The sequence below is a fragment of the Acromyrmex echinatior genome, chromosome 3, assembly GCF_024713525.1.
Source record: "Acromyrmex echinatior isolate Ae372 chromosome 3, ASM2471352v2, whole genome shotgun sequence".
Taxonomy (NCBI): Eukaryota; Metazoa; Arthropoda; class Insecta; order Hymenoptera; family Formicidae; genus Acromyrmex; species Acromyrmex echinatior.
In genome coordinates this window covers 19,898,131-19,959,078 of record NC_141854.1, presented here as the reverse complement: position 1 = coordinate 19,959,078, position 60,948 = coordinate 19,898,131, and the positions used below count along the sequence as shown (strand labels likewise).

At 35.3% G+C, this 60,948-nt stretch overlaps 3 protein-coding genes across 8 annotated transcripts in view; all 3 read left to right on the top strand.

Annotated features, from left to right (window-relative positions):
• Positions 1-883: 883 nt before the first annotated feature.
• On the top strand, positions 884-26,337 carry LOC105146256 (beta-1-syntrophin). Of its 5 annotated transcripts, XM_011056407.2 has the most exons (18): positions 884-1,462; positions 3,687-4,126; positions 6,057-6,373; positions 7,785-8,188; positions 8,360-8,701; positions 8,798-8,942; positions 9,028-9,436; positions 9,605-9,700; positions 10,513-10,879; positions 11,243-11,455; positions 11,610-12,140; positions 13,406-13,705; positions 14,858-15,152; positions 15,427-15,693; positions 19,976-20,397; positions 20,695-20,880; positions 21,095-21,441; positions 21,894-26,337. In XM_011056407.2, exons 1-18 carry the CDS (start codon positions 1,283-1,285, stop codon positions 21,943-21,945), a joined length of 5,313 nt encoding a protein of 1,770 aa, XP_011054709.1. In that variant the 5' UTR covers positions 884-1,282; the 3' UTR covers positions 21,946-26,337. The 5 variants fall into 5 exon arrangements, with proteins under 5 accessions (XP_011054709.1, XP_011054710.1, XP_087260158.1 ...); XM_011056408.2 differs by lacking the exon at positions 9,605-9,700; XM_087404032.1 differs by lacking the exons at positions 884-1,462; positions 3,687-4,126; positions 6,057-6,373; ... (9 more) ...; positions 14,858-15,152; positions 15,427-15,693 and adding exons at positions 15,706-17,149; positions 17,325-17,557.
• Positions 26,338-31,906: 5,569 nt separating this feature from the next.
• Positions 31,907-39,573, top strand: LOC105146257 (brother of odd with entrails limited). Its single transcript, XM_011056409.2, has 3 exons — positions 31,907-32,918; positions 35,075-35,849; positions 36,145-39,573. The coding sequence occupies exons 2-3, from the start codon at positions 35,086-35,088 to the stop codon at positions 36,995-36,997; spliced, it is 1,617 nt and encodes a 538-aa protein (XP_011054711.1). The 5' UTR covers positions 31,907-32,918; positions 35,075-35,085; the 3' UTR covers positions 36,998-39,573.
• A 10,752-nt stretch (positions 39,574-50,325) lies between these two features.
• Positions 50,326-60,948, top strand: part of drm (odd-skipped family member drumstick) — a 14,129-nt gene continuing 3,506 nt past the window's right edge. Inside the window, exons 1-3 of one of the 2 annotated variants that reach the window (XM_011056413.2) lie at positions 50,348-50,794; positions 56,812-57,443; positions 60,525-60,948. The exon at positions 60,525-60,948 is cut by the window's right edge and continues 3,506 nt beyond it. In XM_011056413.2, coding sequence (XP_011054715.1) covers positions 57,214-57,443; positions 60,525-60,540 — 246 coding nt within the window. In that variant the 5' untranslated portion in view covers positions 50,348-50,794; positions 56,812-57,213 and the 3' untranslated portion in view covers positions 60,541-60,948. Of the gene's footprint in view, positions 50,795-56,811; positions 57,444-60,524 lie in introns of both variants that reach the window. The other variant, XM_011056412.2, reaches the window with a different exon arrangement.

The window sequence follows — 60,948 nt, the reverse complement described above, 5'->3', positions numbered from 1 at the left end:
TCAATTCATAGTATAAAAAAATAAGAAAGAATTATAGGTGATTTTATAATTACCAAAATTTCAATATAAATACAACATATATATATTATAATTATATATTTATATAAGAAATATAATTATATGATATAATTATATTTGTATTTAAATGTAAATATGTATAATTTGAATATATAAATATTATATAGTTGTACATAAATTATTATGTAATTATGAATGTTTTAATTGAACATGGACATAATTAATTTGATCACTTTATCATTTAGCGCAACCTCGGATAACACGAACAAATGCTTCTCCACTTTGACTAATGTTTTACTGATTCCGAGAAAAGAATTAATTATAAGATCTACTTATAAAATTTTCAGTAGAAAAATATTGAGATTGTCATCAATCAGTTCGACAGAGTTTACCGCCATATGATAATAATCAGGAAAGAACTATTTATGAACGACGTTCACCTCATCGGCATTAAACGAACGAGATACGGATAAATATCACGGTATTAATACGCCAGATTGCGAGGAAAACGTACCGTGCAGCTCACAAAGCGAATACACGAGTCGAGAGTAACGAAGGTTACAAATATCCCCACCGCGTCAACTATCCCCGTCATCATCATCCCTTTTTTGCCGCGAACATCCGCTATGATTTTCCTCCCCGTTTCAATTTATCCCACGCTTCCACTCCCTCCATTCATCCCCCTCTATCACGGTACTTCTTCTTCCACCCTGTCTCTACCGTATCTACCCTTCTCGTATCACTCCGTCTTCCTTGCACCAGCACGCGCACCCTCCGGTTGCGTCTCTTCCAACCCATAGGAGAGCTCGTCATCCCTCGCGTTCTCGCGAGGACCACCGAGACGCGTCGCTTCGGTCGTGGTCCGACGTATGCCACAACTTCGTCGTGGTGGCCGTCACCATCGCCACCTTCGCACTCGTCGTTGTTGGGTCCTCCGCGGCACGTATCAATCGCCAGGAGTCTGCCGACGACAGATTACCGCGAATCCGTCGAAGCGCGAGTGTCGCGTAAGGACACAGTCGGGGTGGTGGACCCGTCATCCCGCTCGTGCGACCATGAAGGTCCTGCGGGCGCGAAGCGCGCCGACGAGATAGTCTACGAGGAAGCTGGCTCGCTCGCGGAAATCTCTCGGTTCACTTCCGAGAGTAGGACAATTACTCTCGTTCGAGAGGGAAAAAGCGGGTAGATCAATAGGCCAGCTGGTGTGCGTGTTCGCAGCCGTTTTCGTAGCCAGTCGGTGTGACCGCGCGGGGTGCGGCCCAGGATGGTGAAGGCACCGAGTGTGGCACCCGCCGGTGGTCCGGCGGGTGTCAGGAGGATCCATCCCGGTCCCGAAATTGCCATGAACCCGAGGAATCTGCCCACGGCATCCGCGAGCATGCCGCCTGCTATGCGAGGAGATGCCAACGCTGTCGGCAGAACGACACCCGTTTATTATCCTCAGGTACCATCGAGATCCCAATTACAATGATAGACATGTTTATGCGTAGAAAGAACGTGAATGTATATTCAACTGCCGGAGCATTGGGTCAGTTGCGCTGTACGGCTATTTTCCAAACCAACAACCGTGTTTTCCATTCACGGCGCTTCTCCACTTTTATTTATTCTAAAAATGAAACGCGTATTATAAATAATAAGAAATAAATAAACTGAAATAAATATAAATGAATACACATAGTATCTTGCCGAAAGCTTTAATTTTACTTTAATTATAATCGTGTTTCGTTTTCTTTCAATTTATGATTTATGCCTTGTGGAATCGATATTCATACAGAAAAACAAAATATTTAGAACTTGATTTATTGCAACATATACAATAGCTTTATGACCATAGTATAACATTACATTTGTATCTGTATAAAATAAATTTTAAATAACGCAATATCGATACCACCATACTAAATCAAACAAAACATCAAACAAATACATTCTTATTTTATGTAACATTTATTTTATATCTTTTTCCGCATCTGTATTATAAAAAGAAAAAAGTTGGAGCGTCTTGATAATTTATCGCATTTGCCGTTGTAATCAGATCAATCTCGTCAATCGTTGACTAGATAAACTTGAACTTATTCATTGCTTGTTACTTTTGACATATTTTATTAATTAATAAAAAAATTTATTAAAATAATGTATTTTTTTTTTAATTAACTTTTGGAAGAAAGTTTCTGAAAAATATATTATACTTCTATGTGCAATTAATTATTTTCTTTTGCTGCTATTATATATCTTTATTGTTTTTATATATTTACCTACCATGTTTAACTGTATTTATTATTTTTAAATCAACGACAATTTTTGTTTTATTTATTATTTTGTTTATAAATAATTTTAATTAATTAATACTGCAAAAATGAATTAATACTGCAATGACAAGTTTTCTTTGGGTTAGGTAAATAATAATATTATTTTCTAATCTTCTCATCCTTGGAAAATGAGGACATTGCTCGCGCTTCAAAATCCGTTTCCTGGGACCGAATGTAGGTCAATCTCCTCGAGAGAAACGCTCTTCGTTGACGACGGCTGAAACGTTTCCCTCGTCCGTCTCGTTGATCTTTACTAAACGGAGAATAACCCGAATGAATCTTGTTACCGGAAACTGATAATACGATAGACATTAGACTACAATGCCATCACCATGGCGCGGGCAGAAGATAGCGGAACTCCATGCTTAGGAAAGGAATAATACAAGAACGGTAATGAAGTCCGGGAAATTACAGAAGTTTAATGCAGCGACTATTGCGATTTCCGATAACGTAGTTTGGTACAATGAGCCGTGTATAGCTACAGAACTTGAATGAATGAAGCAGTTTACAGTACTCGATCGCGCGCGCGCGCGCGCGAAAAGCGATACAATTTTTAACTGCCCTGCGGAAGACAATACCGCCCTGTACGAGAACGTTTTGTTTTTTTCATTTTTTAAAAGTGTGATTTCATGTTTCACAACATTCGTAACAGAAGAAATATTTTTAATTCAGTATTTTCAATCTTGAATATCAGATTTCTACCGAGAAAATTTACCGGAAATTTAATATCACCAATAAATGTTTTAGATCTTGTCTTGATCGGAAATTATATCAGAATTAACATCCTGTATAAATTGAATTTTAATCGCAATATTGCAAATAGATCTTCGTAGCGAAAAGTAAAAAAAATAATAAAGTAAGTTAAACCGCTACGTGAAGTGAAGAATTGATAATTCAGTCAGGGCTGGAAAATGTAAAAACTTTATAATGCGATTCTAACTAAAAAAAGTAACACAAATAAAAATGACAAATCTACGTGCATGCTCTTGCAGTAATTTCATTTAGAGAGTTTTCTCGTTTCCTGATAGCATTGGACAGTAATTAGTTTTCAGATATTTTTCTTCCCTCACTCGTTATCTCAGTTACATTCGCTTCTCATTTTAATTTTTGAAAAAATAAACTCCTTTTATTATCAATTTTGAACTCAAGATTATATTAAAGCATCAGAAAGTACCGTCGTCCACCTAACCAAACCACCTATCAGTTATCAATACAAATCAATCTCGCACAGGGATTCCTTTGAAATATTCTCCTATCACATCCGCGTAGATCGTTCCGTTTGTCAATCAATGTCCGTAACCCGTCGGAATTGTTCTCTGATTGTGTTTCCGGGAATTTAATCGCGCCTGTTTGCGACAGGTGGACGTCTCGACGCAGGTAGACCTCCACAGCGGCTTCGGCGGTCCTGGTGGTGTTATGGATTCCTGGGATCGTCGCGCGACGCCGTTGTACTCGCGCGAGGACATCAAAGAGCAGTACTGCATCACCAGCCGGCAGCTGGACGCCGTCGAGAAGTCCGGCGGCGGTTTCTTCGGATGCCTGTCCACGAGGGGACCGTCGCCGTGCAGCTCCACCAGGAATTCCATCCTGTCTGCGTGCGTGCGTAGCGTTCCCAGCGACGAGAACCTCTGCGACGCGCCCTATCCCCGAAGGCCCCTTCAAATTATGTACCGTCAGCCTTATCCGACCTATTCCCGCGGTCTATCGCGGTACGACCTTGAGGACGAGGCGGACTGGATCGAGAGTTCCTACTTTAGACGGCGCCCAAGATCGTTTTGCACCGTACCCGATCCGAAGAGGTGAGTAAGAAGACAGATCGATCTCTTGCGGTAATAGACTTTTTCTGTCAGAATTCTAAACGCGATAAACGACCCTAATCTATCAGCGTCGACAAGTTCGAGAAATTTAAACGTTTGAGAGTTTTGAAAAGCTGATGGCAATATATTTATTCATTTTCTAAATATTGCGATATATGAAACTGCAATTCTCCGATAGCGATGAAACAGTACTTCCGCAAATTTACAATTATATTAATTGACGTGAGACATTTATGTATAAACATATATATATTTTTTTTAATCAAATATAGCCTGTTCGGTTTTCTATTCCAATTACGATAATTACTACATCGTATGTAGTATACCTGCGAGATTGACACCTGCGAAAAGCGATATTACCTTCGACTATTTGGCAATCGAGTGCTTCGGATATTTGGGGCAAATTACTCCGTCGAGACGCGTTTAGAATGTATATCTACTAATCGATTTATCGGTAAAGACTTTAGTAACGTAATTGATCGAAAGGCGTGTCGCAGTGCAAATGAAACGAAATTGAAATCTAAGGGGAAGAAACGTTCTTTTACAAATGAAAAAGTTGGATATTTAAAAATTGTTACAAATATATATTATATTGTTGTTAGGAAAATCATACAATTTTACTAGAAAAATCGATTGTGAGTTTTTGCTAAGAAATCTATAAAAATCTATAAAAATCTTCATTGTTAAATTTACAACATCAAATTTAACTTAATTTAAGTTGCTCCACTACTCCTACTCAGTATATCATTATTTTATACTAAACTTTGATACCATGTAGTGCTAATTTGACACTATAGAATATCAAATTGGCACTACATAGTGTCAAATTTATCCATTGTTGTTTTAGTATAAAATAACGATATACTGAGTAAAAGCAGTAGGCGACTTAAATTGAGTTAAATTTGATACTATATAGATTTAACAGAGTGATGACGCTTTTTTACACAATTGATATAGCAAAAAAGTCATATTCAGAAATTTATCTTCATACTTATATTGATCCGAGTATCTTTTATGGTTTTAGATAGACTTTATAAAAACGATATTTATATAGCACGATGTTCCATCGACTGTTACGTGTAAAGCCTTCCGTGGTCTCCTCATAGCATAGTGTCTAGGGTTGAGTTTATTTCTGATTAGCATGAGTGCTGTACCGCCCCTTTATCAGCTTTTTAAGGTCAACTGAAAGCGGTCGATTAAAAAATTATGGTTGCGCAAAATCGCTGTGTATGTGCAGAATATGCGAAAAAAAAGTCTGAAGCTAATAAATAATGATGTGAATAACGTAAATATAGCATCTCGTGCTAACGATCTTATTTTAAGTTTATTAATTTTTCTGTTTATGCATTTATTTATTTTTTTTTGTAATTACTTTACGGTAAAAATTATCTTTGTGCAATAACGTCATTTTTTTTTAAATTAATGTATAAAATATATGTATTTACGTAAGATGATCATGTGCGCTTCGATAGAACGACACGTTGTCATTCTATTTCCTTTACGATACATCCGTAACGCGTGTAATCGAATCATATTTGCAATAGTACGATCTATATATATTCGTTTGATATTTTAGCCCACTTAATTTTCATTATTAATTACGAAAATACATATTTTATTGAAAAATTCTCAACAGTATTTACTCAACTTTTAAAATAATTTACAAAATTTTAATTAACGATTACCATATGTCGGTGATATAAATTTTATAAAAAAGCAGCACTTATTTTAATAAAGATTGAATTAATATGAATAATTTGTAGTGATAATAAATTAAATTGAAAAGTGCTTTAGACATTTATAGAAGCATCCATCCTCAATTTTGTTGATATTAATTGAGATATCGATTGACAATATAAATTATTGTTTAATGGTATTATAATTTGACAGTCTAAACTTTTTATCGCGATAGGTACACTTGGGTCCCGGAGGACGAAGAGTCCACGAAGTTGGAAGGTCCACGACCAGTATTACCACCAGTAGTACCTCCTCCTCCTGCCTCCTTGACAACGATGCAAATATCGCAAGCTCCAAAAGCGAAGCACGTGAGCTTCGCAAGATCGCACACGCTTACATCGTTTGAAGTCCCAAGGAACATAAGCCCTCCAAGGCCACATAATCCGGAACGTCTTATAGACTCGCAGCCGACTATGCAGAATACTATACTGCCTTCGTCCTTGCCCTTAGCTCATCCTTATCCTGGCGTTGAGCCACGTGTTCTCGTACTTGGTAAGTCGTGTATTTTAATATCGCGATTGAATAGTTTCTAACATAAACTATAAATATAAGATAAAATATTAATTATAAAATTCAAGATTGCGCAATTAACTTTTTTTTAATTAAGTTAAATTAAAGTTAACAGCCTTGAAAATTTAACTTAGTTGAGGTAAAAGTTAATCCACAATGACATTAATTTAATTAAAAGTTAAGTTAATGAAAAAAAAATAATTGAAAAGTTAAAAATTAAATTTGTTTTATTTCATGATTTCAAGTTAACTTTTTTTTAAATTCTAAATTAAAAAACTAAGTCAAAAAATTAACTTTTTTAACTAATTAAGGAGAAACTCACATATATATTTTACGAATTTTGATCAGCATGATTATTCTGGGACATTAAAAAATAATGCCTATAAAGCAGTAAACACTGTACTTTTTCAAGAAAATCGTAATTTTAGCTCACAATGACGCTTTAAATCTCTTTATTCTTTGCTTAAACGTAAATATTTGAAATTATTAAAAATTAGAAAAATACATTTCCGATAAACACGAATAAGCATATAATCCGAGTATAGAATCCGTATAACGTCAACTACCCCTGATGTTAATTTTTAAAAAATTAAATTAAAAGTTAATAGTTACCGATAATAAATACAATATAACGCTATAAAATTAAAAAGTCTAAAATGTAACTAAAGTTAAAATTAATTAACTTTTTAACTTTTTAACTTAGCATTATCCAATTTTGATGAAATTACAACTAGAATATTTTTGAAAATAAATCAGTTGAAAATAAATTATTAATTTTTATTGAAATTTAATCTGAGGTTTCATACTGTGCAGCAACTGCGCACGGATGATCCATATCGTCCCGCTATTTTGATCCCAAGCCAAGTATCATAAATTATGTGGGGAAAGTAGTTAAAGCTATTTACTCGTGGTCAGTTTGTGACGGCAAAGTCTACTACACGCTAGACTAACATGAATTAAAGAGAACTATAATATAATAAAATTTTTCACAATAAAATGAGCGAAGGAATACACTTGAAGTTGCAAAATAAATTTCTGTTATTATACTGCATTGTTAAAAAATATTAAACAAAATACATAGTGAACTAAATTTTATACTGATGACTTCTTTTAATTTTTTTACAAGTTTGACATTAATTTTGTTATTATGAAATTTGCGTAAGAAATTTATTTAAAGATTATTTATTTATAAATTGAACTTAAGAGAAAATATATTATTTTAACACAAAAATTTTATTTGTTCTTTATTTAAATATTCAAAGTATCAAATATTTAAAATTAATTAAAGTTTATTTTAAACAATTTCTCTCAAGTTTGTTATAATAAATCGACAAACTTTTATACAGTTTATAAATCAATTTGAGATCGATTTGTAGCAATTTATTTGTTCCAGAGAAACAACCTAAACGCGGTACCATGAAGACTCAGGCGACGCAAACCGAACTCCAGCCAATGTTTCGCGGTCGTATACTTCCGGTGACTCTCAGTCCTAGAACCATCCATCGTGTCAAGATGGTTTCGCAAGGTGCTCAAACTAATGGTGTTTTCAACGGTAGAAAATTAACCAAAAGTTACTCGGAAGCTGGACAGTTAGGAACGCCGCTTGGTGGCCAGACTGGTGCCCCAGCAAAAGAGGAAACTGAACACGAGCCGCTCCATAGGACTCAAAGTGAAGAGCCACCAAGGTCACCCTTTCTTATTTCAACAACACCACCACCTATTCACTCTGTTACCACCGCCGTTGTCGTTGAAGAAACTTTGCCAAATGGAGACATCGCAATTGTTCCTATTGGCGTTGTAAGTATTTTGATATCAACTCCTATATATTTTACACAAAGAGCTTTAATCTGAAAGTGTAGAATCATGCACATTTTTACACCTGACACAACATATAATTTCAACGAATCGATAAAGAGTAATGATAGTAAATCATTTAATAGTAAATTATCTATTCTGTGTTTATTCCAGTGTAATCAACATCGTAAATCCCTCGATATAGACGATCAGGAGATTTTTATAAATTTCAAACCGGCACCGGTGTCGCCTGATGCTCGCGCGCTTCTTAGCCGGATCTCCGAACCCTCTCGTCGATTCCTTCCTCTCCAGAAGACCTTCTCCGATGGCGAAATTCGTGTCGAAAGACGTGAACTTATTGGAGAAAGTAGCGAGCCAAGTTATCCTCACACTTGCAGAAGGAATCAGCAGGATTCTTGGGGCAGAACTGTCAGAACACCCGTCCAATTTTCCTCGACACCCGAGGATCTATCTTTGTTGCGAAGCCTCTCGCCTCACGAGGATCATCACGAAGAGGTAGGTAAACATTTTAGGTAGGAAACGTATTTTAAAGATTGAAATTTATCGTAATATATCAAATGAAATGTTTGTAAAATAATTACATCTTTTTAGGAGTTCCATGAAAATCTAATACGTCGGGGTCTCTTTCGAAAAAGAAGCGTATCCCTTGAGGATGGTGTACAAGGTCTATCATCAGATGATTTTATGCTTCCTAGGTCACTTCCAACTTCCCCTACATCGCCAACCGCAGCAGCAAGTGCGTATTATAATGCAATTAATAACTACTTATGCTAATGTTGATGAAGAAATTCTTGTAGAATGTAATCAACGATATTTTTTAGCAACACGAAGAATTTCGCAGACCCCGAAGGACGATTCGTTGCCCACCTGCGCCTTACTGCACACTGCAGTTTATCCGCCTGCTTTTAGTACTGGGACCGGTGTCGCCGGTACTAGTATCGTCGGCCAGGTGACTTCACCGTTTGCCTCCAGTGATTCTTTAACGAATGACGTGACCAGGGACCACAGCGACGGAATATGGAACGAGTCGCAAGCGACAGTTCTTCAAGCTGATTCGTTAGCTTTACTGACACCATCGTCGAGGAGAAGACATCTCCTACTTTTGCAACATCAACAACGTTCCTCGATGGATACCGAGGCTCTAGACGTGGAAGACGAGGTGGAACCTTGCCCGCCGAGTCCGAGAATACGTCTGGAACCAGCCACTCCGGTGCAACCCCTCACACCAAGGTAGATTAGGATTTATTTTAATAAAATCTTTTCGGTAAAGAATAATAAAGTCATTAGATAGTTACGGAGCAAACACAATCCGATATTCTGATCAAAAGATATCAAGAAATTTTCGTATCGGTATTCTGTTTTGCATATTATTTTACTTATAGGAGGTACTTTTTACAGACGGTCTTACAGAATACAAGATCTGTTACCAGTACAGTTTCAACAAATTTACTACAATGATGTATCCACAGCAGCACATTTTTATGCGTACGATATGTAAGACTACAACACATTCTGATTTGGTTTCATAGTAGTTCCCCAATTTTAAATTCGATATTTTCGATAAATCATGCTTAGAACACACATCTCAAAATATGTTATTGTACATAATCATTTTGTACATAAACTAATATATTTGAGTGGACATACATTTTTGCATACAATACAAATGAAATGATAGATAATAATTTCAATAATTGGCATCACTTTTTCTATGATAACTTTTTTTATAAAAGGATAAATTGCTAAAAAATTCTATGGATTTGTTTTTTATAATTTTTAAGAAATATTAAATATTTAGTATGGAAATTGCAGAATAATGTTCGCTCAAGTGTGTTCATTCCTCCCAAAAATTTATAAATACATTAAATAATATAATGCAATATATTATAATTATATTATAATTTTTAAATTATAATATATGATATAATTTTGTAAATTATAATTTTGTAAATATTTTTTCTCGGCTTTTAGCAATCATTATAATTAATATTTATATATATTTTATATTTTTGTTTGACTTTTTATTTTGTGTTTGTATAATAAAATATTAAAAGATATTATTATAATCTTCCAATATAGCAATGCATATAGTGGATACGTGATTAGGGATTTGTAACAACGAAGACATTCATCCTTACGTTCCCTTAAAAAATATATTATCAATGTACATATTTTTTCCTTAGTAATGTTGCAATCAATGTACATAAAATGTTTATCCCATAACATTGAAGTTGATACCCTGCTTTTTCTTCAGGTCTTTTTCTCCACACATTTAGATTAAAATTTATGTTCATTCCTCTCCCCAGTATCGAATCATCTATTTCTGCGAGTAACGGCCGACCGAGAAGTGGATTACGCCGCGCGAGTCCAGGTCCGCCGTTGTCTCAACCCCAGTCGCAGTCGTCGAGCGAGTTCGGTTTGAGCCTAGCGAGGACCGACTCGGGCGGACGCACGAACACCGATATTTCCGAGACCTCCGAGGATTATGTCACTGCCAATACTTCTACGGAAACCGGGACCACTACAGGCACGTCCGCCACGACCAGTTCCTGGTCGAGGCCACCGCAGACGTCCAGTGCTGCGGCATCAGCGCCCGCTTCGACCACCGCGACCGCTGCTGAAGGCAGCTCCTTCGAAAGCGCAAGCTCAATTTACAGTCTGGCGAGAAGCGAGGTAAATGCTCGTTAATGACATTTTAATTAAGCCGGAGAGATGTTATTCAAATTAAACAATTTAAATAAATTTGCAAGATAATCGTTATACATATACAGTGCACATTATCACTTAATTTTTTGCTATCTTTGAGACGAATTTAGTTTTTAATTTGAATTTCTAATTTTTTCTTTAAATTAAAAATGTATTGAAAATGGATTTAAGACTTTATATAATTTTTACTGTATACTCGATCTAATTTAAATTTAAATTTTAATTTTAATTTCCCGCAAAATAAAATTCATTTAAAGTTGATTAAGCAACAGAATTTTACCATATTAGCAAAAAAAAAATTTAATTAAAATTTGTACTTTACGTTATTAGGCTGTTATCGAGGAGCCGTGTAGTCCACCACCAATTTTAGAAGAAGCAGAAATTGCATTTGGATTAGAACTACCTCCACCGGCAATGAGGTCTAGTAGCAGCAGTAGTTCAGGTAGTTACGACCTAAAGGACGCGATGACGGACCCGAATAATGATTTAGAGCAAGTCGCTCCACGCAGTGGACATACCTCAGAGACTGAATTGGATCGAGATGTAAGTTTACAATATTATATAATTTATAAAAATATTTTTGTTCAAATTTGTGAAAGGTTCGACATTTACAGTGAAATTACATGTAGCTGTAAGATATATAAAATAAAATAAAATATTTATTAATCGCAAAAGATTTATTGTTTCATTTCGATAGGAGGGTCATCGATCATCGTCCGGAGGTTACGCCGAGTCGCCACCTGACGTTCGCATGTGGAGCGAAGAGGAACGTCGTCGAAAGAAGAAAACTTTCAGCTTAGACTTCCTCGGAGGAACATCGAGTAACGTAGAACTGGAGCACTCCGCGGAGCCAGTCCCATATCCGGAGAACGTCGAGGTCAGCCCGACTCCTAGTCATCGTCACAGATCGCGCAGCAAGCCAACGTCGGCTCGGAGTCCTCATCGGAATAATAGAAAACGGGACTCCGTGCAACAGTCGACGCAAATACAGCAACAACAAGTGCTCAGAAGTCCACAAAAGGAGGAATGGAGAATGGAGCAAACCGAAGATGGTCAACACGCGCCGACGTCCGATGATTCAAGCTGCAGTCATCATTATCATATGCATCATCATCACCATCATCACATGCATCGGGAAGGTGCAGAGAACGCGAGACATCGTCGGACTAGGGAAAGCCCAAGAAGAAAGACTAGTGGTTATATTTCTACCAGAAGACGCAGCAATGAGGTAAGCACGACCTGCACGATCGTACTCGGTATATTTTGTTATTCTTTTACAAAGAAAAGATTCTTACACGGAAAGAATGGTTAGCTGAAGTAACTAAAAATTTAGCTAGATCTGAAAATAATTTTATTGGATCCTCAAATTATGTAATAATATTAATTATGTATTGGAACAAAAATGTTACCTTATTTATTATGTTAACATGATTTTAAAAAATTTAACAAAAAAGTGCTTCTTTTATTTAATCATCAATCAAAATGCTTCTTTTATTTAATTAGCGATAACTCAGCAAAAAATCTTAGGAACATTTTAAAAAATGATTTTGTAGAGAAAATTTTAAGCTTTCACGTTAGAAAGTTGAAAATTTCTGCAGATTTTTTTTTCGGTTACGTGACAGGTCTACAAAAGAGAAGAAAATTTCCTATTTTGTTCAGCTTATAGTTTTCTATATCTATATGTATAAACTATCAAATTCACAAGAACCCAAAAAACATAATGGCCTCTTGAAAGTAGATTTTAAGCTTTAAAACTTTTTTAATTTAAATTTCATTCATTTTGAACAAAATTACAGCTGCTTAAATTTGGAAGTTCATAGTGTTTTAAACTTCTTTTCCAATCCAATAGAACGTTTAAGGGCAAGTTTACACTTCATATTATGTAACTATAGAATTTTCGTTACTATAGTTACATTGTGAAACGTAGCCTAAACTGATTACTAAAATTTTAAATAAGAGAAATCCAATATTTAGCCGAAGCTGATCTCAATGCTTAAATACATATTTCTTGTGTAAATATATATAGAATAGTCACTTATTCAATTATATCAAAATATCATTTATTAAATTATACAAGCAATTTAATAATTTTTTAATGCTAATAAGTATCTTTTAATAAGAATATTATAATGTTTTAAATCCGAAAAAACATTTTGGCGCGCAATATGCAGAATCAGAATGTATTGTATATAAAATCACGTAAGAAATATGTATTTAAGCACTAAGATCCGTTTTAATCGTTAATTCTTCTTGTGTAAAATTTCATTTATATTCATATCGGTCTAACAATTGCTTCATATTGTGATTGCTAGAATGTTAAAACTTCTCGCAGCATTATTCATTAACTTGAAATTTTTATTTAATTATTTTGATGTTTCAAAAAATCACTTTCTGTATTCAATTAAAAATTTGTAGGTATCTTAGCAAAATTATTTTTTCTGCGTAATTCTTTCTTCTTCGCACATTTTATATCTATAAACAATCGCGTTGCAGGATAAGAACGCGGCGTTAACGGGCAGTTTACCGCGAAGAAAGTCCCGTGTCGCGGACGACATAGTTTGTTCTAGTCGCTTGAGTCCTGGACGTTATCAGCGTAGTCCAGGGCACAATGGTCAGCGAGCGCTCGTCATAGAAGCACAAAGTCCGGAGGCGAGACTGAAAGCACTGTCGGCGGAATCGTTGAGATCCGTCAGTCCGGGCAGCGACAGTGTCTTTTATAGCGAGAGCGCCGATCAGCCTTGCATCTCCGTTGCCGCTTTGGACGCTGCGCACTGTCATCATTGTGGCAGAGAGGTGATATATTACTTATCGTGCATTATTCATTTGTCTTTCACTTTAACCCTTTGCTCCGAGATGACCTCTTTGCGAGGACAATTTATTATTTCGTCATTTGAACGCGTTCTCTATAAATGGAAATGTGTTCAATTTTATATCGTTTTAAGTCTTCCTAATTGTGTTTTTGATTTTTATGCGATATTAATAATGCATTACGAGAATTACTTTGAATTGTCTAACGGCTAAGAGCAAAGAGAAACTTTAAGTGCAAAGAGTTAATAGGACTTAATGATATTATATCGTACTTGCTTACGATCAAAAGTTTTCTTTTAACAATTTTTAAAAATTAGAAAGATAAACGTAAAATGCATTTCTGTAACTTTATTGTAGTTTCAAATTAGAGGATTTTCTTGCGAGTAAAAAATATGCAAAGTAGAAAAATTTGTTACATATTTAATTTCTGCAATTTCTAAATATTAAATCAAGAAATTCATTATTATTTCCTTAAAATTTTGCCATTTAGAATGTCGTAGTATTCCTCTAAATAGTTGTTTTTACCTTAAATATCTCATTTATTTTTTGTAGTCTGCTTGTACAAATGTTAATTACACAAATAACTTTTTCATTTGCTTGATATATTAATGAGTTGTATAAATAAATAGCGTATAGATTTATGCTCTGCTTTTGAAACTTTGATATATTTTCCTACATTTACATCATTTTTACGTATGTCATTTCTAAAGAAAAATAAGACTGTATTACAAGTAAAAATATTTGTATTAAAATACAAATATCTGTGAAGTTTACATAATTTTCTTAAATAATAGAAAATATTTACATATATTTTAATAATTATAAAAAAATCTTGTTCTACTTTTTCCACTTTTGGTATAAATAAATTTTATTGAAATAAATAAGTTTCATAAATCTTTGAAAAGATTTGTAAATATTTGTGTTGAAAATTAAAATAATCGAGAATATACAGAACTTTAATATCATGAACTGTTAACATCTATACATTTCTCTAGATTTTTAATTATCATAAATGCTCAACTGCACGTAGAAAATTAAATACGAATGCAATGTAGTACTTCTTTCTATCTACTTATCTATCAATCTATCTGCCTTCTTTCTCTATCGTGTATGCCCTCCTGTTGCTTCACTCCCGAGGTGTCGGAAGAGATCGTTCGACCACCGGCAGGTTTTGCGGACTCCCCAGAAGGACACAGAACATCTTCCAAGCACGTTACAGGACATCGGTTGTACAAGAAGTTTGACAAGAGGTACAGATCAGAAGATCGAGGAGACCGTAGACATCGCCGTAGCAGTGCCGGTAGATCGGATATTCGGGCCAAATCGGAAGAAAGAGCCACTCCTCGACCAGGAAGTAGAGGTTCAATCGATGACATGGGCAGGAGAAGATTGCAAGCCCGAAGTACTGATGCCAGTATGGAAATTCTTACAGGTAAATTAAAAAATATATGTTAGAGATAAAAAGTAAAATATTTAATTCAAATTTATACATCATTTGGAAAGTTGAATCTTCTTTAATTATTTTTTAGTTATACTTTTAATATAAAATTTTAAACTTTTTTTAATAAATAATGTTAGAACAAACTAAGAATGAAATTTAAGTAAGAATGAATAAGAGTAAAATTTAACACAAATAATATATTTAATGGATTTAATTAATTTAAAATTTAATGAAATAATATTTGTCATTTTTTTCTTAATGATAGGAAGAGAAGATGAGGATACTTATGTAGAACCGTACTTAAGTAGCGAATGGATTTATATCGGGGATCTCGAGGAAAGTCACGTATGGAGAAGGCCTGACAGCAGAGATGGTGACGACGAAGATAGTATCCATAAAGAGCGACGGGATTCTCAAGAATCTACGGAGAGCGAGAAGAATTTTAAGAAGAGATATCAAGCGGCCACGCATAGGATGGTACATCGAAAAAGCAGCGGTGAAATGTACAAGAGGATACAAACGAAATGTTTCGGTAAGTCAGAGATTACAAAAGTTTCTAAAATTGTTTTGAAATTTAACATAAAGTTTTTCTTTTTCTCATATCTTTCATGTTTTGTTATTTTATGATAAATTACTGACACGTAAAAAAATTGAAACTTTTTTTTAACTAAGCAATTGAAAAGAACTTTATATAAGAAATGACAGCTCAAGTGAAAAATATTTACAAAATGTTTGAAAGAAATGATAATAAAAAATATAGTTCATCTCGATGGTTCCAGTTTAAAAGTACATAAATCACATGAACTTTCAAGATGTTAATCTTTTAAGTGTAAATCCGTGAACACCTATTAGCACGATCGTTAATCACGGTTTTATCGGTGCAGCTGTTCTATAATCGTTCGTGTCTATGTTAGAAATTCTTAAGCCGCATTCCAAAATCTCTACGTCGTGAGATCATTCGGCGGATGGCGGATGACGTCCAACGCAGCACAAACGTGCCGCTTTAACACCGATTCACGCATCGCCGAAGAATGTTCTTAAACCGTTTCGCGAAAGCATCCTGTGATATATCTGCTATATAAAAAAAGAGATTTAGATGGTGAGCTAACGGGGGCAAGATGAAGACGAAAAAGAAATGTAGGAAAAGAAGTAGAGGAAGGAAAAAGGAAAAAGGAGATATCAGAAATGACATGAGGTAGAAGAGATACATAAAACAAATAAATCATGGTGTCAGAAAGTTAAATAGATAAAATTTATTCCAATCATCTGACATAATTCTTCTGAAGACAATCAAAGAGATTATGGAGAATAATGCAAGTTAAATTGAATAGATGCAGAAAGAAATAAGGATTATAATAAAAATTACACTTATAACATTATATGCATAACTGTGAGCACAAAGCGAGTTATCATGAATATTCAAAATTATTTAAATAAATTATGAAGAAAAAAAAGAGAGAGCGAGAAGGCAGAGAAATTAAAATTAAGAGGTCAAGAAAAGAAGAGAAAAGAATTAGGTCATGACAACAAGTAGAAAAAGACATGGATAAAGAAAGAAAAGCTGCTAGGGAGAGAGAGAGGCGTTCTTCCCGATTCTTTAAATAAGCTCCGCGTAATACTCCGTCGTCTAAATATAATCCACCCGAGCAGCCATCGAGCGAGACGTTAAGTCCGGCTCGTCCGTCGTGATGAAGAAGGAAACCGAAGTTAGGGGAGAAGTGATTTGTGCTCGCGCGAAGACGACGAAGAAGCGCAGCGGCGCTCGCGAACCGCGGGAACGTGCGAGGGTATCGGAGGGACCGGCGGGGCGGTGACTTGAAGAAGGAGCTTTTGGCTGGCAGTCAGTGGGTCAGGGCGCCGAGTCGCATTCCACGAGGCTGCTGGCTCAAGACATCGTCTTCGCGAATCCGCCGTTTTCTGTGTACACTCGTAAGATCATCCTCGACCGCGCGCGAACGGAGCTTCGTCGGAGGTTCTTCCGGTCGGAGGTAGCGGTGAAAGAAATTTTGCTGGTATCAAACTACAGATTAAGTAGATTGAGATTGAATTGAATTATAACCAATCAGAAGAAAGAAAATTAATATTAGCGAACTTTAAATGGTCAGAGATTCCAATTCAATCTCAATTTTAATTTGTGGTCTGATAAATTTCTCTTCGAAAAAGTGGAGGAATTCGAGAAAGAAGACAGCCCACGTGTGATAAATCTCCTGCTGCCTTGAATTTGTTCCGAATTTGACAACCGACGATGGTGTGCAACTCCGCGGGTTCTGAGTGCACGACGGAAGTGGACAAGGACGTGACATTGAAGCAAGCTCTGGAGGAGCTGCTTAAGTGCATGCTCAGAGTCTGGTGTAGGGAGGGTCAAGCTCTGGCGAAATTTGGTGTGACGACGACAGGTAACGGGATCAAGTTTTATTTTCAAGTAATAGAAAAAAATATTTTGAAGAAGAAGTTGGAAAATGACAGTTGGATTGATCAGATAACGATAAATGACGTTTATGTTAATGTTTTAAGCAGAATTTGTTCAACGTTAAAAGTTCTCATACTAATTATATGGAAAAAGTTGTTTCAGTCAAACATTGATTTCATGATATTTTGTAACTTACCAGACACTGATCGAATATCTCCATAAATATATTTAAAAATGGATAAATTTTTCTGTAACACCATTTGAAAGCTGCTACTTTGAGTCTAATCGAATCTATTGTTACGATACACAATATGTGTTTTAAGTTTTTAACCGTGTAGGTATTTATGTATATATATATATATATATATATATATATATATATAACTATATATGTGTCACACAATACGTAAAAATGACAGACATACTAATAAATTAGCCATCAACACAGATACAAATATATCGATACATATACTACTTCACTTTTTTTCTTCTCAAAGTTGAAACTTGCAATGTACAAATCATACTAAGATTCAATACATCAATACGTTACGATCGATAATGTTTATTCTAAAGAATATGTTAATACACAGAAAGAATAGTTTTGCTGAGGTAAAGTTTAAAAATTTTGCTATATAGATACAGATTTAAAAATAATTTTGTCGAAGTATTAAAACAATTATGTAGGACGCACAAACTAGTTACTAGAACGTTTGCAGCATTGTTCAGCTTAAGATTTCTACGTATTGTAACTATTTTGATGGTCCAACGAAATTATTTTCAGATCTGTACTTAGCTAAATTTTTTATTAAAATCGTTTTCTGTATATAAAACAAGATATTTTCTTTTAAAATCTTCTTTCTTTTGAACTATAATATGTCGTTACCTTTTTAGTCAAGCGACACTTAATTATAATTACGACATTTCCTAGAGGTCTTACTTGAAGAGACTGCGGAGATAATTTATATTTATGACTTAATTTCTATTCATAAAGCGCTATCTGGCGCCAAATTAACGACGAACAAATATCTAGCAAAGGTGCTATATCCCGACAAAAGTTAAAAGGTGTACCGCTAACGACACTGAACGTCGGCCAAGAATTACCGAGGCATGATTTCGATGTCTCAATAAGTGCACCTGCTATTACAAAGTATCTAGTACAACTCGTGTAAGAAGATTTAATTCATTGATAAAACGCATCGTTTTACGCCTGACATTTACGTCTATGGCATTATTGGTGTCGCGACATTTTTCTAATCGGGCTCAAATCGATCAAAGCATCCATAGATGGGACATACGACGATGAATCTAGGAGATACATGGGATATTACACCACCTCATTACCTCTTGATCACTGCCTCTATGTACACATATATCCATACCCGGCAGTGCTTATGATGCCGTATATGATGAACTTCGCGCGCACGATCAAGTCGTGCTTTTTCCAGCGTCTTTCACGTTCATGATCAAAGCGAGGACTAAAATGGATAAAGCTTGCAATGGCGCAAAAATAAAAGCGGCACTATGGTGGTACGATGACGGCAACCGGAGTCACCTCTGTATTACGAAGGAAAAGGTCTGAGCTCTAAATATGCTCGATTACGTTTGTAGCTCAAGCTGACGCGGCGCCCCGCGCCTTTTTGCATTGAACGTCTACGTCGCGTGTCACCGTCGATATATTTTTCTTCCGCTTCGGCCATTTTCTGATCTAGAGCGACCGATTTGCTTGCCCGATTGTGCTCGCGTGGACATAATCGTGTCGCATTATTCTAGTGACGTCACTCGATACCACATAGCATGGCTGTAAAGCGCGAGGCTTAACAATTTAAACCACTTCATGCGAGTCCCTTTGTCCAAGTATATTAAAAGCTTCGCGACAAAATGTAATCCGTTCGGATTTGCATATTAAATGCTACTGTAAGAGGAATTAAAATGTACTAATCTTTTGTGTTTCAACATACGAAATTATGGTAAAAGAATATAATGTGCGTTTTTTTTCGTAAACATTAGTAGGTATATATAATAAAAATTAAAAAGTATTATATATAGAATAATTATAATATATAAAATAATTGTTATAAAATTCGAGATTATAATTAAATTTTTTTTATCAAATTTTAAGTATAAATATTTAGGTGTTTTTTAGTGTTAAATAAATTAATAACTATGATTACCATCAAATTATTATAGTAACAATCTGTGAAATTGATTTAACAATATTTTAAAATATACATATTTTTTGATAAATGTAACAAAAAAGATAAAATATACATGTTAATTTTAAATTTTGTGATGCAAAATTCTCTAAAAATATAAAGAAGATAATTCTGTCAATCGCAAAGGATTTCAACTTTCTAATTTCTTTATTTTCATGAGAAAAAGCTGTAGCTATACTTAATATTTGCAGAAAGCGACAAGAGGGTAGTTGTGAAACGCGAAGCTGGCGGCGAATTTGGATTCCGTATTCATGGCTCAAAGCCCGTGGTAGTTTCCGCGATCGAGCCAGACACGCCCGCGGAGAGTTCCGGTCTCGAGGTTGGCGACATCATCATGTCGGTGAACGGCAGAAGCGTTATGGACGCTACGCACTCGGAGGTCGTAAGACTGGCGCACTCCGGTACGGATGTTCTGGAATTAGAAGTTGCAAGAACCTGCAACGTGTTGGCGCCGCGTGTTGCACGTACCGGAGTGAAGGAGAGCGCTGAAGAAGCACCACTCTACTCGGGATACTTATGGAGAAAATCCACATCGTCGTGCACGGAAAAATGGGTTCGACGATGGTTCGCTCTTCGTCGTGACAACTGCCTGTATTGTTATAAGACTGACTCGGTAAGCGAAGTTTATTACTTTTAAAAGCAAATTTGTCTATTTGTCAAATTTGTCTCGTAAGCTTATTTCATACCAGGTATCTGCGAATATCTACGTCGAGAATTTTTATGAAAAATCATAACAAAGGAAATATCTCCAGGAATATTTAATAAAAAATAAGGGATACTTTTTTATTTTTTTATTTAAAAGTAAAAAATAGAATTGATGTAATTTTGAAGATTCGAAGTGAAAATTGTCGAGAATTGATTTACCCATGTCGAGAGTCAATTCCGACTTAAAGTGCACTTATCGTAACAGGATTCGCAACCGGTGGGAGCGGTAATGCTTCTCAAGTACGATGTAGAGCAGACGCCTGAATTGAGAGTGCACGGTTTCGCGATAAAGAAAAAAGGTGCTCCAACACTACGACTGGCGGCTGATACCGAAGAAGCGGCAGCTCGATGGATTACGGTTATTCGCGAAGCTGTTGAGAGGAACAATCAGGTAATGCAAAGTGAATTGCTACACGAATTGTTTAATGTTTTTCCTTCCGACTATTTATTTAAAATAATTATATTTTAAATATAACTTTTTTATAAAATATATCTGCAAACACACGTACACGTGCAATGCTATTTGTATATTTTTTTATAAATTTGTTTACTTTTTCTCACTTATTTAGTTAATTTCTTTACTAACTATTCAATATTTTCATCAGATTGACACTTGGCTGGATTCTTCGCTAAGAATGAGGGAGATGGCTGCGTGCGCTATTCAGAGGCCAGATTGTTTCGGGTATTTGAACAAACAACAGGAACACGCGCGGAAAACGTCCTCGCCCACCGGCTGGTCCAGGCGATATTGCGTGCTGAAGGACGCCGCACTATATTTCTATGATGACGCCAATGCCGACAAAGCATTTGGCGTGGCATGTCTACACGGCTTCAGGGTACATAGCAGCGCTCCGAGTTCCGGCGGCAGGAAGCACGCTTTTGAGTTGCAACCACCGGATCCCACGCAAAGGAGCTATATCTTCGCTAGTGAATCAGAAATGGATAAAAAACGGTAAATAAACAGATATCAGTCATTTTCAACTTCAATAAGATAAACGTCCCAGTGATCGAACATGTACATATATCCGGATATTTACACAAAATTTATTATTATTAATCTAAAATATTTTTTTACTACAATATTATAATTTAATCGTACTTAAAGATTACAATTAAATGATATTTTATTTAAAAAAGCACTTAAGACTAATAATAAGTAAACAAATAAAGATTAAAATTAATAAGATTAATAATAATAATAAGTAAACAAATAAAATATAATAAAGTTTTGCGTAAATATTTGGATAAAGATACACGTCTGGTTATTAGGACTACTTTTTTATATAGAATAAATGCAAATGTAATATATTTTTCTTTTTAAAATTTAATTAATTAAAACTTTTAACGTTTATTTTCCTTCTTATTAGTGTACATCTACCGAAAATAATTTCCTACTATTATTAGGTGGTTGGCCGCCCTTGAATATTCGATTGATCGGTGGATAAAAATAGGTTGATGCGAAATAATCCGCCCTACGATGAATCCAACGAGTCGCAATAGCGAAGATCGTCCAAGGAAATCCTCGTCCGTATCCGTTTCCGGTTCCTAACACGTTGTGGATTATCCGCGACGATCGCCGTTGTTACCTCGACGATCACCACACGCTCGTGGATGTTTGCCAAGATTCTTTCATTTCAACAACATTATTAAGTCTCATCGTCATGATCATCACTGTGCTGATGACGTTACGTTAAATTGTTCAAATAAAAGTTAACGCTAAAACAAGATAACTTGTGTTCGGAATTGTCTTGTGTCGTCGGAATTGTTTATCAGCAGTAATGCAATTCCATCGAACGTCATCAAGACCGTTTGAGCAGAAAGATCGATATAATCTTGATGAGTTGAATGCTATGGGGATAAAGAAATATACTTTATGTCGATTATATATATATTGCGTTTCTTTGTCCCGAATAAACGAACGAATGGACACTTTTGTGTTCCTGTTCTATCAAAATCGAAACTCATCAAAATTATACTGATTCCAATTTTAGTAATAAATTTTCAGATCTCATCGCGCGTCAAGTTTTCCCATTTAATCTCCATCCTGTCCATTGCACATCCCATTATTAGCACAATATTTTAATTTTGTATACTTGAATTTTGATCAAAACAAAATAAATAACATAATGAACATTAAAAAAAAAACGAAATCTTTAAAAGGACTTTTAATTATATAATATAATACGATTTGCGGCGATCTCGATATAATTGAGAAAACGAAAGCCCTCCGAGGTTGTTTGTCGCTGAAATTCTATACGTACATGAAGATAACTTTACGAGGAGAGTATCTTCAAGAAATAAGCGATAAATTCATCGGATCGATTAATTCTAACGGCGAAAAAGAGATTTTGCCAGCCGTAAAATGCGTACGTGCATGCGTAGCGGTAGTTACGCATATGCGGCACATGTCATATGGAATTGCCATTACCTATATCGCTATTCTTACCAACGCCAATATTTATAACGAATGAAAATCACAGGGTTTACCTGAAAAAAAATGAGAGAAATAAAAAGATCGCGTGTGTGCGGACGTGTCCAGATTGTGTGAACGCGCGCAATTATCTATCCGATAGAAACAGAAAACTCAAGATATTGTGCGTATCTGTTGAAAATCGCGCTCATCTTTTCGCGTGTATAGTAGGGAAATACGAAGAGATTGGCGTATATACATTTTAACGAGAAGATAACGCTGGTACGTCAAGTTCAGGCTGATCCTGTCCGCTCTTACCGATGCATATAGGGTGTCTCTGAATTATCGGCACACATTTTATAGATATAGAAATCAGATTAATGAGAAATGATTGTTTCAATTATTTTGCAATGAAAATGTCTAGGAAATTTTATTTATATTGAATATGTGCGCCTTATATTGTACTTTGAGTAAAAAATTAAACAAGAAGTATTTAATTGATAATTTTATTTGATATCGAAAATTTGGAAATGTATACCTATGAGTACTCTTATAAATCTTTTTTAATCCTCTTTTATTGTAATCTTTTTTAATCCTTTGCAACCTGAGTTTTTTATTTAGCCCAAACTTTTTTTATTGTTCTAATAAAGTTTCAAAAAATGTAGAAAAATTCAGATTACTCTCCAACATCTTTGTTACATTATCAAATAATTTTTTACTTAAATGTTGATTTAATAAATTTGAGAAAAAATGAGGATGAAATTTAAGAGAAAAATTTCACTTGCGACTTTGAGCAAAAAAGACTAAGATTGCAAACAAAGAGTTAAAAGATCGATTACAAATGATTTAAATAAATCATTAAAATATGTGTCGATGATCTAGAGATACTAATACTTAAAAACATTGAAAAAAATTTTTTATTTTTAAACTTTCTTTGGATACCAATATAATACACAAAAATTATACAAACTTATTTCCTTTTTTAAACATGTTTTTACTAGCGTGTATTGTGTTTTATTTATATATTGATAAAGATAAATATATTGAAAATAAGTTAACGTACAATGGTAACAGGATGACACACATAGGAGAAAAATGAAAAATTATATTTTACCTTTAAATCTTAAATTGATTTTAACATTTTAAATTAAAACTTATTCAATTTTAAAAAAGTTGTCAAAGCCAATTTTTGAGATAGGCATATTTTTAAAAAAGCAGATATAAAATAGCAGCTGAAAAAAGAAAGCATTTACAATTTTAATTTAATTTGTATTAAAGTATATGTATGATGTTGCAGATAATGAATCTAATTATAGTTGCAAAATTCAAAATGGTACATATATTCATTATGACGAATGCTCAAATTAAAAATACTTTTTATTCCTGTAAAAAATGATATTACAGTTTTTAAAATTGCTGATTATTTGCGCAAGTATTCTGGGTAATTATATTTGTCTTATTACGCAAGTACTCGTAATAGCTATACTTATTCTCTTGTACAACAATATTTGCTTCATAAACATATCACAAAAGTCCGACAATGATCTTTGAGCTTCATCATTAACAGCTTTTGAAGGGCGTTTCCATTCTTTATTTGCTATTTATGTAAGAATCAGACGAAGATAAAAGCTTCCTAATTATATATCATTTGTTGCATCTCTACTTTAATGTTTTCAAGTATAGATTCTTCAAATTGTTTGAAATTTTTGTTACGTGCTTCCTGTGCTTCTTCAGATAACTCACCGATTGGTAATAATAAATGTGAATTTATAATTTTAGTTAATTTATAGTTCTGCAATTTTAAAAGCATAAATAATTTTTAAATTTAACAGTATTTATCTTTTTCACAAGCAAGTGTGCGTGTGTTTTCTGCAGAATAATTCTAAATGTTTGAGTGAGAACTTCCTCAACATCAGTTATCCTTGAATCATGTTTCTCTGAAAAATTTTCCATCGCCATATTTCCGTCATTGATGGAATCTAGAACCTTTTTTTATCTACATATGTGGACTTATTTGCTTTCAAAATTTCCTTGAACATTTTTCTTGATTTCATCGTCATTATTTATTCTCTTCCAGCTCACTTACAAAAACAGCCGATAAGATATATATATCATATGCAATATGCATTCCACAGTCGAATCCATGCATACAATGTTGAAAGACGTATTCAAAATTTTGATAAATCTGAATATCTTATTTATCTTTTAAGTTTTAACGCACACTAATATTTATATATTATATAAATACTCTCCGTCTTAGATACCTTTTCATACCCAAAATATAAAAGGAAGGGAGGAAAGAAACAAGAAAAAGGAGAAGAATCACATCTCAAAATGAATAGATCGAAATAAATTGGATCAAAAGTTCAAAGGATAAAAATTGTAATTCTGAAGTCATAATCATAAGTGATTTTTCACAAAAGTAAAAAAATAAAAAAATATTTTTAATTTAGGCATTTATTATTATTGAATGCGTTATTTTAAATTTTACAACTTTAGTTTCAGATTTGTAATCAAACGATTTTGAAAACTTTTATGATTTTTATCAAAAATTAAACATTTTTTAATTTTGTATCCATTACTTAATTTGCTATTTTGAATTTTTTAATATTGCAACTATTTTCCTAATTGTTGCATCTAATTCACAATTAACGATAATTAAAAATATGTTCACATACAACTCCTGTATAAATTTATTCATATATAATACTAGATTTATTTATATTAATAACATTTTTAGTGTTTATGACAATCATATTGGATTTATTATAATGTAATTGTAATATTATATTAATAATTTGCCCCATTATAAAAATATACATGTATTTATACTCAATTTATATATATAGTATAAATCAAATTAAAATTATAAATGCTTTCTTATTTTAGCCTCTATTTTATATCAATTATTTTGAAAAAAGCCTAATGGAAAAATCGACAATTTCTTTCGAAATTGAATTAAGCTTTTATTTGAAAAAAAAAAAACATTAATAAAATCAGTTAAGATTTCAAGGCTCTGGATAATTTTGAAATTTCTCATTTTTCCGTACTGTATAACGGTGCGAAATTTTCAATGTGTCAATCCTAGTCGATCCTATGCGTGCGAGAAAAGAACGATAGATATAGGTTTAAGCGGGCGAGACAAAGCGCGTGCTATCGTCGCGACGGCATGGCGCTGAATTTAATAGCATCTTCGATGAACGCGACCACCGCAAACACGAAGAGGCAGCGAAGAGAAAAACAGGAAGAAGATGCAGGCGCGAAGAACAAGGCACACCGACGATCTCGTCGTTACGAACTACATTGTTTCACGGTCGGCGCGTCGACTAGAGTGTATTAGAGAACGATACGTTTAAAAACGAAAGCTTGTATAAAAATCGAAAGAAGCCTGGTCAACCGCTCAAAATTTCAGATAATAAAATAGAAAATTTAATACAATTTGAAATGTATATGTCATTTATTCAATATTATTTAAATTTCTTCCCTTTTAAGAGTATCAATTTACTAAAAATATTATCTAATAATAAAAATTTATATACAAGGTGGAACACGAAATGTCATACCATATAATTTACACATACATATATATATATATATATATATATATATATATAATATATATATATATATATATCATATTTATTTTTAATAAAATTGTACACTGATATAAAATTAATTACATAAAAGGCTGAAAATTCGATAATTAAATGACATTTCATGCTTTATAGAATTTCCTGCCTTTTGATATTTCAGATTAATTTATATGTTTGACATTATTTTACTGTACATACATTTATTCATTTTACAGAATCTTAGCTAGCTGATACAAATAAAGCATTGCGATACTTCGTCGATGTCGATAGTTAATTAAGAGCTGTGGGAAAACAGCATTTAGCTACAGGTTTTAGCGACACTGAAACGATTCCATTTCGCATCGCGCGAAGCTCGCCGTGGCGAGAATTATCATCGGGAGTTATGATTAAGACCCGACGTGGCGGCACGATCGAAGGGCACGATCGATCGAATGCATATATCCGAGCGCGGAGTCGACGGTAACCGCTGAACGAATAGCTGAAAAGCCGAGATCTCAATTACGATGATCGCAATGAAATATCGCGAGTGAGATTTTTAAGAGCGGTGTGGTGCGCGGCGATGCGCGCAAGATAAATTTGGGCCTTGCTTGGGGCGCGTTGCGCGCTTCGTCCGTGGCTGGATCGGTGGTATCCGTTTGATAGCAGATAGCAGGCCGAACGATGCTGGTATGTTCTCATTACGCGTCATGTAGGTATGCGGCGGCCGGCTCGTGTTCTTCGTACTTCGAGGCCTCCACGTCCACTCCTCGCATCATCCGTTGCGCTTACATTCTCTCTCTCTCTCTCTCTCTCTTCTTAGTTTTCTCTTTTTCGCTGGCGAGTCGTCGTATCATGTCTACAAAGTAGAGAGTTTCCTCGAGTTCCTTCCGCGACTCGTGACAAATGCAAAATGATAAAAAAAAAACATTACGCGAGGAACGCAGATAATTATCCTAGGAAACACTTCGTAATATCGACTCGCACGTCTTCCCGCTCGAAATTCCATAGTGATTCGACGGATTTCGGAGGAATCCTCACTTGAACTCTCGCTGTCTTTCTTGGTACCACTTCCATCTCTCGTTCTGTCTCCTAGCGAGATGGTGATCTCGATGACGTTGCTGTGGGCATCGCGCTGTTACAGCCGCACAACGGCGCGCTAGTAATGATGATGGTGGTGGCCATGGTGGCGATGTGGTGGTGAGATGGTGGTGGTTGTAGCGATGGTAGTGGTGGTAAGATTGTGAGCTTGGTAGTGATGGAATGAATCGGCGAGGTAAGAGGAGAGGGAACTAGTTCAGTGAACAAAACGACGTGAGAGGCAGTTGCACGCTGTAACAACGCTTCAACGTCGTATTCGCGCTACGGATACTCGCATGAACGCTCGAATGAGAGAAGAGAGCTTTAACCCTGATATTCCCTGTACGTGCGACACACGTATAAAGAGCTCTTTTAATTTTATATTAGGCTGCTGGATACCTTCGAGCGAAGTTTAACGGGTTGCGGTGAAAGAACTCTCGCGACACGCATTGGATTATTGCCACCATGAGCTTCAGTTTATGCTTCGCAACCATGTTACGAACATTGAAGACCATCTATTGTGCGCGCACGCATATTACGTTTTTGTATAACGCACTTTTTGCACCGCCTTTTTTTTGCAATCTTTTTTATAATAGCTCGGTATAAAAAAAAACCGGTCAACTCTATTTTCTTTAATTTACTGCAGTACTGACAAAAAACTATTCTACCAAATGTATACTAGCAAATATTTCACAAAAACCATTGAAATATAAAACTATTTTGTTCGGAGCTGTCCGTTTCTTATACCAAAAGACATTAAATATTTGGTATATCAAACTTCACTTGAAAAATTATTTTCGAGTCTCTGAAATTGTGTCAAAAAATAGAGTAGACCAGGAGATCCCTTTTTTTTTCAATTGCATTGAGTCCTTCAATATAAATGTTGAATGTACATGTTGAAGGGAATAAATGATGCCATCTTGTAAAAGGAGCAGAAATTCTTGAATCTGTATATAGTTCTTACTATTTATGATACATTTGGCTAATATTAAAATAAAAATTTATTATAACTTGGAATCTATTAAAAAATAATAATAATTTCGAGTTATAATAATTAGAAGGAAATACATAAGTTTTTCTTACCTATCTTTCTTATTGAATAGCATTATATTACTAAATTATTATTGTTATTATTATTATGGACATTAAAGTTATTTAAGAAGAATGGCAAGCTCACCTTTCTAATAAAACTCGTACTACAAAGACCAACATGGCCTTTCGTATTTGACAGCTTCATACAAAGTATAAATAATATTTCACGTGCGAGGTATTATCATAAAATAATAGCTTAGCATAATAAGCCTAATAGCCTAGAAGGCATGTACTAAGCTATTAACAAATCAGCTATTCTAAGTTTACAAGCAAGTTAAGAAAGCAAAATTTGAGCAACCAAGTTGAGATCTTAGAAAGTATTAGTGCTAGAATTTACAATCTAAACTAAGTTTGTAATTTCTAAAAATTTCTACGACACGGCTTCCGGAATTTCGTTCTTGACGAGTACAATACTTTTTGTTTCATGCCGACAACTTATAATTAGCCTGACAAGTACATTCCGTTAATTAGCGTATACGTTGAGAAAGCCGAGCGAGAGAATCGTACCGTCAATCGGAGCCCGAAACAATGACGCGCCAATGCCATTCACACGTTGCATTCTGCTACAAAAGGCTAATGCTATGTAAATATATAAAGTCTCGCCCATTCAAGCGCGATCTTCTTCTCACGCAAGAATAGTTAAAGGCGGCCTTGTACTTGGCGTCCCGACCTTTTAGGAAAAGAGATGATGTACGTCATCGCGTACCGTTACGACACACGATCACGCCGACCGATTCGTCAACGTTCCTCCGTGTCTCTTTGTCCCCTTTCAGGTATCAACCGTGTCGGAACAAGTCGCGAAATGAATTCACAAATGGACCGTTTGAAGATCGCCCGACAACAAGGCTGGGCCTTCCAGCGTTCAACCACGATCCAACTCGCGCGAAGCAGCTATGGACGTTTGAAAAGCTGACGGGCATAGAAGTACATACGTACTATCAATTTCTATACTGCTCCATACCGCGTGCTCGTTTTACAAGAGGCTACGACGCCACGTCGGTGAGTTTTATGACGTCGCGCTTTGGTAGCGTAATCCAGTCCCGAATGGTTTCTGCGCCAAGTAGACGCGGCTCTCTCGACACGCAGATTATAATGCGTTATAACGTAATACGACACTCTACTCAGTTATACTTCTTCTACAACCAAAGACGTTCAAACCCGTTTCAGCAATGAGGTTTGCTAATAAAAAAAAATCGAAAGAGGCAATGCCGTTCACTGGGCTTTACAGAACGTGGATACCGAGTGTGAGAAAAATTCGATATTACGATTACCAAGACATGTTCAGTTGCATAGTACTTTCGTTTGTTGGTCTTTTATCCATATTATTGCGCACACATAGATATTTAGAATTGCGGCATGTAACTTTCGCACTCGCCAGATTTTTATACAGTGTATTGGAAAAAACTGTTCAAGGAGCAGTCAAGAAATTTATCGAATAGATCAATTCAAATAAATCCAAGATAGCGATCGAAGTAGCCTAGAAAAACGTGATAAGAAAGCAACAATTAAGAAGAGGTTGTCGCTATTCGCTCAGATAAAGGAAATATACGCTACTTTTATTAATAAAGAATTTTAGTCCAGTTCCGTTACATGTTTCAAAAAGACGATAACAAGTTTTCGTCTTTTTTTTTATCATTATCTATTTATGACTGAAACATGATATCACACTTTATATCGACAGTGTTTTAAGCACGAGACTTTATCCTTAATGTATCCGACAGAATAAAGGAATGTAAGGAAACATTTTTAGCCGATTATTCCTTGGTCTGAGCCAGCTGACGGCATTACTTAAGAAGTTCGATCTGATATCCACGGGAATTCGTCGATCGATATATCAAATTTGCCACTTGAATTTGTTCAAAAATAAACGTCATTACTAACTTTTGTAAAATTTGTTTACAAATTATAATATATCTTAAGATTCATAGAATAATTAATTTAAGTACAATAAGATAAAATGACTCAAATAAAATGACGAAAAATAATATTATAATTTATTAGATACAAATATATGTAAATCAATCGTGTTTAATTACACGAACACACTATATATTTGTATAAAGTATATTGTAGCTACAAAATTAACGTCGCGTAAATTTTATGTTATAGTTTGAAAATCTATCTATAAATAAATGAAAATGTTTTAACTTTATTACAGAAAGTCTACAGTCGAACACATCTGGAGCAATTATTCCGACTGACAAGAATAAAATGATAGCAATGCTGAACTAAATGAGAAGCCAATCGTTGTAAGTGCCGCGTTTCTCCCTTCCTGTCTCTCTCTCTCTCTCTCTCTCTCTCTCTCTCTCTCTCTCTCTCTCTCTCTCTGGATCTAAAAGTCCATTACTCCATAGACTAAAAATAACCGGTTAAACGACAAAAAAGGCCATTCAGTAGCAGCAAGAAATTCATGTCTTGTGCAAATCAATCCAACAACGGCTCATCTACGACGAATATAATCGCGCCGCTTATTCTATCCAACTGGAGCAAATTCCGCAATCCATGAACTAGAACCGCGCTCGTTCCAGCGAGACGTACATAAGGTTGAATCGATTTGCCGGTGTAAAACCGGCTGGGCGTCGGCGGCTGCTGCCAGTAGAAAGAGACGGAAAGGGAAAAAAAGAAAAAGGGAAACGCCGAAGGACAGTGGAAACGCGCGGGGAGGCTAACATTGCGCTGGTATGGCGGGGTACCGAAGGAACGAAGAAGTCGAAGGTGGAAGCAGGACGCTTAAAGACGGGGAAGAAAGATGGAACGTGGCTGAAGAAGAGATTGAGAAAGACAGGGAGAACGAATGAAAGACAGAGACCGAGACTCGATCTCTCTGACTGCCTCTGGCTGGTGGCGGGGTGCACGGACCATACTCCCCTTTCCGCCCACCAAAGACCGATCTCCTTCGTCAGTGCCGGCGTGGCGCGGATTTCCTACAGGTGCGTTTACAACCTGCCCCACGGTTTTCTCATCCTCCTACCTGACAGTGCGGACCGCGGTGACAAACGCGCTTTAGCCGCTTTGGCGTCGCGCGTCTACCTTTGCAAACGGAAGCGCTACTCCGATCTTCGGAGGATGAATCGTAACGATGGTACAGTGGTACAGTGAGAGTTCTAGAGTTTACTAGGCGAGAACGTACTTTTCGTAAACGTTGACTTGATCTTAGTTCAAGTAGGACTTGGTTTAGAGCTCCCGCGAATGCAACGGTTCCCTTTCATCGTCGAACTACCGGATTATCTTGGAATCATATCTTGGACTCGGATCTATAGCGTATATGTATCAGGCATGGCTGAGCATCGAATGCACCGAGGTGAGGAAATTCCACGGTAGCGGCGACGGAACCAGACTGTGAGAGAAAGAGAGAGGGTGCCAAGTTTCGCGTTTACGCACCTGCCCCTCATACCACGTCCCTACCTAAACCTCTTGCGTTCAACCTGCGCGGCATCGCTTCATAGGCACTGGTAGATAGGATACCAGCAAACCCCCGCGCGTGCCCTCAGTCCATTGGGTCCACCCTCTCTCCGCTCGCTCTCCGACTACCTGTCGGTCTCGCTCTGGCAACCGCAAGCCGGCCGGAACCCACCTCTCTCGCACCAAAGGCAGCTCTAGAGTTGCGGCACAGCATCCAGCAGCAGCGCTACTAGCGGCAGCCAAACGGAAAGACTCTCAGGCGAGTCGCCCTGGTGTATAGGTGTACGCGCCAATGTGTGTGTACGTGTGTGTGTGTGTACGCGTGAAGTGTGCATGAGCCTTACCTGCGTGGGTGTGTGAGCCGAGGAAGCCTACCTGGCGGCGTCCGACACGCAGTTACTCGCGCGCTTCTTTGCGTTCTCCCGCAGGAAAGAGCGCCGCGCGCGTATCGACATCCCGCTCCAGTTGTCGTCCTCTCGAAGCGGAGTTGCTTCTAGGGTACCGACCTTGGGAGAGAAGAGCGCGTCGCCGCGCGCCTTGTTCCTTTCGCGGTTCACCAGGCGAGATCGGAGCAGAATCGGAAGTGCGACGAAAGGAATCACGCTGCTCGTCTACTCCGCGCTTACCGCGTGAAGTGTAAGTGTGTTTACGTGTACACGGAAAATAGATAAGGAGTGATACACATACGGGCGAAGACCTCTCAAAGTCCTCGTCGTGCGATAGTGGATATCCGTGAAAGTACAACGGATGTTTCCGTCGCTGATCACTGAACTGTCGGCCAATAAGGGATTTCGAGCGGAGGAAGAGATGCGTTGGTGGTTTGCTGGAGGACACTGAAAGGGAGACCTGGAAGGCTTCTCCATCAACGTCCTCCAGGTGAGAGAGTTTTCCCAGGTGGAATGTATCCGGAGAAGTCTTTAAAGGAACTTTTAGGACAATCGCGTGTTTGCCTCGTTGCGTCCCTACGGACATTCGCGATTCCAACATGGCTGCTGGGACTAGCCGTGACCGCTGGGTCCGCGGAAGCCATGTTGGCAGGTGTGCTCGGTTCGAGATAACCAGTTCACGTTTGTGAAACGTACGCAGCATCGATATTCTGGATAATAGATCCGAATGAGCACTTTACCATTGAATTATCATTTAAATCGCCGCGCGTCTGCCATCCTTTGAAAAGCCCACTTGCGAAACAATATACGCTCGATTTCACAGGTAAAACGAGTTTGCGAGATGTGATTAATAAAAAGAAAAAGTCTCTTTAAACGCTGTCCGTACCCATTTCCTATACGATTGCGAAAGTTTACGGTGAGCTAGAGTACAGTGGTTCTCTCGATGTCCATTAGACATTCGTGAAATCTACGAATAAACTACAAATTGTTTGTACATCTCTCTATTTCTTAAGTAAACACCTAATAAAGAATTAAGCTATACGTCAAGGAATGTTTAATACATTAAACATAATACATTAAATATAATATAAACTTGAAAAAACAAAATGACAGCGCCGTTAATTACGACGATACGGAAAAATTATTTTTATCAATTTAAGTATATGCATCTTTAAAATTTACTCCATTCCTTGATCTTTTTTTTGTTGGAAAAAAATAAAAAATGGCTTTGGAATCAAGCCCATCTCATCTACAAAAATACAATCTCACCTACAATACAAAATAATACACGTTAGGTCTTCTTCTGTCATTCTATTTTTTGTGCTTCTACGTACTTTGTAGGACTTTTTGGAAAACTGCATTTTGATTCTTACATGATATGCTGAAGATGGTTAAAATAAACGAAACATTTGTTTTTTGAATCTTTGTAAATTTGTTATATTAAAGTATTTGTAATTTATTTAACGATTACACACGCATCGCTTATTACTGCATTGATTTCCTAGAGCCCAAATATTGCTATTTTTCTTTTGTATCTTTTTTGTATAAATTATAACTCGACATAAATAATTATATTAATATATTACATGTATGATTTACGTTTATGAAGAATATCTAACAACTTATTATCAAAATAGATAATTCAGAATTAAGAAAAGAATTTTCCGTGTCGAGTTCGTTCTTAGATATGTTTTTTTTTTGTTTAAATTGTTATCTTAACTTTTATATAGATTTGTAGAAATCGTGTAATATATAGTCATGCAATACATACAAACATAAAAATTCAATATTTTTAATCAAATTTATTTGCAGTTTTTAAAAAATAATTAATATATTTATTAGATTAAATGTGTATTAATTATTATATTAATTATTTTTGTATGTATCACGTTATTTTCTTATATTTAATAATTTATAAAAAGCACAGAAGTTATTTAGAGGATAATTTTAATAAATTTATTAGAAATAAAAAATAATTTTTAAATATATATATATATATATTTTAAGTTTTTTTTATATATTTAATTATAGTTGTAAACACTCACAGATATTTAATATTTTTAAAAAATTAAACAAGTCGTATATATATATATATATATATTAGGTGTTGGAATTAATTCGTAGCGTTTTACAAGTGATGGGAAGTACTTTCATTAATGTATTTTTTAATGCTCATGTGAAATAAATAACATTCTTTCATTAAAAACGCTACGAATTAATTCCAACACCTAATATATATATATATATATATATATATATAATCGATACTTAAAACCTATAGTTCACGTTACGTATACTATAAATTTTCAATACTGGTAGTATATATCGGAATACAGCCTCTGTATTAAGCACTGCGTCTATTTCTCATGATTAAATTGTTATTAATATACATAAAATGCAATGCTTAAAAGAAACTCATCTTGATTAAACAATTTGAGATTAGCTTGATTTTACACGATTTTGTTACGATTATTTGCATAAAAACGAGCGCCAAATCTAAATACAGAAATTCGGAAATATATAATCATAAACAAATATTTTAAGAATCACACATTTAGCGGAACAAAGAATTGATTATGTTATTTATATTAATTTAATTTTTATTAATTTATCAGGGAGTAATTAACGATTTTTTAAATTTTTTAGGTGCAATCAGTATGCCAACCGACATCGTAGTTACGTCGGCCTCGGCCACGGTTTCAGAGGAGACAAGCAGAGGTCGGGACTTAGGCCTTGGACAGTCCCCAAGATCAGGTCCCTCTTCTGCAGCCTCGTCATCCTCCAATTCTAGCGCGGCGTCAACTTCAAGAGGATTTGATCCATCTAGCACTCTCGCCTATCACCATCACCGCCACAGCTTGGTAACTGGTCTAGGTCATGCTCATCACCGAGAATCATCAGCCTTTGTGCCTGTGGTGCCTTCAAGATTACAACTCACTCCGTATCCAGGTGAAATACATCCCCATCTATCCGGACCACCGCCCTCTTCCTCATCGTCAACGAATTCGGAACATGAAGTCGGCCCTGAATCTTCAGTAGCCAGAAAAAGCTCCTCGAGTTACGATATCATGGCGATGATGGCCGACAAGAGAAAAGAATTAGCGAGAGGTCTTTTACTACCACCGCATCCTCTCCTTGAGCCACCTGGTTATCCGGTATTTGCTGGTCCTTTTCCAGGTAGTTCCGCATTGTATCCCCCAGGTGGTCCATTAGCCCACCAGCATCTGGATCGAAGGTTACTCAGAGCACCTGGCAGGGCATCTAGACCGAAGAAACAGTTTATTTGTAAATTTTGTAATCGACAATTTACGAAATCATACAATCTTCTTATTCATGAGAGGACTCATACCGACGAAAGACCGTATTCTTGTGACATATGTGGCAAAGCGTTCAGGCGGCAGGATCATCTTAGGGATCACAGGTACAATATACAGTTTTTTGTTAAATTAATTAGAATCAATTGGTTAAATTAAATAAATTAGCTTCACGTAAAAAGAATATGATAAATTAACTTATTTAAATTTTTATTGTATGTTTATATTGTATTAATTTGTTTTGTAATATTAAGTATTTGCAATAAAGATAACAAATAAATAAGTAGATAAAAATAAAATGAAGATGAAATTTTTAAAACTTTGAATTATAATAAATAGAATGTAGACTTTTATATTTATTAACTATTGTTATTTCTTGATTTTCTATTTTTTTTTTCTTAGGTATATCCACAGCAAGGAGAAGCCTTTCAAATGTGGTGAATGTGGTAAAGGCTTTTGTCAAAGTCGTACTTTAGCAGTTCACAAGATTTTGCATATGGAAGAATCTCCACACAAATGCCCTGTTTGCGCGAGAAGTTTTAATCAGCGCAGTAACCTCAAAACGCATCTTTTAACGCACACGGACCACAAGCCTTACGAATGTACGTCATGCGGCAAAGTATTCCGCAGAAATTGCGATCTCAGGAGACACGCATTGACACATGCCGTGGGCGACGTTCCTCCAGAGGCACTGGAAGAGGCGTTGAGGGACGATGACAGTCCCGAAGAGGATTGCCCTGAGCCTGGACCATCTTCCTCATCGACGTCCACAACACCGTCCGTGTCTTCTGCATCTTCTAGTTCATCTGGATATCCTTCCCAAGGATCTTCAGTCCCATCTGCGCCTACAGCATCGGCCTCAGCACCACCTCTTCCTCAGAGACCTCAACTTCAGATTAGAAGGGATTTATTACCCGCTGTGAAGACATCGACGGTGACCAGCGGAGCTTCTGCGGCTCATTCTGTCACTCAAAATCCACCGGCTGCCCTTCCGCCACCACCCCCACTCATTTTGGCTTCTTACCGACGAAGAATTGGCTCCCCAGGTCCTTCCAGAGTATTTCTAGAACTTCAAGAGCGCGAGCGCGAGAGAGAACGAGAGATGGAGCAGAACAGAGAAAGAGAACGTAACAGGGAACGTGACAAGGAAATAGCTAGACCACCGAGAGCACCAACACCACAACCACCACCACCACCACCTAGACCTGCACCAGCACGTCAGGGTTTTACCATTGCGGATATAATGGGTCGATAGAAAATTTGTCGCAGGTAGTTTTCCTGTGCTTGAATTTCTCTTTTATATATAGGCTCTATGGATTACACGAAGGAGAGGTACCGGTCTTTACAAAGAATAGTCTTTCTAAAGATTCTATGAATTCTATGATATTTTTGGAATGCGTAAAAATATGGCTAATAACTTGTTAAATTTGTCGAAAAATCTTATTTGTATGTTATTTATGCATATGTTATTGCAATGCATTTTTCATGTAAATATGAGAGAATTTAAATGAGAGAGTTTAAACATAAGCAGGTGAGAAAGGTATCTTGATAATTTTTTAAAAATTCTGAGTACGCGCATAATTCTAAAATAGTTATTAGACTCGGAAAAACTTAACCCTCTCAATCCAAAATTATTAGGCATAATTAGATAATATATGCATATATTTCTATGTTATTCTGTTATGCCCAATATATAAGTAATAATATAGAGAAATGAATTATAAAATTATAATTTTGTATACGGATTTACATAATATACAAAATAATAATTTTACATATTATAAAAATTATGTATTATATATTAAATAAGATAATTTTTCAAAAATACGTAACAAGAAGATATTTTCATTATTACATAACTTTGAATGCAATATTGAGAAATAATTTCCTAGGAATGAGACGGTTAGAAATAAATATATACCAAAAATGTGCCTTAATAGTTTGTCGTTAAAAAAACAGGTGCTCTCACTTCTCACTGCTGCAGTAGTTGTAGAAGCCACAATACTTTCTGCGACACGCGTGAATCACACGATAACGATGTGATAGGGAAAATGGAAGTCCAGAAGATATTAAGAAACTAAGAAACTGTGACTACGACGAAGTCGTATTCTTTTGTTCCGCAGTTATTCGAGAGAGGGGATAATGCAAATTTTGCGGTCGGGGTAATAACCTGTGCCTGTGCCACCGTGGCAGGTGCAATACGGCTTTGTACCTGCTCGATCCGCGCGCGAAATACCTGCTCCTTGCTACTGCTGCCGTTGCTTTTCCCTTCTAAAAATATTCCGACCCTAGACGAATATCAATATTTTTTTCTTCCCTTCTCCTCCCCCCTCCCTTCCTCCTCACCCCTCGACTCGAAGAAGCATTAATGGTTCTTTTGTGAGATCCAAACTGTATACCATCCGACCGCAGAGGCGACCCTTTCGGACTACGTCTCTAACGCCTACAACACAAAGGTATACCTTCTTTTCAGTGGATTTTAAAGAATCCAGTATTAGAACGATCCCTCGAATATACATTCTAGAATAGCTTTCCGTTTTTAAAGCGTCCATTGTGATTAAATAAAATTTTGATGAATGTTCGAATGTTCGAATGATCTGGCCAACTATGCGTTAACGCGCGTTATACATGAAGAATACAACATAATCGGGTACAAAATATACTCTATGCTTGAAATGATATTTAATAATAGCAATGTATTGTCGTCTTTCTTAATTATAAAGTACATAGATTTTTATAAATATTGAAAATTCAATATTCCGTTAAGGACTATCTAAAAGCGAACAATCATTTCTACAACGCTTTGTTTTGCGCGAGATTATTAGAAATAAATTAAATTAAATTCTATTCTTTACGGATATGCTTGTAACATTATATCTATAATTACAAGTTTAATATTAAACAAATTTGAAATTACTATCATTAAATATATTTCAAATTTGATTTTTCTTAATAAATTAATTTAATTTATTTCAAGTTGTTTTAATGGCAGCGAAACATTGTTAACAGGAATATCATGAATTTTATAAATAGCTGATATGAATGTTTTACATTCGCCATTCGAATAGTCGAGTAATTGTACATGAGACTATTTGCGTAATGTTTTATATGTGTAATAATAATAATGTAATTATTATACTTTAGGTATATTACGAATTTTCCAAAAGTGTGGGATTCGAACGTTACATTACTAATTAGAACACAATTATCAAATGAATATTAATAATAAGATTGTATCACGTGTTCAAGTTATAAAATATAAAAATGTATGAAAGTTGCGTATGAAAGTAGTCAAGCGAGAAATTAGTTCTAAAACTCCATCCTAATATGACTTACAATACGATAATGTTAGTAATCTATGTTTTAAACACAAATGTAATTTTTTTTTATATGTATGTACATGTGAAAAAGAATGAAAATATACAATGTGTGTGTGTGTGTGTGTGTGTGTGTGTGTGTGTTGTGTACGAATGTATATGTGTGTAAGTGTGTGTAGGAAAGCGAGTGTGATAGCGATAAAGAAAGCGCAAAAAGAAAAAAGCAACAAAGAAGACGAAAAAAAAGAAAAGAAAAAAGTATGAAAGAAGACACATTTGATGTGCTCGATGCAATTTAATGTACAGTGATATATGCAATGTACAATATACTACGTACAACGAGAGCCTGCATCGAAAATTACAAACATGCGAGCGATCAATTTCCTGTTATTTTCTACGTTATTAGTTTATTCCTTATATCAGTAACTATATTTTTAGATTTATATGAAAGTTAATAAGCAACTTTGTAAATTATATTAAGAAAGATGAAATAAAAAAATATAAAAAACGGTAACAGCTGTAATATATTCACTGAAAAAGCGTTTTACAAGAATAAAATTACATTAAGAATATTACATTTAACTTGTATTTTGTATTTATACAAACAATGATTTATATGATTAATTTAAATTCAATATTAATTAAAATTATAAATCGTAACTTTTGTAGTTTTAGTAATTTTATAATATATTTTACAAACTATAGTAGAGTAAATATTTATACTATATTTGTACTATATAGCAAATTTTTTTAAAATATAATTTAGTAAATTAGAATGTGTAGAGATAACTACAGTTGCAAAATCAATTTACAATAAATTGAAATTAACAATAATATATTATTATATTAAATATGCAATGCAATATTTCAGTCTGAACTGAAATATCGACTGAAAATATCATAAATCCTTTTTTTTTTTGGAAGAGCATTTCCAAAGGTATATAGCCGACAGTAGCTAACTTATCTGCTCAGATAAAAGGAATTTATATTAATGAAATTGTGAAATAAATTCTGGACATATTTAATACTTATAGATTTTATTATAGTACATATTAAAAAGAAAAAAACAAAAAATTAAATTTCACGATACGCAATGGTATTTACCAACTGCTAGTTTCTTCACGTACATTTATAATCTTCCAATACTTTTATCTAGATAGCGCAAGAGCTTCTGTACGAACACGTAGAACGAAGATAAAAAGAACAGAAATGGCTTGGAATTTCAAATTTTATATTAAATTTACAGATAAGTTCAAAGTATTGTAAACTAGAAGATATAAATATTCATAATTCCAAGGAAACCGAAGCCTAGGTTTAAAGATACAAATTTTAAACGTGCCTTTAAGCAACTTAAAGCATATTGACAATGTCCACTATGTTATCTTAATCCTTTGTGAAAGAAAAAAAAACCTTTGTTTGACGGAAACCATCCGTGCACTACAGTTCAAACAGTATGTAACTGAATAAATGAAGATAAGATAATTTCGTGATGGCTTTAAACTATGCTGGATTTTCATTTTTTTTTTGCAGAAGAAAGCTTGAACGCAGCTATCGTAGAAAAATATTAGCAAAAAATATTGTTTACATTATGTTTAATTTCTGTATATAATTTGTTTTAATTATCTAACATTTTTTCTAATATTCTTTTCTAACATTTTTTTAATTAGAATAATATTGATAAAATTTTAATTTGTATATATATATATATATATATTGTTATAAATAAACATTGTTTTTATAAGATAAAAAATCTCGCTATCTTCCAATTGAATTAATTATCCATCATAAGGAAATGAAATTGTGATATTTTGCACATTATTATAATTGTATATTAATAAAATTTTATTAAAATACAATACTTATATATTAATAGACTAATAATATATTTATAAATATCTTTTTTTTGGGTTATCATCTTTTTCAATTAATTCTATCTTTGAAATAGTGTAACAAGAAATATCTTAAAATTATATATATATATTTGAATAGAAAACTGAAATGTCATCATTCATTTATTTATACTGCAAAGAAAACTCTTTTATTGCAGAACTGCGTACAAAAATTTCTTGTTAATTAATAAAAACCAAAAAATTGTTTTTTTTTTACGCAATGTCGAGAGGTTGTAAAAATGTCAACGGTTTCCAGGTGAACTTCCGTTTTGGCTCGAATATTGGACGATTTACTTGCAAGAAAGTTTGTTTGCACTTAAACGCATGTTGTGCCGCTGTCAGCTCGGCTCATACATTTTACGAGCCAAGCTCCGCCGCTCGCAGACGGCTTTATGGCGGGGGAGGTGAGTAAAAATCGACAAACAATCTATTCCATCCGTACATGTCGGGCGCGGCCCGTCGTTGTTACACGAGATGATAAGTCCTACACGAATACGTCGTCTTCGTCGTCTTTCCACTTCCTCAGCCGGCCTCGTTGTCGGTCTCTCTGTGACGGCGGCAACTTTCTGTGAAAATTTCGGCGTAACTCAAAAGCTAAGTCAAACATGGGCGTGTTTCACGAGGTGTCTCAGTAAATCCGGTAAAGCCGCGAAGGCAAATTCCTGCGAGCGACCACGTCACACTTTGCTTTACGCATCGTGTACGTATATAGATATACATATATACATATATATATATATATGTATATATTATATACATATGTATCGCAAACTGGATGTGTCTACTTAGGCACTTCGCACGTCGAAGATTGAAGATCACTTTGTCGTGATAAAGCTATAAATGTCGAATAATAAGCTTCTCGCAGAAGCTATTCTCTTTGACAAATAATATCTCGAAGAACAATACTCATTTGGCAAAATAAATGTAGACAAATAAATGTATCATAGGTTTATTTTTTAGGATATCGCAAACTAATCATATATGTAAAAGATGATTAATTTTTTAACAGCATTGTTTATTTATCTTTTTTTATAATGTTTAAAGTAAATAAATTTCAGCTGAGCATATAAATTTGCAACATTCTTCTAAAAATTTTCAAAAGTGGATTTGTGAAAAAAAATGTTATTAGTTCTTTTCTAAAAAAGCTACAGATAAATTTAATATTCAGTGTAACTATTCGTCGTTCGTGACTTTTTTGATATTATCTGATTATTAAATTATATAATAGAATTGTATGATAGAATTTATTGAGAGGATTTTTGTTGCTTTAGTTGCGTAATGAATTATTTTATATATTTGCAGGTCAGAATTCATAGAGATCTTTTTGCATTACTTTTGTCGCGTGATAGATTATCATTTAAATCATTTTCATGTAGATCGGGAGTAACATAATTGCGCACACATAAGATTACAAGACGCCGTCGTGGAAGAGGTCAAATTTGCGTCCGGCATTATGGTGGTCGCCATAACCTTACGTCGCCCGTACATTTGCGGGCGTAGCATTATAACGTGTGCACGTTGCATACTTACGTGGCCAGCGGAAGGTGCGGCTTTAGTCCATGATTCTTCTTGGGTTCGTCCTATGCCCATTATGCGAGCGAACTCTTCGTGGTGCCTTTCTGGACCTTAAGATAAAGTCTCGCTCACAGCGACGTCCGTTTATCACCCGCAGGAGAATTTTACGCGAGTGATTTTCTGAATATTTTGTAAGTACGAACTTATCAAAAAATTTTACTATTTGAATTTTATTATATATATTTTTAGAATAACTTCATTATCGAAAACTAATGTGTATCACCACAGATTAACAGTTATAATTATTTGAAAGCTTAGCAGGAATATAGTATCACTCTTAATAAAGAATCTTAATTAAACTCTTAATTAAGAAAATTTTGACAAGATTAATGAAAATGGGATTACATAAACAAATTCGACTTATAAAATTAAAGAAAGCGAGAAGGAGGAAATGCTAATTTAATAAAATAAAAGTTATTTTATTGTAATATTTTAGATTTCTATTCCGTAACTTTTAATAACAAGAACGATATCGTTACTGTCATTAAAAGTTACAGAATAGGAGCTTTAATCTCTTATTTCATTTATTAAGATTTATGGAATTTATTAATTCATTTGCATTATTGGCGTGTGAATTACATTAATTTAAATAATAATTTTGTAATTTTACCTTTAAAATCTAAACATCTAGTTTCAATATCAAATGTTGAATATTGTATTATATTATTTAATATAAACGCTTCTTTAAATTAATACACGATCTTGAAAGCCGAATATAATTTTCTGACAAATTGACAATGATGCGTGAGACAAGATGAACATAAATTGCGAAAATATCCAAGTTAATCTTTCAAGTTATAGCGTTAATGGCTTTTCCTCGCGAAAACAAGTGCGCAGATGATAACGTGCAATAAAGTTAATAAATCCAGGATTGTAAGCTATAGTGAAGTATGATTGCCATTCGTAAATGTATAATATAGAATCGTAGATTTTGTAATTTAATTTAAATATTCAATTTAATTTAAATAGTCGATTTAATTGAAATATTTTTGCAAGTAAAAGTTGTAAATACATAAATCTTCTTTTAAAAAAAAATCTTTATTTGCTTGCATAATACGAATTCTTCCTGTATCTCTCATAAAATATAATAACTGTCATCGAAATGATTTTATTACAACATTGTAGTTATTAGATTAAATTTACATCTCTTTCAATAAAAAAAAGAAACGTTTTGATAGATTATTAAGAAAAGTTCTACAACGTCCTTGCTATCTTCTGCTCATTTAATTTTGTCAGTAAAAATTCGATAAGTATGAAATGTTGTCTGCCCATTGAAACGATTGTAAAGTTGTTGCCGCGTCTCAGAGTTCGTGCTTCTAATGCTATTTCAAAACGCAAAATTTGTACGTTTAGGAAATGATTGTGAAACGACCATTAAAAGATATGAAACATTGTCGTGTGTGCACACACACACACACACACACCTTTCCATTAGGCACATCCACGTATCTACGAGTCGCGACTTCACGCCGACGAAGAACGCGAGTAAAGCTTTGATGTGACCGCCATTACTGAGGGCACACTTATCATCGTATACATATACAGTTGACAACTTAGAATCCACGACAAATGCGTGTCGATGCTTTATAAACACTCTACGAACACTTTACGAACACTATATCTATCCTTCCTGATTTATATAAGAATATTCACTCATACAGATAATAATTTCTGGTATTTTTCTATTTGATTATGTATTCACTATTTGATTCGCATATTTTTATTTATGACAGGGTACATCAAGGCTAGTTGGACAACTTTTTATTCAAAAACAATTATAAATCTTTACACAATTATGACAGACTAATAAGAATTATTTTAAAATATTTTATTTTTATTGAGTTAAATAATTAAGTGCTTATAAATCCTTAATATTTCGTAAATAAGAAAAATTCGTGTTAAATATATTCGTGTTAAAGTGATTCAATGTATCATGTATGTTGTGTCATCCCAAAGGATAGTATTTAATAAAAATAGTGTTGATTATAGATATCATAGCTTAATAAAATTGAGTCACAAAAATAATTATTTATTATGAAAAAAATAGAATATTTAGATATGTTATTTTATTATATAATGTTTTTATTTCTTGTTTATAATAATTTGTTAACATTCTTTTCCTCTTTAAATATTTTAATTGATAAAAATTAAAATAAAACTAAAAACTTAACTTTTATAATAAAAATTAAACATAAAAAATATGTTTAATCGTTAATAAATATTTCAGTTTATGAACAGGGTTAATTGGGACACTTGAGTCTAATTCTAGCTCGCCCATTTTGGTGTCCGCTGAAATACAACTATAAAAAAAACATAAATAAAATAACATCTTAAACATTCAAATTAAAAAAAAATATGTAAAAAAACATTTGGTTTTTATTACATTTCGTAAACCAAAAAGAACACTCATCTAATAATTTTACTTTTCATGCAAAAACGAAAAAAAAATATACGTGATCATCCAAATGTAGACTTACTTATGTAAAGTAATATACTATATAATACATAATCTCCGTCTCCGTGCTGTCAAGCATCGACGTGTTTATACATATTTCAGTTACTAAGGTCCATTTCCATCAATGTATATAACATTAAATTTAATCTCGGTTTAACTTAAGCTATTTATCTTTTTCTAATTCTCAGAACAGTAAGTTAAACAGTAAAATAAATCGAGATTAAAGTTAATCTTACATTGGTGGAATCAGGCCTGAGGTCGATTTCGAACTATCGATTTTTAAACTTTAATTAACTTAATCAGTATTATTAACTTAATCACTATTTTATTAAAATAAGACGAATAAAAAAATTAAATTAATTAGAATTATGTTTGATGTGTGTATAAAAAAAAGATTAAAAACAACGTATCGTACCCAAAAACCAATTATTCACAAATTTCTTACATACAATTTAGCATTTTGAAATAAAACATGTTCCAATGAAATCACAATGGTAATAATTGTGTTATTGAAGACATAGCAACGCGTGTTATTGGAACATATTAAAATGTAACGATTTTAAAATGTTCAGTTGCGAGAAATTTGTAAGTGACTAGTTTTTAGGTCACAACAAACGAATTATATATTAATAATTTCATTTTGAACGATCCTGCCGTTCGAATTAAGCTCCGATTAAATTAATAGGAATTTATATTATAGTTGAAATCGCTCTAACATATTTGTATGTTTCAACTCCTATTGTTCAATTAGCCTCGCTCTATTCTTGTCTTTATCAAGGTCTATTCGTATTCGATAAATTTTTTATCGCATACTTTTCCTTTGTTTCACCGTGTAAGAATATATCAAGAAGAAATTATACTTTTCAAATAAAGATGATCAATCTATATAATTTTGAAATTTGAAAAAAAAGAGAAAAACAAAAATATTATATTAACAAAATTATATTTTTTTCATTTAAATTATAGAGCGATAGAGTTAATTGATCGCATATGTTTAGGAGACTTTCTTAATTCATTGATTGATCAATCGCATTATATTAAACAATATAACTTGTTCTGTAAAAGTTGTATTTGCGTATAATGCGATAAATCAATCGATGAATTAAAAAATTTGCCTTTTATTGTAAAAATAATTGAAAATCTGATATGATTCATACTTTTTTACTGCCGTTTACATAGGATGCGGAAGCGACGTCACTTTGTAAATTCCATCAGAGAAACGGATCGAAAAAAAGAGAAGTTTCATCGCTGTCATTTCCGCTCGTGTTCGCATATATTCTGACCTAAATAGCATTCCCCATTTTCCGGCTCGGTCCCATTCACGATTTTCCTTTCGGATTACGTTATCTCGGGATCGACGGTTGGTGGTTTCTCACACCGTTGTTTGGACTTACCTGCTAATTCGACAAGACCTGTCTCGATCGGTTCTCGTTATCTTTCACGCTGCGTGGCGTGCGGTGACGTCGTTTACAGTATCGTGCCCGTATCCTAATCTATCGGTCGGTGTTCCCCAACCCGAAACGAGAAGTGATGTTTCCCCTCTTCCTCCTCCGTCATGGACGTGACAATATTTGTCGCGACCGAGGTGAGAGCAATAGGTGCGGACGCGCGTTATTTGCCCTATTCCCTGTGAGATGCCGTCTATTTGCCGAGGCTTTGTTTCCACCAGTTTCCGTTTCCTGCGCCAACACGGCGGTTCTTCTGATCCATCCGGTCAACCGAATACGCACAACTGCTTTTGGATATCAAGATAAGCGACTTCTCGGTACACCTTCAACTCCTGATTACAGCCTGACATCTGATCTCTGCGTCTTCGTTTGTTCATATCGCTTCTGCGGTAAAACGCCAGAAAAACTGGAAGAACACCGGATTTTTGAGTTCTCACAAGAAAAATAAACTTTAGAATTTAATAAATATAATCTTAATAATATACGCGATTAGTGAAAAATATAATAATTGAGTAATTGTGACTGCGATTCAATAAATAAGAAATAGTGATTACAATTCTTACGAATAAAATTGATAATAATTTTTGAGACAGTAATCTTCAAATTATTTTCTTGCAACTATTGTGTGAAGTTATTATATAATATTAGTTATTGTAATCGAACTTCACGGTAAGTTCGTTCAATTTTTGAATTATATTATCACTCCCTCACCTCAAAAATTGTACAATTAAAAAAAACGTGACTTTTGAATTAGTACCATAAATAAATTAAATATCTACATTACCCTATCAATTATTAAAAATAAATTACTTAACTATAGTTTTTAAAAATCATTAAAATTGTTATAAAAAAAAAAGAATAGTTAAAAAGAAAGTTAAAATCGTCATAATTATAAAAAGAGATGATTTTTAAAAGTTGTGAAACAAAAATGACAAAAATAACATTTAATTATGTTACTAATATATTTTTTGTCAATAAAGCGTATTTATTGATAAAAGCGCATTTTCTGAATATAGTGCCTTTATATTTACATTTTATTACAATTTTGAATATTTTGTTTATAATTAATAATAATATCACTTATTATTAATAAAATATAATTTGAATTCATATCGCAATAAATAAATAATATTAAAAAATGTTGGGTTTGGATAGAAATATGGAGAGTCTCGATATTTTTCAAGTCAACTTCTAAATTTGTTGCAAGTCATTATAAGATTGAATAAAAATTTTAATGCAAAAAGGAATAGCTCAAGTAATTTCAAAATTGTTTTAATGTGCGAATTTCTTTTTGCATTAATTGTTTAAATTATCTTCTATTGAAAATATTTGCTCATTGTTATTTTCTCAAATTTCTTGATAATTTGAAGTTTATGTTGAATGTTGTAGGCTGTTATGTGATTGTATTATTTAATTAGATTTTGCTAGATAATAATTTTTCTAGATACGCGAAACAATTATTCGTTAATACGAGACTATGATCGTAGTTATCAATCTTTTTTCCTCGAATAATCAGGTTTTTTTACAAATTTCTCGGCTTTCTTCAGCACATGGAAAAATGGTATCCAACCCGAGAAAACTCCAGTTTTGAAAAGGAATTTCTGGCTTAATTTTTATGACCCTTTTTTTTGTAAAAAGCAGTAAAACATTATGGTCTTTCTTGCTTATTTGAACAGATTATGACCAAATATCTTCACCATTTTTTCTTTTGAAAATTTATCTTCGGCAGAATGTGACAATACTAGTCTAGAAATGACAATTATGATTTACTAACTTAGAGTGAGTAACATTAAAAGTTGCATCATAAAGCGTAAAATCTTTTTATTTTTAATTTAAAAATTAAATTATGTTATATACTTTTAAGATATACATATAATAAATATGTCGATAAACAAATAATATATCATTATGTATATATAATCAAATACAATTTAATTAAATTCGGCATTCACTATATTAAATATGCAGAAAATCTAGCCAAGAACTCGATATAATTAGCAACATTGAGTCAACTCTATCGACGTTTCAATACTATTCGCTGCATCATTATTTTACACCAAAAGCAGTTAAATACTTTTGACATCGACAATTTATACAGTAATCAATATGTATTCCTAGCATGCCGTCGTACACGTCAAAAATACATCTCAAACATCTCTTAATCTGTCGTTTAAATCGCCATCAAGGCAACGAAGACTACCCTCTATTTACTATTATCCAAGTTTCTATTGTCATTCCGCTGCCTTTCCATCTTTGGCGATGCGTTTTCGCAGGCTGAATCGGTGGCCACACGGCTCGACGGTAAAGTCGCCGCATGCCAAGCTCGTCGGCGTCGCCTTTGTTGCCAATCGCTCCCTCGTTTTCTTCCTCTTCATCGTCCTCTTCTTCCTCTCTTCATCGTCGTCAATCCTCTTTGCCGTTCCCGAGGAATTTTTCCACCACTCGATCATCCTGGTGACTCGTGAGGGAGGCGATCGTCCCGTCCGCATAGGATTGTCCAATGAAGCGATACCGCAAGATCTCGATGGGCGGCGCCCGGAATCCCGGCGATGGCTCTCCGGCCCGGCGACTTCGTGGTGGGGCCCCGTGGGGCCCGAGCCGGCCGCCTGGTGGGGGGATTGACATCGACTACTGTGCATTTCCCACGTGCCCTGGGAACCCCCGCGGCATCGTGTCAGCCCCCGCTCTTCGCTTTTGCACGCTCCTTCCACCTCCACCTTCTCCCACACTATCTGCTTCTCATCGTCAGCGGCAAGCGTCTCTCCTTCTGTCTGCCTGTCTGTCTCGCTTTCTCTCTCTCTCTCTCTCTCTCTCTCTCTCTCTCTCTCTCTCTCTCTCTCTCTCTCTCTTTCTCCGCTTCTGCTTATCTCTGCCTTTCTCCCTGTCTTTCTTCACCTAGTACGGTAGAAATCAAGAAATCGACGCACCCGTGGATTTTCTCCTAAGAATCGGTACATTGCTTCGTCTTTACGCGTAGGTGTCGGGATTGCGACGCGTGATCGCGCGCGCGCTTATATTGTTTATCCACGAAAATATCTATAGCTCTCTCTCCTCCATCCAAAGTCGACCGGCAACACATAATGATACTTCTACATATACAGATAGGCAGGTAAGATAGATGGAAGACGCGCGCCGAAGGGAGTCAGTGGCTCTAGCTTTTGGATACGAGCGCTACCTCCGTAACTTTTTACGGCCGGGGTTGGCTACCGCCCCCGCGGGGGGTATCCTTTTGGAAAAGGGCGAAGGCGGAAGGAAGCGGCCCAAGTATGCCGGAGCGGTATTCGAATACTTTAAAAGAAGGTAGGGGAGACACCTCAACGATTATGTACCAGAAGAGGTCTTAGCGTGGGTGAAGAGGGATGCTCTCGTCTCACGGTTATGAGGGCGGGCCCAGACACGGTGCGGTGGAAGGGATCAGAACCCGTAGAACGTGGAAGAGAGGGAGCAACTCCGCGAGGACAGTTGAAGGGAAGGGAAGGGAGGGCGGACGAGTACGCCAAGCGGGAGCTCAGGAAGCCGCGTCGACGAAGGATTTGTGAATAACCGCGCTGCTATTCGGCGACCGGGTGAGACAAGGACGCACGTAGACTCGGGACAAGGCGCGCTACCACTTCTTCCCTTCTTCGTCGGACTTCCTCTTCATCATCGTCTTCACCTCTTCCTCTACCAACACCCGCCGTCACCCTCTTCCCTCATTTTCCTTCTTCTGCTCCCGTTCCTCCTCCGCATCCTTCTCACCACCACCACCTCCTCCTCCACCTCCTCCTCCCTCGCCTCCCTGGCCGCCTCTTTTCTACCTCTACCACCGCAACGAGGTCGAGGAAGGAACATCCTGGACGTGTACGTTCCCCGTGGAATTGAAGGGAGGCTACCTTCACACGATAACTGGTGGGTATCGGTGAGTTGGTTCGGTAGGGAGGTGTCTCCCGGTCCTCCAACCAGAAGAAGCCAAACGACGACGACGACGAAGAGACCTTTGGCGGTTACACACGGCGTCCTACCGTCTTCTGGTGTGCCTACCTATTCGGGCTACCAGCGAACCGAGCGACCAAACGAAGCTTCAGTCGACGCCGCGCACCCAAACGGTCCAGACCTGTCAGCCCGGAAGACACACGCGCAGCAACTCAACACTTTCACGAGCTACCGACCTACTAAGTAATACGGAGATCCCGACTGTTGGCAGCGTGACATTATACGCGCACTACAGTTCGTTTTTTTTTTACTACTCACCGCATTTCGCGAGTTTCGTTCTTTCGTTCATCGAAAGTTTGCGCTTCTATTCAAGTTCGAAAATTATCCTTTGCGGAAGAAAACTATTGGACGTTGCTCGAGGACGAATCCTTATTTGCATTCTTTCTGTCTCTATCGGTAAGTCAATTCATATCATCTCTTTATCTAGCATGTAATTTTAATAATATATTATAATACATAAATATAATTATATTTAAGATTAAAGTTATAATTGTTTATTATACACATTTAATATAATAACTAATTAATTATTAATTCAATAATATTTGAAATAACATTAACTGAAAAGATTAGTTACATTTATAAATCGAATATTTTCTACAAAATCGTATCTTTCTTTCTTTTTTTCTTCTTTCTCATTGTATCTCGGGTTATTAGAATATATTAAAATAGGTACCACATTTTAAACATATATAGAACATTATTAAAGTTTCGTTTATGGGATGCAGTACCACGTATTGATATGATTTTGAATATAATTCTTGAATATAATTTTCTCTCTCTCTCTCGCTCTCTCACTTCAATTTGTTTCTATTACAATTAATATTTATTTAAAAATTTTTTTAACTTATGTGAGACAATAAAATAAAAAAAATCGGCTCTTACGTTTTATCAGGAATGAATTCTATTATTAAGCTACTTTTATATCTTGCAATCTTTGCTTCATTTCACGATGAAAATCATCGCCAAATATCACTTAAATTCTGTAGGCAAAATTCTGAAAGCAAGAATATACAATATTCAATCTTCGAATCTTTGCATTTTCTATTGTCTGCCTCCACGTGTTAAGAATTAAATGAACGGGAATAGGGGTGTGGTCTATATTCGCTCATGTATATCAAGTCCTTGCTTCTGAATCAGTAGCAGACTGTAGGGCGGTGCACAGTAGCTACTGCATTTTGATTGGTCCTCAATCTTGCGGGTTGTGTCCACGGCGATTTTACGATGGTCTCCTTCAAATCTTATAAAGGTTCACCATTTTTTTTCTAGTAATTCGTGTTTCCAGTTAATAATTACAATATTTCTATAGACATACATCTTCCAAACATATAATTTTAAATTTTATATTATAGACGACTTTCTAAAATTCAGTTTACTTTTAATTTCTCGCGATAATATTCAACGATATTACGGGTAATTTATATGATATTTGTAACATAGAGATGATAAATAAAATTTGAACTAAAAAATAAATAAAAACTTTTTATTTTGAAAACCTGCTTATCTAGCTACTGATTCTTATTACGTTGATTAATATCTGATTACTATAAAGCAATTATCTTAATTATTCTCATATTTCCTACGATCCTATTGAAAATTTATTTTAATCATTTTTCTTCTCTTATTTGCGTAAACGCAAGTCGAGCTGCAACATGCGCCCGTTCAAGTTATGAAGATAGAGATTTAACAAGCTTCTTACCTACCAGTCACCTATACGGATCAAAACGGATCCATCACGAAGCTACCATTTTTCTTTAGCGCCGCGCGTGGCGCGAGTCCGCGCGATAGGTAATATCTCTCGTGAGAAACGCCCTTGCGTGATCGGCCGCGTACCCCGTTGGTATCGCGATTCGACGTCTAGACGGCGGAGGGAGGGTGTGGTCCCACTTGGTGGACTTCTCCGGCTGTTCAGTAGCGACTGGCCGAAAACCGGTAGTCGGCGGTAGGGCGGTGCACAGTAGCGACTCTTCTTTGGTTGGCTACTGGCCTTCTCGCTGTGGCGAGCGAACGAACGAGGGCTACCGCTCCTTCCTTTATTCCTCCATACACGCGAGAACGAGTGCACGCACATCGAGCCGGAGCTCACTTGGTTGGCCGTTCTCCGTTCTTCTTCGATTGGCTGCCGGCTCTTTGTACCACGCACTCCGCCCTTCGTATCACGCGATAGAACGCGAAGGTACTCGCGATTGCCCTTTTTCCAAAGTCTCCATAATTTTGAATAAAGCGAAACGTCATACTGTCGATACATCTCTTTTAGATTGCCCTCGTTAGGAATAACTCTTAAATGCAACAACCTTTGGTTATTTTTCTCATAAACTATTATAATTAGTACGAAATGAAATTTATCTTGACTAGATAGTTAATGTATTCAATGCTCTATCAATTTTCAATATCCAGAGATACTATAGAGCACGTATTATACGATTCAGAATGGATTCCGATCGGAATAATTCCATAATACGTACAGCACAGAAGCTTGTAGCAAATTACTGTTGTATGAATATATGAATGTATTGTATATTGTTATACGTATTATTGATGATTATATTTGTAATATTAAATCCATTTTTATACATTTGTTTTTCTCAATTTTGCTCTTTGTTATAAAAAACCGACGCTTATTTGTATTAATTACATCAGAATACAATGACTTTTCTATGCGCGAATTGAATTAATAATCATGAATAGCACGATCATCTTTATACGCTATAAAAGTTACATTACACGATATCTATTTTAATTGCTTATTTAATCGTGCGCAGTTCTATTCCCGTCAAGAGGAAGCCTCACTTGATTATTCCGCGCATTCCTTCTTCTAGCGTGGTTTACAACAAAATTTACTTTCGCGTAGCTCTCGGACATATTATAATGTTTCGCCTATTCGCAAATCTTCGTCTAATATGGTGCATTCATAAACGCGAGCGTCTACATATATCGCATTATCATACATTATCATACATTATCATACATTAAATGAAAGCATTTGATCACGCGAACTCGGTAGGCAAACATGGTAGCTGGCACGATGTTCACTTTTCAGTGATACATCGTTAACTCGTGCTCGTATTTGTTGCTTCGCAAAATTCTTACGTCTTGTTACACTTGCAATTTTATATATTTCATTTTACAGACGTTCCTTTACCCCGCAGAATATCATTGAAACGAAAAATAACTCGGTAGCTTAAGTCTGTTATTCTTTTCTGCATTTTTATCGTCCAGTCGAATTCAGCAGAGCTTAGCGGTTATCAGAGAACACGATCATATATTATCGACTTAAGATTATATTTGCACGTCCTCATCGGCATCGTCTGTAATATAAAACCTGAGCGTTTACACGGCTAATGTCGTTTTCCTCGGCACCCAACTCATTAACGCACAACTCATTAACTTTGCTTCACGCAAAGTGAGAACCTGTTCCTACCACATGTACCCGTCTCGGGTAATACAAGCGTACTGTGACCTCGTAACTCTTCGACAAGATTGCCATGTAGTAGCTGGTGTTACCGTTCGTTTCTGCGGATATACATCAATACCCTGTGACAGGAGTAGCTTTGTGTCAGTTTGTTATTCGAAAGTAAAATGATTAAATTTCAGAAAGAATAAGACGTTAGAAAGTCTGAATTCTCTGAAGATTTCACGTGGTTTCTATTGTAACAAACTGCATAAATAAATGATTTTTGCCATACCTACAAAATTACAAAAGATATTGTGGTTTCCTGTCTGTCTCTTTATGGATTTATAAGGTCGTTAAAGAAACTCTTGGAGACAAGGGAGAGTTTAGTTTACACAAAATCGTAAATCCATATATATCCAATATTTGCACGTAAACTTCTAACGGAGGTGACGAAGGTGTCCCGTTTGAAGACAGCTATAGCATTGTTTCTGCGTGTTTTCCTACATTTTGTCTTTACGTGACCCAGCTATCATTGGATGGATATGAGATCTGGATCAGCGTCGGACGTCAACGACGACGAGACCAGACAGAAGCGTGATATTTTACCAGGGGACAGAACGGATCTTTTTTGTTTTTTTTACGAAATGTGGAGTCGCGCGTAATGCGCAGTTCCGATTAGGCTCCACCGCCTGTTAGCCACGCTAACCAACCGGGCTACGCCCAGGTACCGCTTATTACTCATTCGGACACGCCACTTTATTCGAGCGTGCGCCGTGCGCTTAATGCGAGTCGGTAGCGACTGGCCGACACTCCTGTACAATGGCTGCACCGCGCGATTGGATCCCGCGGGCTATTTTTTAACATGCCGATTCCAATTCGAGAACCGTGCCATTAGACCGTGGCAATACGATTTCGATCCCTCATTCATATCCGGCTGAGTACGAGGGAGTCCCGAAAGTAATACTTACACGAGGTATAATTTGGCATGTTGTACGTACCTTGAAAAAAAACTAAATTTTAATAAATCATTCGTTTGAATAGTGCCGAGTAAATATTTATTTAATAAATATAAAGATATATTTATTTAGTACAAGAATCATTAAATTTCTTTAACTATTATTTCTTTTATTTAATAAATGTTTATTTGTTGTACATAAATATTTAGATGGTACCATTTAAATAAATATTTTTTAAAGTTTAGTTTTTTTTTTTCAGTATACAGTTCATATTTCTTTCTATGTTTATTATGAAGGGAATGTCTTCTCTGGATATACTCTGGATAGAAATATTAAGTAATAAAATAAATATTAATTTAACACGTGAAAATGGAAATGACTTCAGTGGAATTCGATTACATCAGATTTCTTAAATTATTTTCAAAGTTTAAGAGACATCTCAAGGCGATCATGTCGAAGATTATTTACAAACGGTACTACAAGTATGTAAGAAATCGAAAGATAAATTTCGGATATTTTTAGCACGATGATTTTTAATTGTAATTATTATAATTATCATGCGAGATAGAAAAATGTATATAACATAAAGATAATATGAGAAAGAATACATATATACGAGCAATATATTTTGAACGAATTATTGTATTTTTTTTATCAATGATTATCATATAGTTATCATATAAACAATATTTTACTTAAATTTTATTGAAGAACTTAACTTATATTAATCATGTAAAAATTAATAGGTGACTCATTGCTTCTATGCTTTTTTTTAAAACAACGTCGTGAGCTCGGGAAATATTTTCATGATTTGCATAGCGTCGGATAGTTAGTGTAAAGATTACGGATCGTATTTGCGATGTGCATTTAGCTCTAATAGTGGTTCTTCCTCCTCGATTACCATGAATGTATACAGCATCTCATATGAATGAAACTTAAAACTGGACAGTCGCGTGTTTGAAATTAAATATGCCCGGAGGACGTGTCGGAGCTAATGATTTAAACTTGCGAATGGAGTAGACGCACCCAATTAGGAAACTAGTCATTAATTTTTTTCGGAAGCACACAGCTTTTTATGGGCATTCACATCATGTTTTTCTTTTGCTGACTAAGAAACTTAACATATAAATATTTGAGATAGTCGACAAGTTTAGAACGGTATATTATTTTTAACGGTATATTATTTTAGATTTTGTGAAAAAATTTTATTCATCATTTACCATTCATTCCTAATTCTATTTAGGAATATTAAGTATCGTATATAAGTTTCTTACAATTTCGTGCAGATGTAACTTGATAAGGTTTTTATAGAGTTCTAAATAAAATTATATAGAAGATGTTTATATGAAAATTTTACGAATTCTCAATTTTATTTAATAAAGCATCGATATAATAACTTTTTTCATTTATGTTTCTTACAGATACATAAATAATATCTATTAATAATATTATAAATTATAATATTTAAGACAATACAATCGTATCGCTGATTTGCAAGAGTAAATTACAAAAAAGTAAAATTACAAAATAAAAGCTGCTTGTGACATTTCTGCAAAAAATATTAGACATTCTCTTATCTTATTTATATATAAAAATGTTATATATATTACAATAACATATTATTTTTTACATCTCTAGAATTATCAAATTATTTAAAATGAGTGACATCTCACAATAGATTTTCCTCGCAGAGTCAGTTGTAGTTAGCTTGTGCTTCAGAGTTACCTTTTGTATTACATAGGTAAAGTACTTGTCTATGTCATTTTAAAAGCAAATTCCCAATAAAATATCGCGATAATAATTCGATCGGAGAGAATTTCTATTCCGTAAGGCGCATCGGCATGCGCGTGTCTCTCCACCTACGCATCTTCGTAAGGAATGCAAAATACTTTAGAAGTAGCTTTAACGTTACTAACCCGTTGCTCGTAGGCAACGGCGCTTCGCGTAAATATCTCAGATATACAGGCGTTCCTCGCGAATACTCCGCTCTCGCGACTCCGGGTGATTCTCTCGAGCGTGCGAGTCAGATCGGAGGAGAATCATCGATTCTGTGCTCTTTGCAGGCAGCGATACGAGGATTCTCTCGCGACGTGGTACAAGCAGTGATCTCACTCCCAGGAGTCAGCCGTGCCCGAGACTAGCTTTGCGCGGGAGGAGAAGAGCGAAGTCGAAGAACGACAGTCAAGAAGGACAGATAAAAAGAGAAGGAGGGAGCATACGAAAGTCTGCGAACGAGTCTGCGAGGCAGAGAAAGATAAAGAGAAAGAGAGAAAAAGAGAGAGAGAGAGAAGAGAGAGAGAGAGAGAGAGAGAGGGTGACGGAGAGGTACTAAGAAAGGAGACAGAGGAAGATAGAAGACGTGGTGGGAGTGACTCCGGGCGTTAGCAAGAGAGCGAGAGAGGCGGGTAGAGGGAAAGGAGAGATAGAGACTCGACCAAGAGAAGGAGCGGTGGGAATTTATAAGGATGTTCGCGATAATGCCGATGGAGACAGAGGGGCACGGCAGGGAGTTCGGCCGGCGGCAGAAGATGCGCGCCAAGTGCACGGTAGAGTTCGTCTGCAAGTACTGCCAGCGGCGCTTCACGAAGCCCTACAACCTCATGATCCACGAGCGCAGCCATAAGGACGACGTGACCTTCACCTGCGAGGTCTGCGGAAAGACCTTCAAGCGGCAGGACAACCTCAAGCAGCACAGGTACACTGTCACATTTCGTTTTCACCATTTTTTTTCCACTACGTTTTATTCGACGATTTTTGTTACGTTTAATTTTTTTTTTTTGTTACGTTTTATTTTGCCCTTCGAGGACTTCTATTTTTGCGCGCTCGCACGGGACACGTACGTGATCTGATCCATGATCAATCGCCGCGATCTCTTAAGTACTCTTTAGGGGGTCCCTTACAAGGGTCCTGTACGAGTATGGCGTCGCGTATATGAAAGAAAAGCCCGTGACACACACCGTAACGTAGTAGAATATTGCCAATGTTCCTGTGAAATATCGCGGCAACCGATCGTGAATCAGATGTCAGTGCGTGACTCTCACTTGTAAGAACCTGCACTCGAAAAGCAATAGAGAAGCTATCGGGAGACGTTTTGCTACGCGTTCTCGTTGTTTGCCACACGACAAAATGGGATGATGGAAAATGATTAGTTCTCAATCAGCAATCAGCTCGAGAAGTCGAGCTAGATTGAAATTAATTGCTGTTAGATTGCGTCATTAAGTATCGTAGACATCTTTTTGTTGTGATTATTTATTTTTTTACATAGCATAGATAATAAGGACGAAAATTGTGATTCTATTGTATGTATTATAATTAATAATCATTTTGATGTCAAATAGTGAAAAAAGGTGAGAAGTTTCAATGATATCCATTATGTGTTAGATCATTTTTATTATTTGCCTTCATATAATAATTGTAAAAATTAAAGCTACTTAGTTGCGCGTAGATCTTTCAGTTAAGATGAGATTAGCACCTGGGAAACCGGTCAGGTCACCGATTTGACCTTTCGCAAAGTAAAAAAACAAACGATAGCAAAAAAAAGCTAATACTTTATGATTTGCTTCGAGAACTAATCTGGTCCACGATTTAATAACTTCTGGATATATATCTCGTCGCTCGCAAAATTACGAGACGCAAAGCACGAATTATTGATTAACTTTTACATAATGAAACAAAGATACCGCACGAAAATGAGTGGAATATTAACCCTTAGTAGATACGTTTGGTTTGAATACTTTTAATACACGTTCAATCATTCGTGTCTTGACTTAATTTTCATCATTTTTACAAGTGTATATATATAAATTATTAAGCAATTTTGACATATATTTTGACATATATCTTTAGAAAGTATTTGTGCAGTTATATATTCATAACAAATTATAGATAAATTGTTGTAAATGTAGTTAACAGAATCAGAAAAATACACCGTTCCATATAAAAATATAAAACTCTGAAACAAAAATGTTTAAAGGAAAAGTATGATTCAATATTTTAAAATTGATATTCCAAACTATAAGAAAAAAAATAATTCAAGTATCGATTGTTCAAAAAGTTTAGTTATTGAGTAACCTGAAAATGATGTTTTTTTATGAATGACTATAAATTGAAGATATATTGCATTTATATTTTAAAACAATGGATTTTATTATTGCTATTGTGTTAAAAAAATTTATAATTTATTAGAAAAATATTCTTTCTAGACAACATAATATATAATATTACTAACAACATTTAGAACAAAGGTATCAAAAATCGCGTTTATTAAAGGCTAATATGTTATTTTAGGGTTAATTTTCTTTTTTAATAATTCGCGAAATATTCGCGTAATATAACGGAGAATTAGTTGAAGTTTTAAAGAAAAAAAAAATTTTTTTAGTTACAGAAAATGTACACTCTGTACACACCTTAGGTCATTTGTGACCCAGAAATGAACTTTGGAGTTATGCCAGTTAAAGGACACGAATCGAGGCCGGTAACGCACAAAACTTGTTCTCTAGATGCCAAATTTTTTTTAAGCAATAGAAAAAAGACCGGTATTTGACCAGGTGCTCTTAGTATTTCAAAAAAAGAAACGAGCAGGACACGAATGACCCAGATATGTCTACTAAGGATTAATATTATACGTAAAAACGTCTCACGATGGTCCTTTAATTATTATAACATTGATTAACAATGCTGGCGCAAACCGTTCCATGCGTAAAAGATTTGTCGTTTAAAAAAAAATGGATATTGTAATAAATATAAAATGTATAGTATAAAGAAAAACATGCAAATACCAACCACTTGGCCGCACCCGAATTAATTTACAATTTTATAAATTATATCTTTGTGTGATCCGAGTTATCTTATTTGTGAATCAAAAGACATTTTATTTTTGCTATGTATATAAGGATATCAATGCAATGTCAACGCAATGTCAACGAGCGAAGAAGAAGATATATTAGTTTAAAGGTATGGCGGATCACGAGAAAAAGATGCGATTGAGAAAGGTTTATATGAGTCATTTTTATGCATACAAAATTAGTTTAAGTCCGTCAAAGAAAGGACGACATCATGTTACAGCAGAGAAGGATTGCGTCATTTTGAAAGTGACACGATAATAAATTACAATTAATTACATTTATAAATATGAGTTAATTTAATATTAAATCATAAATTCCACAATTAAATCTTAAATTCTAATTAAGATATTACATCAATATGCAACAGATTCCAATATAAATGCAATTATTCTTATGCAATTTTTATCGGTTTTTCCCAATTTCGGTCAAAGTGTGTTCTTTAAGTTAACAGGAAAGTTAATCGACGCTAACTATCGCTAACTATCGCTTAAGCGGTCACGGTGCTGATCTCGAGAAGGTCAAAACCATTGGTTCGGCCGATGGAGACCGCTACCGCGTTGACCTTTCGCATCAATAGCCTTGCAATGTTGCAACGTGTCGCCTTCACCCGCCTCACGGCGAATAGAAATGCGAATTGGGAGAGAGAAGAGATCCGCGAAGATCCGCGAACTTTGCACTCCTTCTCTTGCCTACGGGCGCGAGTCGACGAGTCGGCTCGGCGTGTCGGTCCAGCGAGTTGCGCGCGAACAAGCGGACCCATAGAATCGGCCTGACCCATAAATCAGTCTGAAATAATGCTGCCCCCGCATGGAACGTGTGCGCGAGCGCGTTTGAACGAGCGAGCGAGCGATAAAATAAATCTTCAATACTGGTGGATACTAATGGATACCTTGTATGTAACGGCGGTGGTCTTGTTTTCTGTTCTGTTGTAGATGTGGGTGGCGGTGAACGGGAGCTCTGAACCTCCTGCACCTTGACACATGCACAATACACACACACACACACACACACACAAACACATACACAAACACACACACAAACATGCATACAAAATGGACACACCATTAATAATACAAACTGTAACAATAACACTAGACAACAGAGTATGACAATAATTGCAACATCACAAACTACAACCATGCACTTTTTTATTTGATTATCCGCACTCTTTCCCGGTCGTGGTGAAAACACGATCAACTATGTCACTACCGCCACCACAGAAAAAAAAACCCCAGCATGCGTATGCTACTTTTTCTTCTTCTCTTCCATCTTCATCTCTTCCTCTACTTCTTCTCTGTCTGCCTCTTTCGCTATTTCGTCTTTTCACTGTGTCTGCGACTTTTACTACCCTCACTG

What these genes read in the sequence shown, in the direction of transcription:
- LOC105146256 (XM_011056407.2), top strand. Translation starts at nt 1,283, where the DNA reads ATGGTGAAGGCACCGAGTGTGGCACCCGCCGGTGGTCCGGCGGGTGTC. An exon ending in GCCACGTGTTCTCGTACTTG is followed by an intron (nt 6,374 to 7,784) that starts GTAAGTCGTGTA and finishes TATTTGTTCCAG; the next exon opens with AGAAACAACCTAAACGCGGT. An exon ending in CATTTTTATGCGTACGATAT is followed by an intron (nt 9,701 to 10,512) that starts GTAAGACTACAA and finishes TCCTCTCCCCAG; the next exon opens with TATCGAATCATCTATTTCTG.
- LOC105146257 (XM_011056409.2), top strand. Translation starts at nt 35,086, where the DNA reads ATGCCAACCGACATCGTAGTTACGTCGGCCTCGGCCACGGTTTCAGAG. An exon ending in GATCATCTTAGGGATCACAG is followed by an intron (nt 35,850 to 36,144) that starts GTACAATATACA and finishes TTTTTTTCTTAG; the next exon opens with GTATATCCACAGCAAGGAGA.